Source organism: Podarcis tiliguerta (genome assembly GCF_965153285.1).
Source record: "Podarcis tiliguerta genome assembly, chromosome: 10".
NCBI lineage: Eukaryota > Metazoa > Chordata > Lepidosauria > Squamata > Lacertidae > Podarcis > Podarcis tiliguerta.
In genome coordinates this window covers 14,886,550-14,948,925 of record NC_139543.1, presented here as the reverse complement: position 1 = coordinate 14,948,925, position 62,376 = coordinate 14,886,550, and the positions used below count along the sequence as shown (strand labels likewise).

Below are 62,376 nucleotides of genomic sequence, written 5' to 3'. Positions count from 1 at the left end.
AAACGTTGGGAAACCAAAGTGCAACTTCTGATTGGCTGCACAAAGATCCTGCAGCCAATCGGAAGCCACAGAAGCCCCATCGGATGTTTGACTAAAAATAGTTCACAAACCGGAACAGTCACTTCCCGATTTGCTGCGTTCGGGCGCCAAAACGTTCAAGAACTAAGCTGTTTGAAATCCAAGGTACGACTGTCAATGGACAGAAGTACAAAGATTCACAAAATGTTTAGGGGTATGCGTCCCCCCAGAAAAAAGCTCTGTGTGCATCCCTTGTGTTCTCCCATTATTGTAAAAAAGGTAAAGGTACCCCTGCCGGTACGGGCCAGTCTTGACAGACTCTAGGGTTGTGCGCCCATCTCACTCAAGAGGCCGGGGGCCAGCGCTGTCCGGAGACACTTCCGGGTCACGTGGCCAGCGTGACAAGCTGCATCTGGCGAGCCAGCGCAGCACACGGAACGCCGTTTACCTTCCTGCTAGTAAGCGGTCCCTATTTATCTACTTGCCCCCGGGGGTGCTTTCGAACTACTAGGTTGGCAGGCGCTGGGACCGAACAACGGGAGCGCACCCCGCCGCGGGGATTTGAACCGCCGACCTTTCGATCGGCAAGCCCTAGGCGCTGAGGCTTTTACCCACAGCGCCACCTGCGTCCCACCCCCATTATTGTACCTCCACTTTAATTCTGACAATTCCATTACCCTTTCCCCCACTATATCCAATTATCCCTCTCTCTCTCTTTTCTTTATTTCCTGAGTGCAGTTTAGTTGCACTAGGATGCTATGCCAGTATACAGTGGTACCTTGGGTTACAGACGCTTCAAATTATAGACACTTCAGGTTACAGACTCCACTAACGTAGAAATAGTACCTCGGGTTAAGAACTTTGTTTCAGGATGAGAACAGAAATTGCGCAGCAGCGGCGTGGCACAGTGGGAGGCCCCATTAGCTAAAGTGGTGCTTCAGGTTAAGAGCAGTTTCAGGTTAAGAATGGACCTCCAGAACGAATTAAGTTTTTAACCTGAGATACCACTATACAGTGGTACCTCGGGTTACATACGCTTCAGGTTACAGATGCTTCAGGTTACACACTCCGCTAACCTAGAAATAGTGCTTCAGGTTAAGAACTTTGCTTCAGGATGAGAACAGAAATCAGGCTCTGGCGGCACGGTGGCAGCAGGAGGCCCCATTAGGTAAAGTGGTGCTTCAGGTTAATAACAGTTTCAGGTTAAGAACGGACCTCTAGAACGAATTAAATTTTTAACCCGAGGTACCACTGTACTTTCATTTTAAAACTTTCTACCTTTTTACAGTGGTACCTCAGGTTAAGTACTTCATTCGTTCCGGAGGTCCGTACTTAACCTCAAATTGTTCTTAACCTGAAATACAACTTTAGCTAATGGGGCCTCCTGCTGTTGCCGCGCCGCCAGAGCAAGATTTCTGTTCTCATCCTGAAGCAAAGTTCTTAACCTGAAGCACTATTTCTAGGTTAGCGGAGTGTGTAACCTGAAGCATCTGTAACCTGAAGCGTATGTAACCCGAGGTACCACTGTATAGTGGTATCTCAGGTTAAAAACTTAATTCGTTCTGGAGGTCCATTCTTAACCTGAAATATTACCCGAGGTAATATTTCTGGGTTAGCGGAGTCTGTAACCTGAAGCGTATGTAACCTGAAGCCTATATAACCCAAGGTACCACTGTATCTTCCAGCCATGCTTGCTGTGCTAAACCATTGCTTGTTTCTCCCAAAAGCAGAATGCTGGTGTCTGGCCTCCATAGGAAAGATATGGGAGTGGCTACATCACCGAGAAATTGATATATTTTGGCACATTGCCGAGGGACTTTTGTGCTTTAAAGCATTAGAAGCCGGAGAAAAGAACTGTTTATAGCATTGAAAGTGAACACGAATCCTTGCATAACCGCCTCTGTGCTCACACTTTTTTTCAACTCAGGGTAATAACTTTAAACTTTACAACAAAAATTATGATTAAGGCAAAATATTTACACAGTGACTCAAAACAGTAGTAAAAGTTTCTGTGACTAAGCAAGTTTGATTCAAAATTTTAGCAATTTGAATTTAAGAAGGAAGATGACTGTCTGGGATTTCACTTCCAGAATCTTGTGAGTCATCTGGCTGGAGCAAGAGTTGTTTTAAAATACGTACAAGGGGGTTGTTTTTTTAAAAAAATTGGCCTTGCACGTTGTTGTTTTTTTAAAAGAGGAGGAGTCAAGCTGAAAGATAGAAGGAGGTGCTTGTTCTCATCATATCACAGTATTTAAACTTAGTTTCTCAGAGCTGAACAGCTGTTTCTGCAGGATTAATCAAAGGGTAGCTTATTTTAAAATACTGTAGTCATAATTTTAAAAACCAGAAAAGAAAAAAACTTTTTATAAAAGTAAAGATGCTATTTCAGTTGCAGATTTTTGCAATGTTTTGGGGAGCTTATGGCTATCAGCTCATTCCCAGGATTGAAGAGTGTGGACTGACTTGTTCTCAGGTATGTTACAGTTTCTTCTATATCTGTTGTCTCTGAATAAGTAAATTAAATGCTGATAACTGGAAGCACCTGATATACTCATGAAAAACTTCTTACATGTGCCAGTTTTCAGGTGTGGGCTGTGCATTTCAACAAAAAAAGAAATATATATTCCATTGAGCTTTCCCTAAAAATGTAAAATAAAAGCATAGGGCAATAGCCAATGTTAACTATACTCTGAGTAGACCCATTTAAATTAATGGTCTGTTGTGGATATGAGCAGCGTTCACATAGCACCCATACAGCGTGCCAAAAATTCATAGAAATGGTTTTTGTGGCTGCAAAAAAAATCAAAAATAAATAAATCTGCATTTTGAAGTTAGCAATGCTGAACTCTTTCTGGTTATGCTTGATACTAAACACTTAGTAGCACAAGCTTTCAGCAACTGTCCCCCCCCCCCAAATATTAAAAGTATAAAAGAGGAAATGAGAGAGAAAAATCAGACAGATATAATTCAGTCCATATTAGGATAGTGTGCCGATCACTTTGATGCTGGTCATATTTGCTTGTAAACTATGAACACTGATGAAATTAACAAAACATTTCTACATAAACTGATCACAGAATTGTTTTATATCCTCACCATCTGCTTTCATATTAAGCACTCATTGATCTATATGATCGCCAGGAGCTGGAAAATAAACTAATTTAGGTCAAAACTTTAAACTCATTCATTTCTGTGGGCTTGTGCACTTCTTAGGCTTGGGCTGGGTATTGGATATAAATGAGATCAATAAACAGCAACACTACAACCCTGTCATTTTCAGATTGAATGACTGCTTTAAGAATACTGACTTTTCAAGGTATCTCCACTTGGGGGCAGTCCTGCAGATATGCAGAAATAGAATACAATTCGAGCAGTGAAACAAGGTTGAGTGGTTTATGAAAGCAAAGTTTTCAGCTGAGAGCCACACGGTGTTAAGAAGTGCAGTGAGTTTGCTAACAGCAGGTAGCTGCAACAAAATGTTGCCGTGCATCCTTTCTCATAACAGGAATAGGGTTTCTGTTAACCAGTCCTTCCAAGCGGATTACAGTGGTACCTCGGGTTAAGAACTAATTCGTTCCGGAGGTCTGTTCTTAACCTGAAGCTGTTCTTAACCTGAAGCACCACTTTAGCTAATGGGGCCCCCCGCTGCCACCGGGCGATTTCTGTTCTCATCCTGAAGCAAAGTTCTTAACCCAAGGTACTATTTCTGGGTTAGAAGAGTCTGTAACCTGAAGCGTATGTAACCTGAAGCGTGTGTAACTCGAGGTACCACTGTATATGCACACCCCCTCCCCCTTTTAAATGATTGATCCTCAGCACTGCAAGGCTATTCAGCATGGACAAAGGACTGGAGTTCGGTAACAGATTTCCATGTCAAAGATGCCAAGTTCAGTACCTGTCATTTTTAGGGTTGGGGGAGTCTGAAATCTTAAAGAGCTACTACTAGTCCTTATAAGCAGTGCTCGGCTAGATGGTGGGATTTGTACATGGGTAGGCAAACTAAAGGGACGTGGGTGGCGCTGTGGGTTAAACCACAGAGCGTAGGACTTGCCGATCACAAGGTCGGCGGTTCGAATCCCCGCGACGGGGTGAGCTCCCATTGCTTGGTCCCTGCTCCTGCCAATCTAGCACTTCGAAAGCACGTCAAAGTGCAAGTAGATAAATAGGTACCGCTCTGGCGGGAAGGTAAATGGCGTTTCCGTGCACTGCTCTGGTTCGCCAGAAGCGGCTTAGGCATGCTATACGCCGGCTCCCTTGGCCAGTAAAGTGAGATGAACGCCGCAACCCCAGAGTCGGTCACGACTGGACCTAATGGCCAGGGGTCCCTTTACCTTTACCTAGGCAAACTAAGGCCCAGGGGCCAGATTCTGCCCAATCACTTTCTAAATCTGGCCTGTGGATGGTCCAGGAATCAGCGTGTTTTTGCATGAGTAGAATGTGTGCTTTTATTTAAAATGCATCTCTGGGTTATTTGTGGGGCATAGGAATTCGTTCATTCCCCCCTCCCCAAAATATAGTCTGGCCTCCCACAAGGTCTGAGGGACAGTGGACCGCTGCTGAAAACGTATGCTGACCCCTGTGTGTTATCACATTTACAGAAAAAGGGCTAAACTCACTGGGTAGTTTTAAAAGTTTGGAACAAGCTGGTTTTCTTCCGGAAAACTAACATGAATCAATTACGATTGCTCTTGTGGGATAACAGGAGTCACTTCTCGAAGGGCTGATTCATCCTTCATTTTGGGTGACTTGCTGCTTGTTGACTCCCTCCTGCTCAATGTGACTTGCTCTCATTGGAAGTTATTACGAGGTGATGACATCTGGCGATATGTCGAAATCTCATTGCTATTAATCTGTAACGGCTCCTTCACACATGCAATTCATCAGGCGATGCACACAGTTGTTAATTTCTTATAAGATAACTAGGTTCCCCCCCCCCTTATTTTTAAAAAAACCAATGAAAAAATGAAATGAAATGTTTTCCAAAACTCAAACAGAGCGCACTGAGTTTCTGCAAATACATCACGACGTAGTCAGATATTGTACAGTGGTACCTCGGGTTAAGTACTTAATTCGTTCCGGAGGTCCATTCTTAACCTGAAACTGTTCTTAACCTGAGGTACCACTTTAGCTAATGGGGCCTCCTGCTGCTGCCGCGCCGCTGGAGCACAATTTCTGTTCTCATCCTGAAGCAAAGTTCTTAACCTGAAGCACTATTTCTGGGTTAGCGGAGTCTGTAACCTGAAGCGTATGTAACCTGAGGTACCACTATATACCTAAAGAATGCAGTGCCTGAATTCACCCTCAAACATACCTTTCTTCAGCAACTTGTGTCACGTGTGAGTTTTGTTCATATGGGATAGAATATGGAAGAGAAATCAAAATGACATTGCTGCCCATGAAGGTTTTATATCTGTGTTAAAAACAGAGGTAGCAAACATCAGGGCTTTTTTTAAGTTTGGGAGGGCAGTGGTATAGTGTGTCGGGGCAGAGGGGCAATGGCCCCGGGTGCAAAAAGGCACCCCCACAACAGTCTCCTTCATGCGACTGAGTTCCTGCCGCCTTCTGGAACCGAGGGGAGTGGGGAGGCAAGCCATACCTGCACTGGTCTTTTGGTGTTGGGGTGGTGCCTCCTTCTCCTTGTGGCCGGCGAGGCGACACCCCTGGGCTGGCCAAGCTGGGAGAGTTGCCAAGCCGTGTGGCCACCGCCATCAGCAGGGAGACACAGCACTTGCCCTGCCCTGGGCACCAGCAACCCCTGCTATGTCACTGGCAGGGAGCAAACTATTTGGACTAGAAAGCAGCCCCGCTCCATCATAAGCAAGCAATTCCTTCAGGAAGTGTCTACTGATGAGAATGCCCTCGGATACATGTTTGAAATGCAGAACAAGTCCAAATTGACAGAGGAGTATTGGGAGATAATCATCTTAGGGTGTTCATTTAAGCACCCAGCAGTAAGACATTCCACTCATTAAATCAGTGGTGAAATTATACCCACTGCCATGATTTCAAATGTTTCAAAAATACATTAATAGAAGGGCTTTTCCCCCCAGTTGGAGCCATCCGGCACCTCTTTTCTTAGAAAAATAGCACTGGTTGAAAGTATGGTCCACTGATTTGGTTCTTCAGTTTCTGCAGAACAGCCATGAAATTCTGAAACTTTAAGGTGAATTGTTAAGTGAGAATTTTATGCGGACTGTGTTTTCATTTGGTTTGTTCTCTGTGCTCAGTCTGTATATTAATTATTACAGGGCATCCCCAGCCCACCCCCACCAGGAAGACTGACCTTTTCCTGCTTTTGCTCGTGCAGTTTTTCTGTTTCTAAAAGCAATACATGCGACGAAAAATGAAATAACTGCAAAAACCGGCGGCAAGCCTATTTTAAAGGTATTGTAGGTTATCTAACCAGGTCAGTTCTTTTGAACCCCCTGATAATTTGGCAGCAAATGACACACTTAGTAGTGAGTAACCCCCCCCCCAACACAATGGGACTTGCTTCTGAGTAAACATCTAGCGGAGTATTACAGGGAAACTCGATGGTTTTAATTGTATCTTTCTGTTGCTTACTCTTTTTTCACAAGAATAAAAGTGCTAAAACGTGGAGCTCTCTTTATCTCTGTGTCTGCCTCTCTCTCTCTGAAAGAATATGTAGAGGAGGAAATAATCAAGGTAAGCTGGGATTCCCCTGTCAGAGGAAAGTTTGTTTTAAAAAGCAGTCAATGAATCATGAGGGAGTTCTCTCCCTCTTGTAGCTTTGGCCTCTTAACCTTTGTTATGGCTCACCTAAGTAGCCTGCAACCTGTGTGTGTTGAAACCTGCACAACATTAACACCTGGGGAAAGCTGTGATCCCCGTAATTTATGGGCAAATACTTCGCAGTGGTTCGGGCTTGTGGCTTACGGCTTTAGGGTATTATTTATTTAGTTATTACATTTTCATACCGCCCTGCCTCCAAGGCGGTTCACAGCATAAAAATACAAAACGGGAAAAACACAAAATACCGTATTTTTTTGCACCATAACACTCACTTTTTTCCTCCTAGAAAGTAAGGGGAAATGTCTGTGCGTGTTATGGAGCGAATGCCTACGGATGGCGGGGGGATCTGCTGCAGTTGTGAGCAGAGGATCCATGGTTCCCCTTCCTTCCCTCCTCCGTGGCTCGCTTTGAAACAGCAAAGCGGGAGAAGAGCTGCTGAGTGGGGAGGAGAGAGGGACAGAGAGCCTGCTTGCTTTAAAGGAGCAAAGTAGGAGAGGAGAGGAGCCTTCTCCCCTTATACCCCTGTTCTGCATTATTAACAGCATCCTTCTCTACCCACCCCACGCGTGTTCCTTGTCCCTTGAGTGCTTTTCCTTCCCTCCCCACTTAAAATGTGGTTACAAAGCACGGATCCACATGGATCCTCAGGATTTTTGCACTGGGTCACCCCAAATTCACCATCAGATCACATAGCATGTCCATGGCTACAGCTTGCACCAAAGAAATCATGCACCCACTGTTGCCTGGGGCTGCATAGGTGCAAAAACGTGGTTACAAAGCATGGATCCACATGGATCCTCAGGATTTTTGCACTGGGCTACCCCAAACTCACCGTCAGATCACATGTCTGTGGCCACAGCATGAACCATAAAAATCATACATCCACTGTTTCGTTTAGAATATTTTTTTTCTTGTTTTCCTCCTCTAAAAACTATGTGAGTGTTATGGTCGGGTGCGTGTTATAGAGCAAAAAATACGGTACATAATGAAACAAGAACAAGTGATAAACCCGCCCTCCCTGCAATGAATTTAAAAGACCATAGTAATAATAATAATAATAATAAATTTTATTTATACCCCGCCCTCCCCAGCCAAAGCTGGGCTCAGGGCGGCTAACAACAGTCAAAACAATCCAACATTCTAAAAACTTTTCACCATAATAATAATAAATTTTATTTATAAGGATGTTAATCAGCCAAAAGGCCTGGTTACAGAGAAACATATTCTCCCAGCTCCTCAAGATATGTAGTGAGGGTGCCAGGTGAGCTTATCTGGGGAGAGCATTCCACAGACAGGGAGCCACCACAAAAAGGCCCGTTCTTATGTTGCCACCTTCCAGATCTTTCATGGAGGAGCCAAACAACGAAGAACCTCAGATGATGATTTCATGGTCCGGGTCGCTTTATATGGGGAGAGATGGTCGTTGAGGTCCTGGGGAACTGAGCTTTATAGGTCAAAACCAGGACTTTGAACAGTGCTAGAAAGCTTAATGATTTCTCCAGCATCCTGCCTGAAAGCTTTCTTCTTTCCCTTTCCTGTGTTCTGTTGTTGTTGTTTAGTCGTGTCCGACGCTTCGTGACCCCATGGACCAGAGCACGCCAGGCACTCCTGTCTTCCACTGCCTCCCGTAGGTTGGTCAAACTCATGCTGGTAGCTTCAAGAACACCATCCAACCATCTCGTCCTCTGTCGTCCCCTTCTCCTTGTGCCCTCCATCTTTCCCAACATCAGGGTCTTTTCCAGGGAGTCTTCTCTTCTCATGAGGTGGTCAAAGTATTGGAGCCTCAGCTTCAGGATCTGTCCTTCCAGTGAGCACTCAGGGCTGATTTCCTTCAAAATGGAGAGGTTTGTTCTTCTTGCAGTCCATGGGACTCTCAAGAGTCTCCTCCAGCACCATAATTCAAAAGCATCAATGTGTTCCTGTGTTCTAGAGGACACCTAATCAGATCAAAGCTCTGCCTTGGTCATGCTTGACCTTTCAGACCAAGAGGAGCAGGAGATGAGCGCAGGTTCCCATTGATCATTTGCGTTGGCAAAGATCCCTTGAGGCTCCTTACGCATCTTTAGTTCCAGCATTCTTTGCTGATGACCTACAAGTGTCTAACGAACATGTTTGCTTTGTTTGTTCTGTGCTCTATTAAAAGTCACAACTAGTCCCGAGAAAGAAAAGAGGACTACTTGGAGTTGCCCTTACTTGCCCGCATATTTCCATGCTATTTGAATCAGCAGTGGAATTTTTAAGAGCGCAGGATTTTGTAGGTTAAGTCACATCAACACCATTCCTTTAAAGCACTCATACCGTTTTGAGGCTGAATAATAATAATAAAATTTTTATTTGCTGCCCATCTGACTGATTTACCCCAGCCACTCTGGGAGGCTCCCAACAAATTAAAACACAACAAGACATCAGACACGAAGAGTTGGACACAGCTAAACAACAACAACAACAACAACAATTTATTACTTATGCTCCACCCATCTGGCTAGGTCTCCCCAGCCACTCTCCACGGCTCTTAACAGAATATTTAAAACATGATAAAAACATTAGAAACATCTCTAAACAGGGCTGCCTTCAGGTGTCTTCTAAAAGTCAGATAGTTGTTTCTTTCCTTGAAATCTGATGGGAGGGCGTCCCACAAGGCGGGCGCCACTACCAAGAAGGCCCTCCGCTTGGATGCACACCATACATTTAAAAGCACTGTGCTGTAATCCTGGAAACTAGTGTACAGAGCTCCAGTTCCCAGCACGCTTAACAAACTACAGTTCCTAGGGAACATTGATGAGGTTGTAAGGAACCGTAGCTCTGCGAAGGGGATTCTGACAATTCTCAGCACTGTCAACACAGTAGTTTCTCTGGTGCAAGCCAAGTGTTATAAAAGTTCTTTCAATGCATGATGTGGGTGACAATAGTGAGAGGCTATAGCACAGTGGTTAGAGCAATCGCTTTACACGCAGAAATTACTGGGTTCAATCCCCAACATCTCCACAGAGATTCCCTGCCTGAAATCCGGGGCAGCCACTGCGAGTTGGTGCAGGCAATATAAGCTAGATGAGCCAACAGTCTGACTCAGTCGAAAGCACCTTCCTATAACATTCCTATGATTTCGTTTTCTCTGAACTGTGTCAAGGGACTGTGCTTGACATCCACTCAGGGCTTGAATTTCATCCCTGCTTTTGGACTTATCATCAAAGGTTCACCCGACCCCAGGCTTCCTCCTCATTCTGGAATGTGCCTTCCCCATGCCAAACTATTTACAGACCACAAAAGAGAGATTTTCTTCCTCCTGTGATTAAGTTAACTGCCTCAAATGGTTTGCAGGAGAAATGACATTGTTCTGCCACAGTTGCTGAAACAGAAATCTGTATCCTCTTTCTTGCAAATAGAATTCACCAGTCTGCCCAGTTAGCTACACAAGTGGCCAAAATTGTGGAAACCTTTTTGGGGAAAGTTTGGTTTGATGGCTCATAACACCTGATTGGCTTTCTAAAGACTCGTGCTCATTGGCTACATTCATTTTTTAAAAATTTAAAAATTTAAATTTTATTAACATATAAAACACACACATACACATTTACACAATACACATACACAACGCAACACACTACAGTGGTACCTCAAGTTACATACGCTTCCAGTTACATACGCTTCAGGTTACAGACTCCATTAACCCAGAAATAGTGCTTCAGGTTAAGAACTTTGTTTCAGGATGAGAACAGAAATTGCGGCGCTGCAGCAGCAGGAGGCCCCATTAGCTAAAGTGGTGCTTCAGGTTAAGAACAGTTTTAGGTTAAGAACGGACCTCCGGAATGAATTAAGTACTTAACCCGAGGTACCACTGTACCTTATTTTCATAAAATAAATCATACCTACATTACTCTATATAATACCTACCTATATTGTACATATCAACATACCTACACACCTACCCCACACGGACAACCACCAAGTGACTTGACTTCCAGCTGTTCTTGTTACGCTACTTTATTTTTCCAACTAGCTTAAACGCATTTCATTATTTCTTTAATCTCTTCTTCTATCTTGACTTTACTCTCCTTTCACTCTAATCGTTTTCTGGATTCACTCAATATCTGTCAGAAATTCTACTTTTTCCACATAAATTTTGATGTATTCCTTAAAGATAGCCCACTCCTTATTCACTCTTTGTTCCATATCTCCTCTTATCCTCCCTGTTAGTTCAGCAATATGGAAGTATTCCATCATTTTAGATAACCAGTCTGTTTTAGTTGTGACGCTGCTACTTTTCCAATTTTTGGCCATCAATAACCTTGCCACCATAGTTGCGTACATAAATATTGGTCTGACCGTTCTTTTTATTTCCTCTGACATGATACCTAGGAGAAAGGATTCTGTCCCCCCCCCCAAATGAAAATCTAAAAATCTTTTTCAGTTCGTTATAGATATTTCCCCAGAATCCCACTATCTCTTTGCACTCCCACCACATATGTAGAAAGGTTCCTGCCCCATTCCTTGGCTACATTCAAATGAAGGCACGCTACGGCATATCGACCTGAGCAAGTTGTGCTTCCTTTTTCTGGTTATTTGGCTATAACTTTGGATAGAATACAGATAATTGAACAAACCTTGATGCATTTCATTCTTCATTAAATTATCTTTCCACTGATTTATAATTTTATGGTATGGTTTCCCCCCAAAAAAGTGGTGTTATGAGCCATCAAACATCAGAAATACCCTTTTTCCAAAAGGTTTCCACGATTTTGGCCACTAGTATAAAGCTCTTGCTTGCTGACAGCAAGAGGATGATATTTGATTTTTGCTGTAGCGAGTCTGCTTCTCCTCTAGAAACCCATGAGGAGTGTCTATGATTTGGCTGTATATGTTTTGATGGTTATTATCTTCTGTTGATGTTGACAGGGACAGATTGTTTATGACTTCTGGTCAAGACATTGAATTCTGGAAGTCCGTTCTTAAACCAAAACATTCTTACACCAAGGCGTGCTTTCCCATAGCAGCGGGGGACTCAATTTTACAAATGCAACACACTCGACAGGAAGCAAAACAGGTTCTTATCGCACGGCAAAGTTCACAAACCAAAACACCTACTTGCGGGATTGCAGCATTCTTAATCCAAGTTGTTCATAATCTAAACTGTTCTTAAACCACGCTATCACTATACTTACTAACCCCTCCCTTGTGCTGGGCTGGGGGTGGGTGGGAGTTAAATTGAGTGGAGATGCTCCCCATCTTGGTTCTCTCAGCTGAGCTGGTGCCTCACCCTTTATTGGCACCCGTGGTGCACATATACCAGGTAGGACCCGTGGCAGGGCATCAACCATAGCCAGGGCCTTTTCAACACTGGCTCTGACCTGGTGGAACACTCTGTCTCATGAGACCAGGGTCCTGCAGGATCTGATTTCTTTCCACAGGGCCTGTAAGATAGAGTTGTCCCCTTCCCCTCTTACCTTTCTCCTTCTGTGATGGAACTCCTATTTGGGGACTTCCTTGGCTTTTTTTTCTGGCCCATGTATGACCAGTGTAGATAGTTGGCCTTGGTGAAGATTTGATGTTTTCATCCCCAAAAAGTTTTTGATTTGAGTTTCTACTGAAATGAGGCTGCATTTTAATGTTGTATTTTAATCTTGTTTTTAAGTTGTATTTTAATCAATTTTTTTATACCTGGTGTTAGCCGCCTTAAGCCCGGTCCTGGCTGGGGAGGGCTCTGGTTGAGGCTAATCTAACTTCCTTAGGGCCCGGGACCTCTAGGGTTTTGCTATTTATGGACCTTAAGGTCCTCCGTGGGGCATACCAAGAGAGGCGGTCCTGTAGGTATAAGGGTCCTAGGCCGTGAAGGGCTTTAAAGGTCAAAACCAGCACCTTAAATCTGACCCTGTACTCCACTGGGGACCAGTGCAGCTGGAAAAGCACTGGGTGAATATGCTCCCATGGCAGAGACCCCATGAGGAGCCTCGCTGGTTTGTCCTTGCAGGACTCCATACCTGGCTCCAGGTCAGGGCTACGTATGACATCAAACGCTGCACAGTCATGCTCTTAAGACAAAATCAGCATGTTTGTTTGAGATCATTTAAGGCAACATTCCCTTTCCCTCAGAATGCTTTCACAGGTCTTTTTTTTTAAATAATTACTGTCAGCATTTTATTCATTACTTCCTTGTATAATTCCAGTACGGGCAATAAAGAACGCTTGTCTTTTATTTTGTTTCCCTTTTAAACTTCTTCCTGGTTTGTGGATTGCTGTTCGCACTAAGCTTCTTCAGTATGGCTTCATATTAGCTATATATATCTTGGCTAGTAGGCTGAGCTAAGGGACAGTCCCTGGTAAAGGCGAAATCAAATCTTTCCCATGACGTTGAAAAGGCTACAGTTCCTAAGTTTATTTCCTTGAAAAAGTTGTCTCAGTGGCATCAGGGTGTGTGTGTGTGTGTGCACATTCTGGTAGTGGGCAGAGCAGAAAACGCTAATTTTATTTTTGTACAGGGGGCAAGTCTCTAAGCACATGTCCCTCTGTCTCTATCCAGGTGAGCAGGAAGCATTTTCAGAGATCAAGGGCACCTGCTAGCCAGGTAAAAATATCCAGTGAGGGTGAAAACAAGGCTGGTGAATCAGTGGTGTAGCATGGGAGGGATGGGGGGAGACAAGGGCAGTTGCCCCAGATGCAAAAGTGTTAGGGGGTGCAACATTTCAATACCTGGTGCAGCTGTGCACTTCCATAAGTAGGCTCTGTTGAAAACAGCTTCTCCATTCAAACCAGGAAATGACTTCTCCAGACAAAGGGACGACTCTTCTTATCTCTGCAGCTGCGATCCGCTGGGTGATGCAGATGCTGTTAAGCAGTTGAATGTGCATGTGTACTCCGTCTGCATTGCCCCGGGCACTAGCAACCCACGCTACACCACTGCGGTGAATAGTCTGGTCCGGAGAGATGTGGCCTAGGAGGGTGTGCAGCCTGATTTTAACCAATAGGAGGGACTGTTCCATAGCTCAACCTATAGCTTCCACTTTGACCTACGATAATACAATCCACCAGCCAGGAAGAAGCTGAAAACAAAACAAAGAACTTTATTGCTGATAACCTACTGAAAACAAAACAAAGAACTTTATTGCTGATAATCGACTGGAAACAGTAAAGAAAAATGATAACAGCAAGACAAGTCCCATACTCGTCACGTTATAGCGTTATGAGTTTGTGGGTGCCTTGACCTGCCTTCTAATTCCTGGACCACACTTCTAATTCCAAGGTGCTGAACACTGGATTTAGCATGTTAAAATCAAACCAGGCATGTTCAGGGGATCACCTAGGATGGGCCATTAAGGAAGAAAAAAGGAAAGTGATAAGCCGTTAGGGATCTTGCGAGAGAGGGGTGTCTCTCTCTACCCGTAGTAGAGTTTCAGGTTTGCAATTTGCCCTGGTGTGTTCTAAAGGAAAAGTTGGAAAGCTGTGAGGCAATGGAAAAGCCATCTAGGCAGCTGCCTAGTGCAAAATTAGGAGTTATGGAAGGGGAGGGAGCAAGGCAAGCTGCAGAGTGACAGGAAGGTAGGCTAATGGCTGCTTGAACCCAGGACTGTGCCTATGAGACCCTCTTGAATGTAATGCTGTACACCCCTCTATCCGAGATTCAGGTCGTATATATGTGTAAATAATCCATATATGATAAAGGCACTACAGTCTTTGCTGTGCCTTATTTCCAAAGGAAACACAAACCCCAGGCAAGCGTCTAGAATCCCTGGAATCTTGCACAGCTGTGGCAATTGGGTTGGTGCGTAACAATAGCAATTTATCTTTGTACATTTATTTGCCTTGCCTTCCTCAAGATCCTGATGCCATTAACCAAACAGCAAAAAAAATGCTCAAGCAAATCCACACCTGAGAGGTGAGAGTTTGAGACTTCTGCTCCTGGCTAATTTTATGTGCGATGAGGAACACACTTTTAATATGCATGCAAATTATATTGTGCCCAGCTTTACTGATAAGCAGAGATTTCAGGTCCCTCTTTATTGTGTAGAGAAGAATGACTCAGCAGTCTTCTTTCCCTTGTACCAGGAAACAGAATCTGACTTTGCAAATCAGGCAGTAAATCTGACAGAGATCCATTTCTTATCTCTTTGGCACTGCTAGCAATCATGACCATTTTCATGTGTGTGCGTGCATGGTTATAACCCTCCACCCCCCCCCAACAAATTCCATTGATGCAAATAGACAAAGAGCAAGAGAAATAAAAAATGGTGTTTGTTTTGTGTAAATCCTGTTTCTCAAGTCCAAAAGATCCCCCCCAGAGTGACTTGTAAGAAAATTAAACACAGCGAAAGCATTTAAAAAGAGAGTCGCACAACAGTGACATAAACCATTAGACCTGCAGTAAATATATTTGTATTAAAAATAAATAAATCGGAAACATAAATGGCCTAAAGGATCAACAAATCGAAAAGGTGTTTCAATTGGCACAGTGCCATGGAATGCCATGGGCAAAAAAGACATAATTCTCACCGCCTAGTAAGCCTCCTTGGAGATGACATTCTCAAGCCAAGGGGCTGCATGGAAAAAGCCCCTTTGCAAGTTGCCTCACCTCTGAAGGCAGGTAGGCTTGAAGATAAGTCTCAAAGGATGCTCTGAATACTCTGGCAGGGTCTTGTGGAAGAATGTAGAATCCTGGAGCTAAAAGGTAAAGGTTAAGGTACCCCTGACCATTAGGTCCAGTTGCGGACGACTCTGGGGTTGCGCGCTCACCTCGCTCTATAGGCTGAGGGAGCCGGTGTTTGTCCGGAGACAGCTTCTGGGTCATGTGGCCAGCATGACTAAGACGCTTCTGGCAAAACCAGAGCAGCCCACAGAAACACCGTTTACCTTCCTGCCAGAGCGGTCCCTATTTATCTACTTGCGCTTTGATGTGCTTTTGAACTGCTAGGTTGGCAGGAGCAGGGACCGAGAAACGGGGGCTCACCCCGTCACGGGGATTCGAACCGCTGACCTTCCAGTTGGCAAGCCCTAGGCTCTGTGGTTTAGACCACAGCGCCACCTGTGTCCTTGACAAAGTAATAATCATAAATAAATAATAATGTGCACCCCACCCCGGAGACCATTCCATTGTAACTATCCAACTTCCCAAAATTTCAAAACCTCTCGCGATGGTCTAAGCAGCTTATTCATGCTGGCCACATGACCCAGAAGCTGTCTGTGGACAAACGCCGGCTCCCTCGGCCTATAGAGCGAGATGAGCGCACAACCCCAGAGTCGTCCGCTACGGGACCTAATGGTCAGGGGTACCTTTACCTATTACTTTGTCAAAATAAAAGTAATTATAATTTTTAAAATAATAATAAAAAAGAGTGCTCCAGCCACATTCCCAAAGCCCACCCAGCTTTGGGAAGAGGCAGCAGGGCTCCAGCATCCTGTGAGAGGATTGCTGCCGAGGATTGCTGCCAAGGAGTGTGGTGGAGTCTCCTTCTTTGGAGGTCTTTAAGCAGAGGCTTGACAACTATATGTCAGGAGTGCTCTGATGGTGTTTCCTGCTTGGCAGGGGGTTGGACTCGATGGCCCTTGCGGTCTCTTCCAACTCTATGATTCTATGATTCTATGAGAGATCCGGCACTTCTTTCCCAAAGCCCCGGAAGCTTCTACCTGGCTTCAGGAGGGAGGAGCAATTCTCACATGCACGATGTCAGGACATTGCCCCCCCATCATCCTCTCAAGCTGCTGCCTCCGGCCCTAACTGTTCCCCTATGGAAAAAAAAATCACTGCACTCTACTGATGCTCACCCCTCGTGGCCTGTTTGAACAGTGCCCCCCCTTTCTTCTTTTCCACGACACCCTTAATTATTACAGCATGTGTGTACACAGCGCGACTGAGCAAATTATACAGATGGGGGGATAAGTACTTCTTGGGTAATTTATGAGTCATGTTTTGCCTAATTCTTCTGCTGAATGTAGGTTAGCGGGTCACCGCAAAGAATTCTCAGAAATGAATTTCCCCAAATATCCGGAGTTCTTAAAAAACACAAGCCAACCCAAACAAAAGCAGTCAGCCATACCATCCTTGCCCTGCTTTGGTCTGGAACAGTTTCACTGCTTCTACAGCTGTCGTTGTTTTGCTTGCTTTTATAACTGGATAGTGTAATGTTGAAAACTGACCTCCGGTGAAGGGCTGGTAGGAAATCTTAAAAATAAATGCATCATTTAATACTAACAGAAAATATATACATATACACATACATATATATAGTCACACACACACACACACACAGACACAGTGCTTTTTTCTGTGGGGATGCAGGGGTTTGCATATTATCCCTAAACATTTTGTAAATCTAAGTTTGGCCTCATCAAGGGGCAGTATTTCAACATGAGTAGGAAAATGAGAGTACCCTTAAACATTTTTTTTATAGAAAAAAGCACTGTGTGTGTGTCTGTGTTTTGGCCTCATCAAGGGGCAGTATTTCAACATGAGTAGGAAAATGAGAGTACCCTTAAACATTTTTTAATAGAAAAAAAGCACTGTGTGTACACACACACACACACACATGTTTGTGAAATGGTATTCTGCCAGGGAATTTCAGAATTTTCAGTCTGCCTATGTTTTTGCATAATTGAATGCAAGTTTGTGAAAATTTTTATTTATGCTATCTGATGTTAGCCTTGACACAGATCTGATTTTCCCTTTGCTTGCCAAGCTTTTGCTCTGTGATGGTTGGATGCATAGATGCAAATAAATACATCTGAAACTTATGGAGGAACTGAGGCAGGGCCTATAATTGGCCAATTAAGGCAGCTGCCTCAGGCAGCTGGGTTTTTTGGGTTGTTTTTTTTTTTTTTGCAGTGGGGGGTGTCATGAAAGGGCATCAAACGGTCAAGTCCAGAAAAAGTACCGACTGTTCATTGTCCACCTCTCTCAAGAGAAAGGCTGTGCTTTTATTCCCATGAAGCCTAGGAGCTTTAAGCAGGTTTGCAGCCAAAAATCTTGGTCTTCTGAGAGAAGGCAAGATCGTGGATTACCCAAGGAACAGATCAGATCAAAGGAACTTACTCTAGTTGTTCCCTCCGGATCAAATAACAATTTTAGATGTTTGACTTGCAAGGCTGTATTATTCAGGGGACCCAAAGAGACCAGGCCACTGCCACCCCGAGTCGGTGCCCTTGGGCATTAAGAACTTTGACATGTGGGCAGGGCAACGCAGCTGTCAATCATCTGATGTCATAAGGACAGAAAAGGTTCTGGACCAGCATTTTCTCCCCACCATCTTTAACCCAACGAAACCAGTAGTTTTCTGGACATCTAACTATATTTTGAATCCTGGCTACAGGTTGTTTTGGTCCATAAAGGGGTGGGGAAACTGTGGTTCTCTAATGTTTGCTGGGCTCCTCACCCCCATCATCCCTGACCCACAGATATGCTGACAGGGGCTGATGGAAGCTGGGATAATGACATTTGGAGGGTCACAGGTTTCCCATGTCTATCCCAGAAGAACAAATAATTCTACCTTCTTTTTTAAGGATTGGACTTTCAGACTGCCCTTCTCTGCCGCTGATAATGTCTGAACATATGCTTGTCATTGTCATACATAATAACTTTGTAAGAAGAGTGCCTTTTATTCCTTAGACACACAGTTTAAACTAACGGCTTTTTTCTTCTTTCATTTTTCTTCCTTCAGGGATTTCTTTGCAGAACACAATCTTCTAGTAAGTATAACCTTTTCATTGCTCTAGAAATTAAAGTATTCAAATACCTAAGTGGACTTCAAAAGTACTTCAGAGCTTGCTCCTTGAAAGTGCCTGCTCAGCTATAGACATCACCAGTGATTCTCAACGGCTGGCTTGCCAAAATACAGTTGTACCTCGGGTTAAGAACTTAATTCGTTCTGGAGGTCCGTTCTAACCAGAAACTGTTCTTAACCTGAAGCACCACTTTAGCTAATGGGGCCTCCTGCTGCTGCACCGCCGCCACACGATTTCTGTTCTCATCCTGAAGCAAAGTTCTTAACCTGAGGTACTATTTCTGGGTTAGCGGAGTCTGTAACCTGAAGCGTATTTACCCTGAAACATATGTAACCCGAGGTACCACTGTATTAGGAAAATTGCATTTCACAGGTGTACTTGTTAGGCAAAACATTCATATTGGGAGAAATTCTCACCGCAAACCAAGACAAGTTTTCATGAGGACTTTAAAAAATAAAAACGGTGAACTGATCTGGAAATGTGGAGAACTGAATTGAAGATTAGAAAAAAAAATATATCTCAGAACTTGGGAGACACTGAGATTGACAGATTTGCCTACTCCTAGTATAAAGGACCTGAGGTACTATTTCTGGGTTAGCAGAGTCTGTAACCTGGAGCGCCTGTAACCTGAATCGTCTGTAACCCAAGGTACCACTGTATATCACAACACATGTAAGACTTCAATAGCAGCCTTAAATCTAATATAAAATTTGGGCCTGGTTTTTATACAGAGACACTATTAAGCAAAGGAACACCTCCATGTGGAAACTAAGGCTTCTGCATAAGATCTCTTAGTTCAGCTGTTAGTGACCGGTGGTTCTGTGGGTTAAACCACAGAGCCTAGGACTTGCCGATCAGAAGGTCGGTGGTTCGAATCCCTGCGATGGGGTGAGCTCCCGTTGCTTGGTCCCTGCTCCTGCCAACCTAGCAGTTCGAAAGCACGTCAAAGTGCAAGTTGATAAATACGTACCGCTCTGGCAGGAAGGTAAACAGTGTTTCTGTGTGCTGCTCTGGTTCGCCAGAAGCGGCTTAGTCATGTTGGCTACATGACCCGGAAGGTGTAAGCCGGCTCCCTCGGCCAATAAAGCAAGATGAGCGCCGCAACCCCAGAGTCGGCCACAACTGGACCTAATGGTCAGGGGTCCCTTTACCTTTACATAGGAATTATCATTCCATCACCCCTGAATATCTGTGCTTCCTACTTTCTTAATGCCTAACGTCAGCAGCTTTCAAACTTTCTCCCTTCATGGGCTGCTATCCACTTCTGCACCCCCCGCCCCCGTCTATCCCAGGGATCATAGAATCATAGAATTGTAGCGTTGGAAAAGACCACAGGGGTCCCCCAGTCCAATCCCATGCAATGCAGGAATCTTTTGCCCAGTGTGGGACTCAAACTCATTACCTTGAAATTAAGAGGGATAGATGGCCCAACCTATTTCCAGCCTATGACTGTTTCACAAGTGCTGAATCACAGGGCCAGCCAAGTCCCAGTTTTGTGTGTGCGAATAAAACAAACATGCAAAATTTGCATGTAAACTTTATGTACTTTGTACGTATGGCAATCACATTCTTCCTTTAAAATGCACATGTTTGTTTGTTTTTCAATGCCTCTCCCAGTAAAATATGCATATTTTTTTTGGAAAAACTGCAAAATTTAGAGAAGTGCGTACTCTGATGGATAGCTGTGTTCTGATTTGCATACATAAATCAGAAACCAGCAAATTAGATCCGTTTGATTTAAAATCTTCCATCCCTAGCCTATACAGTGGTACCTCAGGTTAAGTACTTAATTCATTCCGGAGGTCCGTTCTTAACCTGAAACTGTTCTTAACCTGAAGCACCTCAAGCCTCCTGCCGCCACTGCGCTGCCAGAGCACGATTTCTGTTCTTATCCTGAAGCAAAGTTCTTAACCTGAAGCACTATTTCTGGGTTAGCAGAGTGTGTAACCTGAAGCGTATGTGTCAGAGCTGGCTCCAGGTTCCAGCTCACAGAGGACCAACGCTAGCCGGTAGTAATGTACAAAAGTCTTTATTGAAGTACAGTTTCCATTTTCAAGCCGGAGCGCCCCAGCTCTATGTCTAGGGTTTAGACCGGCGAAGCTCCATCTGAATCTCCGCCCCCTGTACACCAGTTTAAGATTCTAGCCTTACTCCACCTCTTCCGTCTCTCCTTTCTCCTCTGGGTCCTGCTACCCCCCGGGGTCCCTTCCTTCCTGGATTCTTCCGACGCAGACGTTGACCCCCCTGACTCCTCCCGCTCTTTTCGGCGGGCTTTGGGACCTGGCTCCCTATCCGGGCTGTCAACTGTGCCACCCTCCTGTACATTTGAACTTGGCGCGCGCGCCCAGCCTTCAACCTTCCTCTCGACCGTTTCCTCGCTCCCCGATGGAGGCGTGGCCAATCCTGCCTCATGTCCTCCCGCTGGCAGTGCGCCGCCTGATCCCGATGCCTGGGACTCCTCCCCCCTACTGCACTCTGGTGTGGACGCTGGTCCTGATTTCCAACTGCTGCTCTCTGAGTCCCCTCTGGCCCCTTCTTCCTGGGGTGTCCCCCTAGGCACCCCCCTTGCCCTGACCATGGGAGCCCCTTTCTGTGAATCTTCCGATTCGCTGGAAAGACTCAGAGACCTCGGACCGCTGTCATCGCTGACATTTCCTTCGGACTCCTCCCCCTCGCTCTCCATTTCCTCCCTTTCCTGTGCCTCTGCTCCTGAACCCCTGACAGTATGTAACCTGAAGCATATGTAACCCGAGGTACCACTGTATCACAGAATCCTCTGTGTCACCGAGGACTCTTGGAAGAGTCGTATGTTCTAGGAAACCCACTCAATTCATATAGAGAGTTGGTCAGACATGTTGGGTCTAATCATCTAAGGAATCATATTGCACGCTCTGGAACATACCCAACCCTTCTGTGCCACTTGTCGTATTATTTATTTCATTTAGGAATCACTTCCCCTAAACAACCCGAAGTGATTAAACCATAAAAACATCAAGAATAAGAACATCTTTAAAACAGTTTCAAGTCCAATACAGATACAGATCAAGCCAGAATATCAGGAACAGTCTCCCGCTTGTTCATCTCTCAAGAGCCAGTGTGGTGTAGTGGTTAAGAGCGGTAGACTCCTAATCTGGTGAACCGGGTTCGTGTCTCCGTTCCTCCACATGCAGCTGCTGGGTGACCTTGGGCCAGTCACACTTCTTTGAAGTCTCTCAGCCCCACTCACCTCACAGAGTGTTTGTTGTGGGGGAGGAAGGGAAAGGAGAATGTTAGCCGCTTTGAGACTCCTTAAAGGGAGTGAAAGGCAGGATATCAAATCCAAACTCCTCCTCCTCCTCCTCCTCCTCCTCCTCCTCCTCCTCTTCTTCTTCTTCTTCTTCTTCTTCTTCTTCTTCTTCTTCTAGAAAGTTGTTATAGGCAAGCTGCCTTTGGGAGAAAGATCTCAGTCATTGCTGATCTTCCTTCTGAAGAAGGAATGATAAGCTTCCATACATCCTCAGGATTCCCCAGAACATGCTTATATGAAAATTCCCATAATAACCTTGGAAAAGCCCTAAGCATGACACCTTGTGGCATTCCTCCACAGTGAGTAGCACGCATTTGTAAGAAAATCCACATTCAGTAGTTCTTGTATTGATCTGATGATGGTGATGATTGTATTCTGACTTACTGGTTGCTTAGTACAAAAAGTCTCCAAGCAACTTCCGAAAAGGTTAAAAGCCCCCAAATGCCCCAAACCTAATAATAACCCATCAATTAACCCACCAGAAGAAACTCCAGCACCAGAAACATTTAATTCAATAGCTCCTCCATCAGATTCATGTGAAATAAGATCAGTAGATGAGAAATCTTTGTGTCTGTGATAACCAAAATATTCAGACCAAATGGTTTGGAAGGCTATGGTGCCCTCTTGTGTAAATCTGCCATTTAGCCACAGCTTTGCAGGAGTCCTTCCACTTTGGAATTCAAATCGTCAGTCCAATAATAATTCCCCAGAAATATCTAATGGGCTTGACATTGGAAGAAGAAACCCCCAACATCACTAAGTGTGCTATTAATTTAGTCCCGCCTCGCAAGATAATCAGAGCAGCTCAGGTCCTGTGGGCCAACGGCATGGAAACTTTTGTTTGTCTGATATTGGACTTCAATTCCCATCATCCCTGAACCTTGGCCAATTCTACTGATGGGAGTTGTACTGATGGCGGGTCACAGCTTGACCACTCTAGGCCCAGTGGAGCTAGTTCTGATATGATGCAGCAGAAAGGGCAAATATTGAGTTTTTGTCTGCAGAAGAAACCATGAATATCCCTATTCTCTTGAATGCTTCCTAAATGCTTTGCAACCCAACCTGGCTATTGCACTTGCTTTTAAAAACATTCTCTCTCTCTCTCTCTTTTAAAATAATTTTATTGGTCTTCATGTAAATACAAGAACAACATATAACTTCTGTAACTAGTCCAGTGGTACATTCGTATAAAGTTTCATATGCAGTACACAGTACACAAGGAATATGTTAATTTATGCATTATCAATTCCATACTCTCCAACAGTTCCACGGTGAAAATAGGGACATCCCATCCCCTAAGGATAATTTTACTATTTATACCCTACACATCTTACCGGGTTGCCCCAGCCACTCTGGGCAGCTTCCAACATATATAAAAACCATAATAAACATTAAGTATCCTCTCCACAAAGATTCTTGTGTTGAGGGTGGAATAAAAGTATCTTCTGCCTCATTTATAAAGGAAAAGAATGGAAGCCAAGTCTCGTCAAAAGTGTCCATCTTGGAAGTGCCTTTAATTACCCTTCTGTGGCGAGGAAGGCGTTCCCATAGAGCCACATTCCAAATATTATTTACCCAGATTTCAATGGGGATTTCTTTAGGTTGTTTCCAGTATCGGGCTATTGTTAATCAGGCTGCTGATAATATGAGCCTATCTCTACAGCCTTTCCAGAATACGGGAGAAATCGAAGTGTTTATTTTGGCTAGACATGATGGAGTCCAGTGGCAGAGAATGAGCACTCACACTTTAAAATGGGGGTGCCCTTTGTGGGATCACACGTGGTGCTACAGTTCCCAGGGAGCTTACTGGCAAACAGGGACTGGCCTGCCTCTCAGTGTTATTATTTGGAGGTTCACGCCCAGCCTCAGTAATCAAGTTTCTTGCTGGGAAGTGGGGCCAGTCCCATTTATATATAGGGGTGGAGCCGACAATAGCCAGGCAGTTGGCTCTGGAGATTCACCCACCCTCCCCTCCCTTTGTTTAATGTTTTCTTATTTGCAGGTCAACTTTTTCTTCCTGTTTAGTGGGCGCTGCTGCAGTCTTTGACTGGTTGCTGTTGAAGGACCGGGAATAAATTTTCCTGCATTGGCAGGTTATGTCTTCCCCATAGCAATTCGCCACAACGTTGGTGGTTATGGCCTTGGGTGGAATCCTTTGGTCTTTTCTTCCCTATAATGGGGGGGGGGGGGAGGCGTGAAGTGGTAACTCACCCCCCTGTGGTGGTGATTCCAAGGTCCCCCTCTTAAAGGGGTTATATATAATGGATGTGACTGGCCATACACTGAAAGGCTGTCAGTGAACTACCCTGCGTGTGGGGATATGGGCTGGGCTGCCTGCTACACATACGTCTCACAAAACACCCCCATATCCCATTGACCCTGATGTGCCCCAGTTCCCCCGGCTGGGGGGCTGGGAGGGATACATGCCCAAGGCCTAAGCCAAGGTCTTCCTACGTCCAGAAGCTTAATAAAGTTGTGGCCTAATTTTAATTCCATATAACGTTGTCAGAGTCTTTATTCCTTCCTTATGTTCCATGGGGGCTGGGGCTGTCGCGGCCTGGCCACGCAAAGATAATTTTAAGAGAAGCCTCCTGCCAACAAGCAGAGATTGTTCGTAGGGATGACGCTTTAAAAAAAACATTTCCATGCACCTTTTAAATATATGGGTCTATCCATAGGTGGTATTCTTAGCAGCTTCTGCCATACTGCTCCTGCCTCTCTCTCTCCTACCACCCTGAGAAGCATGAAGCTGTGGACCACCATGAAGTGTGCAGGACAAAGGGAATGCTCTCTTCTCTTGAGTGTTAAGGGGACACTACATCTTGAGGGTAAGTAGGATTCATTGTGGAATCTCAGCAACAAACAGGTTGGGCGCCATGGCAGGATGGCGACAAAGCCTACTCTGGATCCGGCAGTTGTGCCGGAGGCAATGGGTTTTCCTGGGCTTCGGTAAACCCTTTGGTCAGGGACCGTGCTGAGGAAGGCTCCCACCCCCTCCCCCTGACCCTGAATCTTCCCAGGAGCAGGAGGACAGTATAGATTTGGAACAGTGGTTTGCAGAGGGGCATAGTTCAGAAGGCAGAAGCTGGGAAATACTGGATGGGGAGCAGCTAGCAGAAGAAACACTAGAAGAGAGAGAGAGTTAACAGATTCATTCCTCCGCTCAGCCCAAGGTCAAGAAGAGCTCGGAAAATCTCAGAAATAGGGCCAGATTTAGGTTTGATGAGGCCCTAAGCTACTGAAGGTAATGGGGCTGTTTATATGTCCAGCTGTCCTTTGTCAACAACAAATTGCTGCTGTTTTTTGTGTTGAATATACAGTGGTACCTCAGGTTAAGAGCTTAATTCATTCTGGAGGTCCGTTCTTAAGCTGAAACTGTTCTTAACCTCAGGTACCACTTTAGCTAATGGGGCCTCCCGCTGCCACCGTGCAATTTCTGTTCTTATCCTGAAGCAAAGTTCTTAACCCGAGGTCCTACTTCCGGGTTAGCGGAGTCTGTAACCTGCAGCATCTGTAACCCGAGGTACCACTGTATGCTATATGGTAATTTATGGACCTAATAGGTATCTAAAGCCATTTGCACATAACAAAATAGGAGCCTACACAACACAAAACACTGTTGCTGTATGTAGGTTTTATTTTATTTGTTTTTTATCTTATATTTTGGAAATGTACACCCAGTTTTTTCCCTTTGATTTTTTTGGGGCCCCCAAGAGAGTGAGGCCCTAAGCTATAGCTTGTTTAGTTTATACGTAAAACTGGCACTGCACAGAAAGCACAGAGGGTACAAGCTCAGATTACAAGATGTAGTGTAGTGATGTAGATTAATAGGGATGGAAGAGGGTGTGGTCCTTCATTGGGAGCACCACCATTCTGGTAAGATGTTTTCTTTTGTCCTTCGCTGTGTTTATTAAAGAAACTAATTGGTAAGAGAGGGATGCGGGTAGCGCTGTGGGTTAAACCACAGAGCCTAGGACTTGCCGATCAGAAGGTCGGTGGTTCGAATCCCCTCGATGGGGTGAGCTCCCGTTGTTTGGTCCCAGCTCCTGCCAACCTAGCAGTTCAAAAGCACACCAGTGCAAGTAGATAAATAGGTACCGCTCCGGTGGGAAGGTAAATGGTGTTTCTGTGTGCTGCTCTGGTTTGCCAGAAGCAGCTTAGTCATGCTGGCCACATGACCCAGAAGCTGTCTGCGGACAAACATCGGCTCCCTTGGCCTATAGAGCAAGATGAGCGCGCAACCCCAGAGTTGTACGTGACTGGACCTAATGGTCAGGGGGTACCTTTACCTTCTTAGTCAATAAAAACAATCTCCTTGGCTCAGGGGTCACATAATGATGCTTACCGATGAAACATAGAGTTAAAGCTGTAGCAATTGCTTTATTTTCCAAATAAACACACAAGTTATAACCGATCGGTGGTCAAGTCCATCAACACTGCATCTTTCTGTTTGTTTGTTTAAAGAAGATATATTTCCAGGGTGGTGCTGAGTAATATTTTTTTTGCCTGAAAAGGGGGCTGTAAGCCAAATAAGTTTGAGAAGAGAGCAGGACTTACAAGTATTTCTAAATTTCTTTTTAGAAAATATCCGTGGCATTGAAATTTGCTATCTCTCAATGGAAACGCAGAACTCTCAGTGTGTGAGAGTGAAGATATTGAAGGACATAAATGTAAAGTCTGCTGTAAGGAAGGTAAATGCTTCATTACACTGTTGTCAAATCTTTGCCGTTTTGAGATTTTAAGAACAAGCTATTAAATGCAAGGCTGTGTACCTCGTAAGACGAATGCCTTGGAAGACGAAAAACTCGCAAGACGAAAGAGTTTTCAGTTTTCTGAGTTGCTGCGCAAGACGGATTTCCCTATGGGCTTGCTTCGCAAGACGGAACGTCTTGCGCCTTTTTTTTAAAGCCGCCAATGCATTCCTATGGGAAACCGCCAATACACAGCGGTGCTTCGCAAGACGAAAAAACTCGTAGAACGAAAAAACTCGCAGAACGAATTAATTTCGTCTTGCGAGGCACCACTGTATATATCATATATTTAAAGCACATTACTTCCTCCAAGGAATCCTGTGAACCATAGTTTACCCTCACAGATCTAAAGTTCCCAGCACCCTTAACAAAGTACAGTCATACTTTGGAAGTCGAATGGAATCTGTTCTGGAAGTCCTTTCGACTTCCAAAATGTTCGGAAACCAAAGTGCGGCTTTTGATTGGCTACAGGAGCATCCTGCAACCAATCAGAAACTGCAGAAGCCATGCTGGATGTTCGGCTTCCAAAAATCGTTCGAGAACTGGAACACTCGCTTCCAGGTTTCAATCGTTCCGGAGCCAATTTTTTTCAGGAGCCAAGTCGTTCGGGATCCAAAGTACAACTATACAGTTCCCAGAATTATTTTGCAAAAGTGATGTGCGTTGAATTGATGGTGTGTACACAGCTGAGACAGCATAAGCTTATACTTAACAATGTCCCCCTGCCCCCATTAATATAAACCAGAAAACAAGTGGTTTTGGAATGTAGGATGTTGAGGAGAACTGGGGATGAACGTTGGCCCACGAACTTATTTCTGACCTATAGTTCTATTGGGCCACCCCAGGCCATTCCCACTTCTTGGCTCCTTGCTTTAGTAATAATCGAACCAGGGAAGAACTGCAGGCACCGAGTGAGACTGAAGCTATTTCAACAGAATCTGCAGCTCTGATAAAAGAGGAGCAAGCGTTTGATTGTAATTGCTACCACATTTGCAGACGGGTTCGTGTCTGTCTGAAGAAGATATTGTGGTTTATGTTTGCATTGATATTATGAAAGCACCATAATGGCCGTATGCGTGTTGTGTGGGCTTAGGGTATTTCATGTCATTGTTCCCAGATGCCTTTGTGTGTGTGTGTGTGTGTGTGTATAAAAATCCACAGTTAATGAAAAACTAATGATGCCTTATGCTGTTTGCTTCGCATGTCTGCTGGTCATCACAAAAACCCTTTATTTCAAACCGTCAGTTCTAACATACCCCCTCACTTTATCTTTTTTTTTTTTAAATAATTTTTATTAATTTACAACAAAAAACAAAAAAAAACATTCATTATTTTCACATTCATATTTTCCAAATCTTTCTTTTTTTTGAACTTCCTTCAGCTTTTCCGCAAATCTTTCGTAGTTATTATTAATTTATGCATTTCCTTAATTTATATTGTCATTTTATAAATCTTTTTCTTCTATATCCCTTTTAACAATACCTCTCACGTTTTCACAGTGCTCTTTTAAAACCCTCTAGCGTTATTTGACCCTCACTTATACCCTCCAGATATTCAACAAATTTTCCCCAGTCTTCTGTAAACTTTTGGTCTCTTAAATATCTAATCTTCCCAGTCATCTTATCCAGTTCGGCATAGTCTAACAACTTCGATCTCCAGTCTTCTATTGTTGGTATTTCCTGTTGTTTCCATTTCTGAGCCAGCCCATTTCTGAGCCAGCACCCCCTCACTTTATCGAGTCATTTCCAGACTGTCTGCTTTTGGGGGCGGCTGTGGGGTGATTCAATGGGCAAAATTCAAATCGAAGTGGATTTGACTTCTTGCACAGTAAACCTGCTTCCAAGCTACCCTTTTACTTTTTTGGGTACAAAAAGTGATGGGGAAATGCACTGAAAAGTGTGGGGTTACTTGACGTGATGCTGTATAACCTCCCCACAAATCAATCAGAATGAATAATCAATATCACAAAATTTGTGCGAAAAGATGCTCTATAAACATGTCATCTGGTAGGAACCTTGAAATTCTGATCTCTCATTCATTCATTCTGTTAGATATCATCCCTTCCTTCCAAAGGAGCCGAGGGTGGCACACACCAGACGGTTAAAACAGTACAATTTAAACTAAAATAAACACATATTTTAAACACTTGAAAGCATTTAGAGCACCTAAGAAACGTTTAAGAGCAATCACAGTTGCTAATTTCAAGGTTGCCATGACCAGTATCTATCAACCTGGGCATTTAAATTCTTCCTGAAAGCCAATAAAGAAGGGAGAAAGACATGCACACCAGCAGAGAGGGCATTCCACAAATGGGGAGCTACCACAGAGAAGGCCCTGTCATATATATCTATAGTGAATCTATTCATGGAAATTGTTTTATGGCTACATTTCTTTTGCGAACCCTGGACTTAATGCTGGTTAGGGGCTAGAGGTTTGATCATTGTCCCGATTGAGCAAGGAGATGGAGGAACACCAGAGATACACCAGTGTAGATGCAGCTGGGCAAACGAATTCTCAAGAGGCGCATCTAACACTCTTTGAATAATGCTAGAAGCATAGTTTGATGCATAGGAGAATGTGCATTCATAGTCAGAACTGCTGCTAACCTCAGCATCTTCCCTGCAGCAGAGCTGAATCAGGGTCAGTGTTCATATGCATTGATGGAAGTGCGCAGTGGGAATTTCATAGAATCATAGAATCACAGAGTTGGAAGAGACCACAGGGGCCATCGAGTCCAACCCCCTGCCAAGCAGGAAACACCATCAGAGCACTCCTGACATATGGTTGTCAAGCCTCTGCTTAAAGACCTCCAAAGAAGGAGACTCCACCACACTCCTTGGCAGCAAATTCCACTGTCGAACAGCTCTTACTTTCAGGAAGTTCTTCCTAATGTTTAGGTGGAATCTTCTTTCTTGTAGTTTGGATCCATTGCTCCGTGTCCTTCTCTGGAGCAGCAGAAAACAACCTTTCTCCCTCCTCTATGTGACATCCTTTTATATATTTGAACATGGCTATCATATCACCCCTTAACCTCCTCTTCTCCAGGCTAAACATGCCCAGCTCCCTTAGCCGTTCCTCATAAGGCATCGTTTCCAGGCCTTTGACCATTTTGGTTGCCCTCCTCTGGACACGTTCCAGTTTGTCAGTGTCCTTCTTGAACTGTGGTGCCCAGAACTGGACACAGTACTCCAGGTGAGGTTTGACCAGAGCAGAGGTCCCAATGCATAGGATTGCAGCCTAAATTTCAGAGACCATGAGCTTTAAAACCTGTACAGTCTCATTCGCTGCAATACCGATGAGTGATTCACTGCTGATTTCAGTGAAAGATTCCCGTTTAACATAATGCAAATCTTTGAGCATGCTGTGATTTATACTAGGACAGTTCATAAAAAACTTAAAAAAAAAAAAGCCAGCTCCAAAGGTTTTATCTTACTACACTAGGGAATATATAACTATATCTGAAATTTCATGCATATCAGTTAATATTGTGACTCTCTACGAAAATTCCGTATTTTTTTGCTCTATAAGACGCACCAGACCACAAGACGCACCTAGTTGTTGGAGGAGGAAAACAAGAAAAAAATATTCTGACTCTCAGAAGCCAGAACAGCAAGAGGGATCGCTGCGCAGTGAAAGCAGCAATCCCTCTTGCTGTTCTGGCTTCTGGGATAGCTGCGCAGCCTGCATTCACTCCATAAGACACACACACGCTTCCCCTTACTTTTTAGGAGGGAAAAAGTGAGTCTTATAGGGCAAAAAATATGGTAGCTGTTTACTTGGCCATTTTCCTATGTCGTGAAGGCAGAAATTTCAATTCAGGGGGTCAAGATATTAACGGATATGCGTGAAATTTCAGATATAGCTATATAATTCCTAGTGTAGTAAGATAAGACCTTCGGAGCAGGCATTTTTTTAAAAAAAGTTTTTTATGAACCACCCTAATGCATACATGGGAGAGTTCTCCTCAGCTTCCTCCTGTGGAACATCTCAATATAAGATGTTGTTGATGGAAAAGTGCTATGAATGAATGAATGTTTGAAATTGCCGCATTCTCAAGCGATCATTGGATCTGAGCAACTGCCAGGACGCTGAGTTTGCTATAGTTTGCATTTTAGCAATGAGCTTGGAATGTGAGAACCTCACATTTCCTTGGTAATTCCTCCTGGCAGCTTGCCAGTATGCCATGCCTCCTGATTATTTAAATCGTGGCGAGAAAATAGAAAACATACCGTGTTCAAAAACAGGTTTGAACACATCAACCCAGTAGACTCAACAAGACCATAATCTAACCTCGTTTTGGAATCTTTCCAACACGATCTGGAAATTGCCTATAATTCCCTTGATTTTTTTTTGGTTTGTAATCCAAACAGGTGAAAGTGCAGTTTAACTGCTTTGAAGTCAGCGCAGGACAACATCTCCATGTGACCATGAGGACAATTCCAAATTACTGCGGAGTTAAAAAGAATCAAGAATATTATGTTGAAGGTTGGAATCCATCTTTGGAAATAAATGATGATCTTAGAGGTTGGGAGGGTGTCATGAATGAGAAAACAGAGATGCATGCTGACCAGGAAATTGGCAATTTTTACAAATTAGAACTATAATCCCAACTCTTGTCAGAACTGTAATGCCTTCTTTCCTTGACCTTGGCTCAAGATTTACAGTATATAGCTCTAAGTATAAATATACTTACAGTGGTACCTTGGTTCTCAAGCTTAATCTGTTCCAAAACCAAAGCGTTCCAAAACCAAGGCGCGCTTTCCCATAGAAAGTAATGCAAAATGGATTAATCCGTTTGAAAACAACCCCTAAAACAGCAATTTAACGTAGATCTTACTATTGAACGAGACCATTGATCCATAAAATGAAAGCAATAAACAATGTACTGCAGTCTCACAATCAATCAATCAATCAGTAGCTGAACTGGGTTCCACACAAATCACAAAAACAAAACAAAAAGAGCTGTAAAAACAAAATCACAAAACCAATAGCAAAAACAGACAGACCTCAGAGTAACATTCAAAACAGAAGTGTGGTACTCAAAATGGAAGCATAGCACTCAAAACGGAGCACATTTGGCTTCCAGGAAAAGTTCACAAACTGGAACAGTTACTTCTGGGTTTGCAGTGTTTTGGTTCCAAGGTGTTTGAGTACCAAGGCGTTTAAGAACCAAGGTACCACTGTATTAACAAATACGAACCAGGTTGGTTAGATTGGTGATATTTAGTTGTGTGTAAAGTAGTGTGTTAAGGGATGCGGGTGGCACTGTGGTAAAAATCACAGAGCCTAGGGCTTGCCGATCAGAAGGTTGGCGGTTCGAATTCCCGCGACGGGGTTAGCTCCTGTTGCTCGGTCCCTGCCCCTGCCAACCTAGCAGTTCAAAAGCACGTCAAAGTGCAAGTAGATAAATAGGTACCACTCTGGTGGGAAGGTAAATGGTGTTTCCGTGCGCAGCTCTGGTTTGCCAGTTATGCTGGCTACATGACACGGAAGCTGTATGCCGGCTCCCTCGGCCAGTAAAGCGAGATGAGCGCCGCAACTCCAGAGTCATCCGCGACTGGACCTAACGGTCAGGGGTACCTTTACCTTTTAAAGTAGTGTTGGGGAAGGAACTCGATTGAGTTCTCATTTGAAGGTGAATTTGCGCTTTCCAGAATAACACAAACCAAAACACAGCCGCCCTGCAAAAATCTGCACTTTTCCGAATTTTGCATTGCAGTTATTCAGCCAAGTAATTTGTACAAAACTGCAGGTCCTGGGGCTAAGTGTGCCTACAAATTCATATATGGGTGCAAGTACAGTGGTACCTCGGGTTAAGTACTTAATTCGTTCAGGAGGTCCGTTCTTAACCTGAAACTGTTCTTAACCTGAAGCACCACTTTAGCTAATGGGGCCTTCCGCTGCCGCCACGCCGCCTCCACATGATTTCTGTTCTCATCCTGAAGCAAAGTTCTTAACCCAAGGTACTATTTCTGGGTTAGCGGAGTCTGTAACCTGAAGCGTGTGTAACCCGAGGTACCACTGTGTTAGGAAAATTGCATTTCACAGATGTACTTGTTAGACAAAACATACATATTGGGAGAAATTCTCACCGCAGACCCTGACGAGTTTTCATGAGGACTTTTAAATATAAAAACGGTGAACTGATCTGGAAATGTGGAGAACTGAATTGAAGATTAGAAAAAAAAATCTTAGGAATTAGAAGACACTGAGATTGACAGATCTGTCTACTCCTAGTATAAAGGACCTATAGGGCAGCCCTGCCATGTTAAACCACAAATGCCTAAAATAAACAGTAGCACGAAAGGGCAATTTTCATTGGTATCATAGCTAGGGACGAAATAATTAAACCTCTCCTCCCCGTTCACTCTAGTCCTGGTGAAAATCAGCTCAGCTATTATTATTTTTTAACAAATCTTGATGTAGTTTCTAACGATGCATTGAGCATCAAATCTCATTTGACCCGAATGGGCTTCCCAGTAAGACACAATCAGAAAGCAGAACTTATTGTGAAACTCCATTTAGCGTTTCCATCCAAGCCAAGTATCCGATTCACTCATGCATTTCTTTTTAGGAAGTGTGTTGTGCCTGACTTCCCTTATTTACAGCATTTGGTAAATAAAAGAACAGAAAACTCTTTCCAGCTGCTGTGTCGTTTGACCTCCAACGCGTAACACTAAAATGCTTAGCGTTTCAGTCAACCATTAGGTTGCTTTTCATTTTGTTGCATGAGAAAAAAACCCCCAAATAAGTTGTAAATAGGCTTTTGAGAAGTATCTTTAAAAGAGGGAAGGAAATCAAATAAACGTGTGGCCAAAGAGCTTCTATCCCATTATGGGAGACCGTGAAACAAACAATTGTTAGATGGGGTGGAGCTGGGCATGAGAAGAGAGGAACTGGATTAGACCAAAGGCCTGTCTGGCCCAACATTCTGTTTCCCATAAAATAATATTATTAATTTTTACATTTATTAATTTTATTCAAGGGGTGAAAGGTGGGGTGCATGGTTGTCCCATCCCCATTTCCCAGCACAACAGCTCTGTGAGGCAAGAAGACAGACGTCTCAGAAAAATAAACGATCTGTTTTGAATTTTGCAGATTGCAGAAACAGTGATGTGGAGGAAAATATTCCAGGCTGTTTTGGTAAGCTGAGGTCCAGGAGGTCTAAATTACATGCACTACATCATGTAGAACACTTCCTTTGTTTCTGAATTCTACTAATCATAGTTTGAAACTAATCTGAAACAGAAATGCATGCTTTGGTAAACTTATTATTATTATTATTATTATTATTATTTGATTAGGATGTCCGTACTCTCATTGGAGAAATGTGGGGCTTACTCCAAGGTAAATATGGACAGGAATGTAGCCTTGGTGATGCTAATACTGATTGAAACCAAATGTCAAACCCAAATAGCAATCAAATCAGTCATGGAATTCCAGATCTTATATTGACTCACATCAACAGTAAAATTAAAGCACAAACGTTTGTTAATACCATTCTCTCTTCCCCCCCACTCCAAGTTTCGGGCATCAGAATCGTTTATGATGTGGACAGAGCGAAAAAAAACATTTTAGTGGATATTTCAGAGGCTGTTGAAGGCACAGATTATTACGTTCGCCTTTGCCACCAGTGGTTTCTTTGTGAAGATGTGGGTCCAGTCGCCTTGGTAAGTCTTTGTAGGAAACTGAAAATGGTCCACTTAGCACATGGGTAGGAAAACTAAGGCCTGGGGCCCAGATCCGACCCAATTGCCTTCTAAATCCGGCCCATGGATGGTCCGGGAATCAGCATGTTTTTACATGAGTAGAGCGTGTCCTTTTATTTAAAATGCATCTCTGGGTTATTTGTGGGTCCTGCCTGATGTTTTTACATGAATAGAATGTGTGCTTTTATTTAAAATGCATCTCTGGGTTATTTGTGGGGCATAGGAATTTGTTCATCCCCCCCAATATAGTCTGCCCCCCCCAAGGTATGAGGGACAGTGGATCGGCCCACTGCTGAAAAGGTTTGCTGACCCCTGACTTAGCAGAAAGAAATGGAATTTCCTATGTTACTAAAGACATCCAAAGACCTACTATCATTTTGTAGCATGTTCCTGATGAAGAGGCCATATTTGGCAGGACGGATGCATGCAATGTTTTGTCCTTTGTTGCTCTCTGTTTTCCTATCCTTTTCTCTTCTCTTTCTTCCACCTTTCTCTTTGCTCTTTTCTTCCCTCAATGCTGCCAGCATCTTGGGGCATCTAACAGTGGAGGCTGGTGTGCCTTGAGACTGGTAGGGGGAAAGGCAGAGAAGGCCAACAGGAAGCAGAGCTAGAGCCAATGATTGTTGTTGTTGCTTAGTCAATTAGTCGTGCCTGACTCTTCGTGACCCCATGGACCAGAGCACGCCAGGCACTCCTGTCTTCCACTGCCTCCCGCAGTTAAGTCAAACTCATGCTGGTAGCTTCGAGAACACTGTCCAACCATCTCGTCCTCTGTCGTCCCCTTCTCCTTGTGGCCTCAATCTTTCCCAACATCAGGGTCTTTTCCAGGGAGTCTTCTCTTCTCATGAGGTGGCCAAAGTCTTGGAGCTTCAGCTTCACGATCTGTCCTTCCAGTGAGCACTCAGGGCAGATTTCCTTAAGAATGGATAGATTTGATCTTCTTGCAGTCCATGGGACTCTCAAAAGTCTCCTCCAGCACCAGAATTCAAAAGCATTATTGGCCCAGGCCTGTGCAATGATTCTCTTGTCAGTAGAGATTCAGCAGGTGCCTTCTGTTTCAAACTTTAAAAGCCTCCTGAAAACTCTTCTATTCCATCAGGCTTATACAGGCCATTAAGAATACCACTTTCCATAACTGTTGATGGTCCCCCATTTTGATTTTTATGTGTTTTTATTAGATATAAATAGTATTGTAAAATGCTTTTGTACTTTTTTTTAATACAAACATAGCCAGCATTGATAACGTTATTCTCCATAAAAAGAATACATGGGGAATTTTCTGAAAGGTTATTTACTATGCAGAAATACTTGACTTATTGCAGGGTATTTTACAATTTCAGGTACAAGGGAAGGACTTGATGAAACCAGTCTCTTTACAGTACACTCAGTTGTTGCCTTGTCTATGTATCGAGGTAAGAATTTTCAACATGGTTGGACATGTAACCTGGTTAGAAAACGCAGTAGCTAATTGAAGGAACATTATTTCTGAGAGCGGGGCAAAATCCTTGAGCAGGAACACAACCAACTACATGAATGCATTTAGTAAAGAGAGGCTTTGTAGATAAGAATTTATTCAAAAATAGATTTTGAACTATCTGGTTATTTGAACTAATGGATCTTCCTGTTTGGATTGCAGGCATGGCCAGTGATCCCCGACGCACAGAGAACCCAGTTGTGCCCATTTAAAAATGGCAAGTAAAATATGGTTTTTTTGCTTGTTTGAATGGACGCTATGCTGTCAAAGAAATGATTGTTAAGGGGAAGGTGAAATCACAGGTAGCATGATAGTAGGCTATCCGATCTGTTTTTTGTCTGAATATTCCACAGGTGTGTATCCAGATTTCTGAATTTTACCTAAAATACTTGTCCAGTATATCTAAAGTCCTTTAAAAAATGACAATAACAGATCATAGTCCTGTGTCTGCACTCTCATGGTAGATAGCAACCAGTGCCAGATTTACGTATAAGCTGAACAAGCTACAGCTTAGGGCCCCACTCTCTTGGGGCCCCCAAAAAAATTAAAGAAAAAACAACAACTAGATGTACATTTCCAAAATATAAGATAAAAACAAATAAAATAAAACCAACATACAGCAACAGTGTTTTGTGTTCTGTAGGCTCCTGTGATGTAAGTAATGGGCTCCCTAAAATATCACTGGTTTGCTCCTTTCTATATATAGGGTTGTATTTCACTATTAATATCCTTCTTATTAATTGTATTTCAGTTCAACAATTACTTTGATAAAGTACATCTTTGTTATGTGCAAATGGCTTTAGATACCTATTAGGTCCATAAATTACCATATAGCATATATTCAACACAAAAAACAGCGACAATTTGTTGTTGACAAAGGACAGCTGGACATATAAAGGGCTCCATTACCTTCAGTAGCTTAGGGCCTCATCAAACCTAAATCTGGCGCTGATAGCAACAGAGCCACATCTCACTCCCAGCCAACAAAATGGTAGGTGCTTATAGCTAGCTACCATTGGGGAGGAGTTGAGTTCAGCATCCCGGACACTTGAGCTATATAATGTGCTTTTACGAAGCCTTCATTTCCCTCCTGTGTTGCTTTTAGATACCAAAGCCCTGTGGGACAACGTTATTTATAATCCCAACACAAAAACGCTGGAATGGGAAGCGGCCTGCCCTGTCCACGTTACTGTTAGCCTTTGTCAGCTCATGAAGACTAATGATCAGTGTGTTGATCTAGAGAACACGGCAAATATCGCTGCAGAGAAAGTAAGCACCAAAGAGCAAATATATGCACCGGGTTCAGTATTTCTGCATGCAGTCATTGAGTGGGAGGGCAAACTTGGTTTCACCTGAAGACGAACTGTGAAACAGTAATTGGCCAAAATGCGTTGGTCTCCTTTGAAAACAAATTTCTTTATTCTTTCCCCACAAAACAGAATTTTTTATTGCTAATTTTAATAATATATTATTTCATTCTGAAATAGGCATTCTGAATGCGTTTGAATACAAGATATGTGACTGGATGTGCATTTTGGTACATATTTTTTATTTAATTTTTTAAAAAAAATTAACATTCCAAATTATTACAAATCAAACCAAATTACTTTAATTTAATACAGTTTCTTAAAATCAGGTTTCCTGCTCCTGTTGCAAATGTATGTCGATCATTTCCTCCCGTAGCTGCATCATCTCTTATTTAATGTCCAATTGTCATCCTTCACTTGTTGTTAGTCCGTTTTCGCAGCTGACAACATTTTTTTTCCACCTTACAAACAGCACCTCTGCTACATTTTATACTTATAATATCCATTTCATGTGTGTAGTTCTTCATATACATTGTTCTAGACCTGGTGTGCTGAGAGAGTTAATAACTATCTTTCATTGTTCAGTTCTTTGCAGCGTTTATCTTTGGTAAAGGTAAACCCGCTCTGAGACCCCACAGCTAATTCTCCCCTGGCCTCCTCTCTGGCCCAAGTAGGACCAATTCAGCCAGCTAGCCATGGGGATTATCTAATTGATTTTTGATTTTTGAATTTTATTGTCATTCATGTTTTTATACTGTATTTTGTGCTGTTTTTATAAGTAAGTTTTAAAAAGTGTTTTAAATTTGTTGTTAGCTGCCCTGAGCCCGGTTTTTGAACCGGGAAGGGCGGGGTATAAATAAAATTATTATTATTATTATTATTATTATTATTATTATTGGTACATTTTTTAAAAGCGGAGGACAGTACTGCAAAATGTTAAGAGACCGGGGGGAAATTGAAGGATCAATCTGTTTAAACATTCCTACCCTTGTGTCCACAAGCTATATGCAGATATACATCAGTTTGAATGCGCCTAGGATGTGTTCAAGGAGGGGGGGGGGTGAACAAAGGTTCAGAGTAGGACACAACATCTGTACTCCATGCATTCACTAAAAATGCCACCCACACGAGGCTTTGATGTACACCAAGTGAACTTTTAGCTGTCAGCTAGTAAGTCAAGTTTACACCAAGTCAGGCTTAGCTTTCAGTTCAGTAAGGAATATCTTTGCAATGCTTATAAATCAATAATCTTTCCAATGCATCTAAAATCTAGCTATGCCAATGCCTGTTTTTCTCAGACGATGCCAATAACTCTCTGATCACTCTGTTTTCAATCAGGTAAAATATTCTCGAGTTGATGCACAGCCAAACCTTTGCATGAAGGTATATTTTCCCCCTTGTACATTATTTCCTTTGCTCTACTTATTAAGAGAAATATTGTAGCTGGGTCCTGTGGGAAAGCTACGCTGTCCCCTCTGGAGAGCCAGTGTGGTGTAGTGGTTAAGAGCGGTGGACACGTAATCTGGTGAACCGGGTTCGCGTCTCTGCTCCTCCACATGCAGCTGCTGGGTGACCTTGGGCTAGTCACACTTCTCTGAAGTCTCTCAGCCCCACTCACCTCACAGAGTGTTTGTTGTGGGGGAGGAAGGGAAAGGAGAATGTTAGCCGCTTTGAGACTCCTTAGGGTGGTGATAAAGCGGGATATCAAATCCAGACTCCTCCTCCTCTTCCTCCTCCTCCTCCTCCACCTCCTCCTCCTCTTCTTCTTCTCTATGACTCGTAGGACGGCCATCATTAGAAATGTATTGACAGTTTGAGAAGCAGTTCAGAGAGCATTGGTTTTGTGAAGGCTGTATTATCCCATTGGAATTATTTCGCTTGTTGGGAAGAAGCGCCCAAATCTAATCTCCCCCTAACCCCCAATTCATTAGAACAGGGGTTCCCAAACTGTGGTGCAAAGACCACCGGTGGTCTTTAAGTTTCCTTCATGTGGTCCGAGGTGTGTCTGTGGATTTGTGGTTGAAGATGGGCACAACAAGTCCTTTGCATTCAATATCCATGTTGATTTTTGACTGTATTTTTAAATTGCTCCTTATACAATGCACAAGGAATAAAATAGCAATAGAAGTAACATCCAAAACCATACAGGATCTAGCACAGAATGTTGCAATTGCTGCAACAGGCAGAAAAACCATTAAGTGATCTGCCAAGACCCTCAGCAGTTTTCACGTGGTCCATGGTTCAGGGCAAATATTAGGGAACCACTGTGCTAGCTTCTGCACATCAGAATCCTATGGATGTTGCCTTGGAACCAATTCCCATTGTGTTTAAGATAAAAGCCACCGTCCCTCTATTCATCACTACATTCCATTTAGAAATTCAGATTAAGATAAAAAAAATCCCCAGTGTAACTAATCACTTCTTTTTTAAAACCCCTTTTTAGTTTGCAACTAAACACGGTTCTTGGGTTCGATGCCCATTTGCTCGTGGAAATCCCCAAGGTAAGGTGATTGCATTCATAAACATCTTTCTACATTTGTAATGGCTCAATGGCAGTCATAGCGGAACAATCTGCTTAGTCTATACCTGTGGGTTTTTTCTGTTTTGTTTTTCTAAGACCACATCTGAAGGACCGTGAATAATGAGGAACTGTATCCTTTGAATTACGGTGTTTTCCTTGGTGTCCCTAAGGCGGTTGGGTGGCGTCTTGTACGCCTCCTTCCGGCAACTCCTAGCAGCCAAGCTGGTGCCAAATTTATTGCTCTGCTTTCCTTTGCAGCACATCAGCAAGGCCCATAGGGGGTGGATCCACACACCAGCGGTGGACTTTGGGCTCTCCAATTTCAGCGGCACCCTGTGTGACGCTAAAATTCAGTGCCCCCACCTCTTGTGCTCCATTCCACAGCATTGCTGTGGCACCTCCAGCACCATGGCACCCAGTGCTACCACACTGGTCATGCCATCTTAAAACCGCCTTTGCATACACACTGCCCAGGCCACTCCGGTGGTGCTATTGCAGCGAAAACAACGCAGGAGGCAGCAGTTATGAGTTACTGGTCTCTGCAACCACAGCAGGCAGTTCGCCTTCACCACTGGAGGCACACTCCATTGTCTCCCGAGACAGATGAATGCCAACAAGTCTCATTCCAAGAAAACATTTGCAAAGGGCAGTTTATTAAAATCAACATACTAATTTGTATAGTTATTTAAGCATTGGTGCGGTGTTCTAATCTCCTGGGTACAAGGCGCACAAACCTCATAAAGCAATAGTTGTGAGATTAACTAAAGGGCGGACATTTTGCGGTCGCCTCTGAGCTTCAGCGATGAAGCTGGCTGAAAAATGAAGCAAGTATTAAACGGCAAAAACAAAAGTGTCACTAGTTAGGATCGCTTCTCGGTAATTGCTTTTCTACTTCTGTTTCAGCTTGGGAAATGAATCTTGCTGTGGTGGACAATAGGATAGAAGTTTCCTTCATGTCACAAGCTGCCGAGGCAGAATTTTCCGTTCATGTATGCAACAAGACAGAGGCATCTTTATGCAACTCTACTGGAATCCACCAGCCCATCTCAGTGGTTTGTGCCATTTTTATTTCTCCTTTCTTACAAGTGAATCCTGAACGCTTGATCTAAGTCTGTCAGATCCTTTTAAGGCAAACATTTTGAGAAATGTGGCATGTAGAAGAATAGCCATTTCAGTCAGTGGGAAACATATTGACTAACCCTAAAGACCCAAGTTTAAAAAAAGAGCAACTAAGTCCTACTGTGAGATGGGATATCATTTTTTAATAAAAAACCCCCATCAACCCTCAAGTACCATTATGGAATTGACATGTTCTGTACAGCTACGTTATGTTGTGAAATCATGTAGACTTTGAATCACAGAGTTCCCCTTCTTTTGTTTTCGAATGGTTTTTTTTCCACCACACCCTCTCAGTGACTTTACAATGAACAATGATTTGCACAGAGCACTTAGAAGAAATATCCACTGCTAATGTTCTCACTTCAGATCAGACAGGTTTTGCTAGGTACACATTTTTAACAACAACAACCAAAAGAAGCCTCTTCTTAATTTGGAAAGAGGATCAAGATGATGATTGGCTTTGTGACTCCAAAGCTTCCATCATAGGAACCAGCTTGAAGTTTCCAATGTTCTGTTATCCACTGTAATATAATAATTTTATATTTATACCCTGCCCACCTGGCTGAGTTTCCCCAGCCACGATGGGTGGCTTACAGCACATAAAAAATGGTAAAACATCAAACCTTAAAAACTTCCCTAAACAGGGTTGTCTTCAGGAGTCTTCTAAAAGTCAGATAGTTGTTTATTTCCTGGATATCTGGTGGGAGGGTGTTCCACAGGGTGGGTACCACCACCGAGAAGGCCATCCACCTGGTTCCCTGCAACCTCACTTCTCGCAGTGAGGGAACCTCCAGAAGGACCTCAGAGCTGGACCTCAGTGTCCAGGCTGAATGATAGGGTTGGAGACACCCCTTCAGGTATACTGGGCTGAGGCCGTTTAGGGCTTTAAAGGTCAGCACCAACTCTTTGAATTGTGCTGTCATGGATGCTTTAGCTGAGATCCCTGCATTGCAGGGGATTGGACTAGATGACACAAGGGTCTGTTCCAAGTCTCCAGTTCTATGACTCTATGATTCTACTCTCAACCTAGCCACCTACTAGCTTTCACAAGCAGTGAACTTGGCCACAAAGTATAGGAAAAGAATACAGTGGTACCTCAGGCTAAGTTCTTAATTCGTTCCGGAGCACCGTTCTTAACCTGAAACTGTTCTTAACCTGAAGCACCACTTTAGCTAATGGGGCCTCCTGTTGCTCCCGTGCCACCGGAGCACAATTTCTGTTCTCATCCTGAAGCAAAGTTCTTAACCTGAGGTACTATTTCTGGGTTAGTGGAGTCTGTAACCTGAAGCGTATGTAGCCCGAGGTACCACTGTATGCATTATGATGCATTTCACAAATGACCAAACAATGAAACTGGCTTTGAGATGTTGTTGTTGACATCCATCTGCCTTGGGGGACAATGGAGGAGTGTTTCTTTGGGGATGAAGTTACAGCGCCTGCTGTGGCTGTAGAGACCAATATGGGAGAGACCTGTTTTGTTGCAGCTGGGCCAGATGAAGGCATCCGGTTGTGCTGCTGCAGATGCACCATGGTGTTACTTCACTGTGTGCTCTTCCCAGCGGTTCTTCCTCCTCTGGTCACTGCTATGGTTGCACAACCATACCGCCTGTCTCCAGACACTGCGGTTGTCTGTAAAGGATTCCCAGATGGCGAGGTTGATGTTGTCAGCCTTCAACGACTCTCAACAAAAGCAGCGAGAAGCACTGAGTCATTACCTCGAACTGAGCAAATGCAGAGCAGGACAACCAAGATGATCAAGGGTTTGGAAACCAAGCCTTATGAGGAACGGTTGAGGGAGCTGGGTATGTTTAGCCTAGAAAAGAGGAAACTGAAAGGAAATTTCTCAAGAGCTATAACACAGAAGAAGGAACAAGCTTGTTTTCTCCTGTTCCTGGAGGGTAGGATTCAAGCCAATGACTTCAAGTGACAAGAAGTGACAGCCTCCTGCAATTTGGTCAAACTCATGCTGGTAGCTTTGAGAACACTGTCCAACCATCTCATCCTCTGTCGTCCCCTTCTTCTTGTGCCCTCAATCTTTCTAAACATCAGGGTCTTTTCCAGGGAGTCTGCTCTTTTCATGAGGTGGCCAAAGTATTGGAGCCTCAGCTTCACGATCTGTCCTTCCAGTGAGCACTCAGGGCTGATTTCCTTCAGAATGGATAGGTTTGATCTTCTTGCAGTCCATGGGACTCTCAAGAGTCTCCTCCAGCACCATAATTCAAAAGCATCAATTCTTCAGCGATCAGCCTTCTTTATGGTCCAGCTCTCACTTCCATTAATCACTACTGGGAAAACCATAGCTTTAACTATACTGGACTCCAAATCCCATCATCCTTGACCATTGACCATACTGGCTGCAGCTAATGGGATTTGGAGTGCAGTAACATCTGGAGGGACACAGGTTCCCCACACTTAGAACTGGCACAGCATTAGCATGCTCCATGGACACACCAAAAAGGGGTGAATGTCTTCATCAATGCAAACCACTGTGTTTTGTGGCACAGTCAAATAAGTATCATGGCCAAAAAGGAAAATGAGGCATCTTTGTTGCCTTTGGGCTAATGTGGTTTTTTTGCTTTTGCCTCTTTCACAGGCTGGCTTGAGTTCAACGTATGTCAACATCTCAGGCAAAACATGTGGCTCAGACATCTGCATTCAGGTTTGTATTTTGTTTTGAAGGTCTTTTCTGTGCTAGCATGCAAATGATAACCAGAGGGGGAAGTAGCACATCTTCCCTAATCAGTTCTGTAATGGTTCTAGGAGTTGCTCGTGCGTAAGCTTGTCCCAATGTCTGGTGGGGTTGCCTGAGTGAACCTTTCCTGTCCGGGCAGCCACTTGCCCGTGACCGTCTCAATCGCTGGCAGAATCCGTCAGTGGGCATTTCTTAAACTTCTTCCAGCAAAGAAGTTCTTTGATGCCAAGTCTCCTTCTACTCTCCCTGCGTGGAAGCCTTCTGCGCAAGGAGGGCGTAGGCAGCAGAGGACCCCTTCTCTCCCCGCTGGTCCCCGGCAAGGAGTCATGGGATCGCCTCGCCGATTCCCCCATCTCCCCCCCTTCTCCACTGGAGCTACACTGATTCTCTCCCCCAGAAGATGGGCTGCCCCTCCCACTCCCGGAACGCTCTCTGGGATCCCTCCGGAGCTTGCTCTCTCCCTCGGACACTGATGGCAGTTCCCTGACAAGTTCTTTATCATCTTATTGCAGCAGCAATGGCAAGGCATCGGGGGGGGGGGGGAATGCATTTACCTCCTTGGGAAAATGTTAAGACTATAGCTGAGGGAGAAACTGGGGAAGATGGGTCAGAACAGTTGTTGTGGTGAATTTTTTTTGTAGGGGAACAGCTAAGGACAAAGGCACCAGCAGCCTCCCTAAACCTGAATGGAGTAACTGTGCCCCTGAAGGACCAGGTGCGCAGCCTGGGAGTCATTCTGGACTCACAGTTGTCTATGGAGGCACAGGTCAATTCTGTGTCCAGGGCAGCTGTTTATCAGCTCCATCTGGTAGGCAGGCTGAGACCCTACCTGCCTGTGGACTGTCTTGCCAGAGTGGTGCATGCTCTGGTTATCTCCCGCTTGGACTACTGCAATGCACTCTATGTGGGGCTACCTTTGAAGGTGACCCGGAAACTACAACTAATCCAGAATGCGGCAGCTAGACTGGTGACTGGGAGCAGCCGCTGAGACCACATAACACCGGTCTTGAAAGACCTACATTGGCTCCCAGTACGTTTCCGAGCACAATTCAAAGTGTTGGTGCTGACCTTTAAAGCCCTAAAAGGCCTCGGTCCAGTATACCTGAAGGAGCGTCTCCACCTCCATCGTTCTGCTCGGACACTGAGGTCCAGCGCTGAAGGCCTTCTGGCGGTTCCCTCGCTACGAGAAGCCAAGTTACAGGGAACCAGGCAGAGGGCCTTCTCGGTAGTGGCACCCGTCCTGTGGAACGCCCTCCCATTAGATGTCAAAGAGAAAAATAACTACTAAACTTTTAGAAGACATCTGAAGGCAGCCCTGTTTAGGGAAGCTTTTAATGTTTAATAGGTTATTGTATTTTAGTGTTTTGTTGGAAGCCGCCCAGAGTAGCTGGGGAAACCCAGCCAGATGGGCGGGGTATAAATAATAAATTATTATTATTATTATTATTATTATTATTATTATGGCAGAAGATTCCTGAGTTTTGGGAAGGAGGTGCCTGACTTCAATACTTTATTTTATTGGGAGCAATTAGGGGACTAGCCTAGTCCACTGACCGCATGCTGTTGGATCAGAAGTGGCTTGCTGGGTGGGTGAAGATGCTATGCTAGGTTTCTGGCAGGTGGGCCACTGTTATTTACTGGGAGCGGAAAATAGAGGCGTCACAGAGACGGACAGTGTGCAGATCTCAATTTGGTGTTCCTGCTGGTGCATTTGCACCATGCCAGCCTCCCCACTGCTTTGCCCCTCTCCCTCCTGATAAGCAATAGCAACCCACCTGCCCGGAAGCTACGGTAGTGACTTTGCCCCACCTTTGAGCTGCTTCTGGTATGGGCAGTAGCTAAATGTTATATTGTCAACACCTATTTAGCAGATCTAACGCTGCAAGGAAATGGGGGAGTTACATTCAACTGACCAACAAAACAAAACAAAAACCTGTGCTAAGGTAATAACCTCCCTCCCTTTTTTTCTTTTATAAGGGACGGAGGACAGATGTAGACTATTCCATTCCTTCACACATCTGTGATTTGCCCTGTAGTAAGTATTGATGATAGTATTGTATTGGCCACTATAGCCCAAAGCCAAGTAGAATAATGTGTGGTCTGCAGCCACAGTTGTCCCATGTGGTTGGCCCTGGGCTTGTCTTGGTGGTGGAACCTACTGTGATCCTAGAGCCTGTGAGAGGCAGGATCAAATGCAGTCCTTGCTGATTGACAATGTTTTCTTCAGCTATTGATTTGGCATCACCGAGAACAAGGTGTGCGCCCTATAGCAAATGTTCTAACAGAGACAACCCTCTCTGGGTTGTCATACGTAGTATGAAAGGACTACATATTCTTGAAACGTATGTATCGACTACAACGCAAGGACATTTTTTCTTTCCAGTTTCTGCTACTCGGAGTCAGGAACGTGACGAAAATTCCTTAAGCATCTTATCTCTAATAGCATTGATTGTGTTGACTGTGACCATGATGGGCCTCCTGGGACATAAACTTTTATCAGGTACGGATCCATGTAAACAAAGCATGTAACCTAAGTATGTCATGAATTCACACAGCAGGGTCTCTATATTGTGGCAGAGGATCTGTTCTGTTTCTTCTAAGTCTTAAAAAGTCATTTATTTATTTATTTTTAAAAGGTTGGACGTAGCAATGGAATCTAGCTTCCAGGTTGGGGTGTTCTGGTTCTGTAAGCCCTGGGGATATGGCAGCACACTGGCTCGGAGTGGCTTGGGGGATAGTTAGAAGTATCAGCTCTTGGCTGGACCAGTACCTTGAGATTTTGGCTTTTGGGTTTCTATGGTAACAGTGTAGAATAATTTGCATAGGAGAAGATGCACAAGCTTTATGAAAACCGGTAGCAAGTTTCCTCCTGGATGTCAGAATGATTGCATAAAGGGCTTGTGCATGCATTAGCTGGAGCTTCTAATAACATCCAAAGCTGTTCCCTGTTCAGAGTCTTCCTCACCCTGATTGTTCATTACAGTGGTTGACATGTCCTGGTTTCGGCATCAGGGGGGAATTTTGCCAAATATCAGGAAAACCCTGGATGTTTGGCAACACGATGGAAACAGCAGCGGAAATATGGCAACCCTAATCTGTGCTAGGGCGCAGGTGCTTGTCTGGTGTTGCGTGGAGCCGGAGTGTTGCAATTTTAGACATTTGTGAAGAAAAACAAATTGGCTCGGCCATTGTTCCATGTGTGAAAGCAGCTCTGGGTTCATTGAAATAGTTAAGCAAGCTGAGTAGTCAGTGTTTGCAGTTAATTTTTCCTCCCTTGGAGTTAATAGGAAACTTTGAAAGATAGGAAGATTCACAACTTATTCATACGTTCCCTTCTGAACTTTCCTTTTCAAGCAAGAAATGTACATGGAGTTGATCAAACTCACTCACAGTTCCAATGTTCTACCAAGCCTCCCTTCTCCTGCAGTTTGCATTAATCTTATTAGGACCAACTTGAGCACCTAGGTTCATCTGTTTTCCACAGACTGTAAAATCTTGGCTTGGTGATGCAACCTCCAGAACACAGAATGTTAATCAGCCAAAGGCCTGGTAGAAAAATAATCTTTTCACCTGGCGCTGATGTATAATGAAGGTGTCAGGAGATCCTCCTTGCAGATGACACTGCAGAAAAGGCCTATTCTCATGTTGCCATCCTCCGGACCTCTTGTGGAGGAGGCACACTATGAAGGGCCTCAGATTATGATCACAGGATCAGGACTCTGTCATATGGGGAGAAGCAGCCCTTGAATTATTGCAGTCCTGAGCTGTTTAAGGCTTGATAGATCAAAACCAGCACTTAGAATTGGACCCAGAAACTAATTGGCAGCCACTGCAGTTGGGCCAGGATCTGTCCAATACGCTCAAACTGTCTTGCACCAGCGGAAGTTTCCGAACTGTTTTCAGACGCGGCCCCATGCACACAGAACACATTACAATAATCTAACCTAGAGCTTAGCAGAGCATAGACGACAGATGTTAGACTATCCCTATCCAGGTAGGAGCAAGGGTGGGGCACCAGCCAAAGCTGATGGAAGGCACTCTGTGCCATCAAGGCCACCTGAGCCTCAAGTGACAGCAATTGGTCTTGAAATACCCCCAAGCTATGTACCTGCTCCTTCAGAGAGAGTGTAACTCCATCAAGAGCAGGCAGGCTCCCATCCATCTGGTCTAGGGAACCACCCACTAACTGTAGCTTCTTCCACCAAGCTAAGAGTTTCATCTGTTGCTCCGTCCACATTTGTCTGCAGCTCTGGTCCTCATTAGGGACCCGGGTGGCACTGTGGGTTAAACCACAGAGTCTAGGACTTGCTGATCAGAAGGTCGGCGGTTCGAATCCCCGCAATGGGGTGAGCTCCCATTGCTCGGTCCCTGCTCCTGCCAACCTAGCAGTTTGAAAGCACGTCAAAGTGCAAGTAGATAAATAGGTACCGCTCCAGCGGGAAGGTAAACGGCATATCCGTGCGCTGCTCTGGTTCGCCAGAAGCGGCTTAGTCATGTTGGCCACATGACCCAGAAGCTGTAAGCCGGCTCCCTCGGCCAATAAAGCGAGATGAGTGCCGCAACCCCAGAGTTGGTCACGACTGGACCTAATGGTCAGGGGTCCCTTTACCTTTACCTGGTCCTCATTGGCAAGCAGCCACATGGCTATCTATTGGGGAATGTGGTCCTAAAGGAGCTATCTCACCCCTTCTATAACCATTTTACCAGTCCAAAATGGTCTGCTTAGGTCAATGGTGTAGAGTGTCTGAACTCTTATATCCAATATAATTCAGGTCCATACTCCTATCTGTTTCCTCATTTCCTTCTCTATCTGTTGCTCACCCAACAGAGCACCAACAACAAGGCATTCCCTGACAGATGGGGGTATTCTGGAAGACTTGAGCTCACCATGGCTTATGCCCATGGTTACATGTTAGAAGGTACCCAAGTGGTTTTGTTTATATAACCCATGTCAGTTGTAGCTATACAAATGGACTGTATTGCAGTCTGCCCATTTGTTACTGATTTGAGTCAGGTGGCATGGCCTCTTCAAAGGCAATGTTTCCATATGCACTCTGGACAGAAAAGTTGTTGTTGAACTTTTTTTGGCAAATTCACGAAACAGAACATGGGTTGACATACATCCAGACGCTGCTTCCGACTGCACTATTCCAGATACATCAGGGAAATTCAGGACGTATGGCAACCCTACACTCAGACAATTGCCAAGCTACATTTCCATATGAGGTCTAATAGAATACCCGGGGCAGATTTGCATGATTCAAGGAACTGCAGAACTGATTCTGGTATCTATTTTTGTTTCTCTCATTCATTTCTGGTAAGATGTGCAAGCTGTAACCTCTCCTTGTAAGGAGGAGATGCAAATAAAATACCCTCCTTGCACAAACAAAAGCCACAAAAAGACGCATGAGTCACTTGCGCATCCTCTTTTCAACACATAATGCAATGTGCAAAGCAACCTTCAAGATGCCATCTTCAGAAAACATGTTCCTTAAAATGCCAGTGCGTTCCAGGCATCCTGCTGGATTTCTGCCTTGGATTGTCATTTAGGAAACAAAAATACATATCCAGTCACACTTAGGAATGGTGGGCTGATTCAAATATGTGAGCCTTGGTTCTGGTAAGTTATTGCTTCATTGTTTGAATAAGTGATGAATAGTGATATATGAACTTTGTCCTTGTTGTCTGATCTGCAAGGACTGTTTTGTAACTGCAACCCATCGTTTGATGTTGCCGTTGTTGACCTAAGTCTGGTGGATCTTAGGGCGTGGCTCCGTCAAGTGGCCCCTGAATACATGTTTATACAAAACTTCCTTTGCTTCTTCTTGGCAAACTGTTTCTTAACTGGGTCAGATAGGAGGCTAGATAAAGTGTGATGTTGTGTTTAGCATGTTGGACTAGAACTGGGGAAGCCCAGGTCCATATCACCACTCAGTTGTGAAGCTTACTAGGTGACCTTTGGCCAGTCACCATTCTTCAGCCTCACCTACTCCACTGCGCTGCTTTGAGGATAAAATTGGCAGAGGGGAAACTATGGACATTGCCCTGGAAGGAAGACCAGGGTATCAATATTGTTACAAAGGTTGCGCACCACCTCCAGTCTCTGCTGAGTGAAAACAAGATTCTGGGGGTTCCGGGCACTCAACCAGGGTTGTGTTTCCACTGGGAAAATCGAGATGCAGTGGAGGTTAGTACCTTTAAGAAACATGGCTCATTTTACACGCATATACACCTAAAGCAGCGGTTCTCAAGATGTTGTTGGACTACAACTCCCATCATCCCTGAGCTCTGGCCTTGCTAGCTAGGGGTGATGGGAGTTGTAGTTCAACAACATCTGGGGACCCACAGGTTGAGAAAAGCTGACCTAAAGTCTTCTGTGGAGGGGTTGCAGAACACTGTACTCCTAGAGTGGCTCTCATTGCCGCTCTCATAGCTTTGGCAAGCTTGGGTCTAAAGCAGTCAGAGCCAGTGTGGTGTAGTGGTTAAGAGTGGTAGTCTTGTAATCTGGGGAACCGGGTTCGCGTCCCCGCTCCTCCACATGCAGCTGCTGGGTGACCTTGGGCCAGTCACACTTCTTTGAAGTCTCTCAGCCCCACTCACCTCACAGAGTGTTTGTTGTGGGGGAGGAAGGGAAAGGAGAATGTTAGCCGCTTTGAGACTCCTTAAAGGGAGTACAAGGCGGGATATCAAATCCAAACTCATGGTTCCCAGTCTCTCAGTGTAGCCTCCTCCAACCAACCCACATTGAGTTCTGCCCACTTCCTCCTTTTCATTCCCAGAACACATCTGGATTTTAAGAAGGATGCATTTTTCTGTCACATCCTGCCCCCCCGTTCCCTTGGCAACCTCCCAATCTCCTGGTCCCATCCACTCCTTTGAGCAGGGGCAAAGGATAGCATTATTCAATGCCAGCTGCCCTACATGGCTCAATATCTGGTTTTCCATTGTTTTTCAATGGTTCTGCATGTAGCTAGAATCCAGAAATTTCTTGTCTGGCACAGTACTGCACTTTGTGTTTTCCCTTTATTTCCCAAATATTATCTCAATACCACCATTTATTAATTTCAACCATTCACTTGACAGGCTATGGTACCTTAGACCTATGACGAGATAACTGAATAATTTGAGGTGGAAGATTAACTGCTGCCATTTGTTTCCCCTTCCAGTTTTTCACAAGGAGAGTCACAAAGAGAAAAGCACAGCACAAACCAAAATGCAGAGGTGAGTGTACATTTTTTTTGGTATGGCTTCTTGTCATTCGGAAGACACTTTGTTGCAAGCCCCCCCCCCCCCATTGATCTAGAAGTCAATGCAATGCCATGTCTTAGAACTGGGGAAGAAAATCTCCCTCTTTCATAACCTTCTAGTCAAGTTTTAAACCCTCTTCTGCTCAGAGAAGCAAAAATACAGGCAGTACGTGAAAATATCTGTCACAGATTTGAAATATTGCCCTGAGTCAGCCTGCCGAATTGGGGCAGGCTTGAGGGAACAATCAGGCTTCCCGCAGATCCACTCCTGGGGGATTTAAAACAGCCCACACCAGCCCCAGACTCCCAGCCCTTCTTCGTTGGATCAACCCACCCATCTACTTGGGTAATTTTGCATTTACTCATTGAATTGACCTTGCTATGGCTGTGGTGGTCGCCATATTTGTGGGGCCAAGAAAGGAATTGGCTATGACCTGGAGGTTTTGCCTACCCTGTAGAATCATCAAAACTTTGGCAATTTAGGCATTGGGCAACCTTAGCCTTAGTTGGAGGCAGGGGGGGTGGTGGCATTGTCTAAAACAGGGAAAGGGAACATGTGGCTCTGAAGATGTTGCACTCCTAATCCCATAAGCCCCAAACAGCATGACCAAAGTTGAGGGATGATGTGAGTTGGAGTCCAACATGGAGGGCCATAGGTTCCTCACCCCAGGTCGAAAAAATAAATCATGATACCCCTGCCCGTACGGGCCAGTCTTGACAGACTCTAGGGTTGTGCGCCCATCTCACTCAAGAGGCCGGGGGCCAGCGCTGTCCGGAGACACTTCCGGGTCACGTGGCCAGCGTGACAAGCTGCATCTGGCGAGCCAGAGCCGCAAACGGAACGCCGTTTACCTTCCCGCTAGTAAGCGGTCCCTATTTATCTACTTGCGCCTGGGGGTGCTTTCGAACTGCTAGGTTGGCAGGTGCTGGGACCGAACAACGGGAGCGCACCCCGCCGCGGGGATTCGAACCGCCGACCTTTCGATCGGCAAGCCCAAGGCGCTGAGGCTTTTGCCCACAGTGCCACCCGCGTCCCCAAAAATCATGATTAATACTATCTGCTAATTTTGGCAGATCCAGTTAAGTTCTGGAACATGGACTGATAAAAAAAAAGTTGTCAACAAAGGCTAAAACACACTATCCCTTTTTTTAAACCGTGAAAATTCTCCTCATCTGACACCTCTTTCGCTTTCCTCCTCCAGTATGAAGAGCACCTGTTCTTTGCATTTATGAAGAAAAGCAATCGATTTAGAGGAACAACTTCAACAGCCTTCTCAATAACTGTGTTACGTCTTTTGGGGCGAGTTGCTCTTACTTTGGTGAATAGTTGCCACATGCCAGTAATTCTCATTGATTTCAAGGACTATTCACGAGGTCAAGTTTTTTGAGGGCAAGCCTTTACTTACAAAGCAGCCTGGAGGGAGAGAGAAGAGTGAAAAATATTCTACAGTCAGTTTTGATCTCCTTTGGAATCAACGGATGTGCTCATTAGATGTTGCAGTACATGCTGTGGGAGCTGCTTTGCCATAGATTCATCCCACAGCGTTCTTGCAAACATTCAAAGGTCCACAGCCACCAGGGTAGGGACCCTGGGCAGCTTGGATCTTTCCTACAGAATCATCGCCCTCCCTCTTGGTAGTTCCACGAACTTCTGGCGGGCTTTGAAACATTTGTGGCAGCTTTGTGGGATAAGCCAATGGAAAAGTGTTTCCACGGTGCTTCTGTCACGTGTGAGGGGCACAAAAAGAAACTCCCCTGTGCACAGATGGTGTACCAAGGCTCCATCTGCACTTTAAAACAGTAACATACCACTTTAAACCTGGTGAAATGTAGTTTGTTAAGGGCGCTGAGAGTTGTTAGGAGACCCGGTGTTCTCCTCACAGAGCTGCAATTCTCAGAGCTGTTCAACAGTCAAGCCCACTTCCCAGGGAAATGTACTCTGGGAATTGTGCTCTGGGAAGGGGAGCGGGGTTTTCCAACAACGCCCAGCCCTCTTAACAAACTACAGTTCCCATGATACTGTTCTTGGCTGTTTAAAATGATGTGATATTACCTTAAATGTCTTCTTTTTTGGCGACCACTAGCAGCCAAGTATGATTGTCTTCCATGAACACGGTCTTAACAGTGAGTCCGTAAGTGATTGTGGAGGCCAATTCTGGATCCACACGTCCTTCCACAGTGGGGACATAGGTTTCCGGGTGGGAGTTGATCACTGCGAGGGTTTGCCAAGTGTGCCTTCCTCTTAGCACATTTCTCTCTTTTGTCTGGAGTTCGAGTGTCTTCAAAGTCCATGACACCTTTGGTGCCTAAGTTTTGTTATTTGAAGGTCATCCCGTTTATAATATATCACTTTGTCAAATCTAAGTACACCCCAGAAGTTATTGAATGGAAGAGATTTTGTTTGGATATTTGTTATCTATTTTATTGTTTGTGTCCCCCTCCTCCTTATGAGCTGTTACTTTTTATTACTGAGGAGTAAAAAGTTCCTGTCTTGCCATGAACAGAAAACTAACCCTTAGACAATTCTCAGGTTTTATCGCGTAGTTGGATTTTTCTACCTGGAGACAGCATGCATTGTTTCTGTGGTTGAACTACTCAGCAAAGTTATTACGAAGCAAGCTCTGCTGCATTTTGTGGGACTTGCTTTTGTTGAAATGCATTCAGCATCCTGTTTTAATTCTTTTCCACAGAGTTTGTGAGAGCCTGTTACAGATTAGTAGACTGTTTCTGCGATAGCCTTGGGTTTATTTTCTATCATCTTAGCTAGTGTCGTTGTTTTTTTGCCAGCACTTTTAAATGCCCAGAGACACTGTGTGCCACAGAGTGAGCTGGTCAGTAAATCACACAGTTCAAAAGCACAACCTTCACAGAGTTGGCCTAGTAAGCACAGCAGCTTGTTCCCTGTAGGTCTTATTCCAGGAAATCAGTTGCTGAGACTAAAGCCCATCTGCCCAAGCTCGTCTGTGCCTCCTCCTCTCTGGAGCTTCTTCCAAGCAATCGGACAAGCAGAGACTGAGCCTGCAGGCAGTCAGCCTATCCTCCACCCTTTTCATGTCTCTTCTGGTTCTGGGAAACAAGCGGTGAGGTGAGCTTGTCTCAGGAGGAGTGGGAGATACCTGTGACTCTTCATCTGTCTAGCTCATCTCTGCCTCCTGACCTCTCTCCTCTCCCCCCCCCTCCTCCTCCTCCTCCTCCTCCTCCTTCTTCTTCTTCTTCTTCTTCTTCTTCTTCTTCTTCTTCGACTTCTCTCTGCCACAGTCTCCCCCAGCTCTCTAAACCCTGTTGCCTCTTCAGCTTCCAATACCTCCTCTTCCCTGTCTCCCCCCTCTGACCACTCATTGTTGTCCCATCACCACTCCTCCTGTGGATGCAATTGAAAAGAATGAGAAAGGACACTGAGCCAGGCTGTTCCCTTATAGAGTCCCCCCCACAGATCCAGAATCACCTATATTCTTCTTTCCTAGATATACTTGAGGAAACCCCTTCATTGGCTTCATCCACATGGGGAAATTGGGTCTGTCATCTGTTTGCCATTTAGAATTCCTAACGTTACTTAGAAATCTGAAAGATATAATGACATGTTCTTGTTATGTACCAATCCCATTATTTATATGAGAATAATACCACGAACGCTACAAAACGCCGACTGTTTGTCGTTTATTTCTTCTACTGAAGTCCAAATTCCTGCCGGGCACACCTCATTTCTGAGGCGTAACAAGGAGTGAAGTTAACATGCATGAAAATGGTGGAGCTTAAAAACCTGTGTGGGATTCTGTGAGGGGACTGTTTATTTAGGCCCCCGGAAAACATGAAAGGTGGTGAGGAGACTGAGAAGACTTTCCCATCTGTATGAAATTTTGTCTTAGTATTCTCAGAGGGTGCATTTGGGAGAAGCATGTAAATTAAAGACATCTTGTTGCTGATGAAATGCAGGAAAGTGCTGGGATGTTAGAATCTGTGTGTGCTAAGATGCCCTAAGGAAGAAGACAGACCCGGCTCTTGGTACATGAAAGTAGAGGACAGCTCAGATAGAGAAAAGATGCCATAGATGGCTTTTCAAGAATTTTAAATATATATAATAGGCCTGAATCCATAATGTGCTGGGGAACAGTGACTCTCCAGAAACTGAGGGACTCCAACTCCCATCAGCCCAAGTCAATACATCTGATGGTCTCAGGGATGATTGACGCCGTAGAACAACAATGGCTGGAGAGTCACAGGTCCCCTGTTGCTAAATAGAGAGACGGGGAACATGTTGAACAGCAAGCAGAAATAGGAAAATGACACAAAGCTAAGGAATAATAATAACAAAAAAATCAGTGATTTCAAGAGATCCCATCTTCAGACACTGGCCCACAAAACAGATTTTATTGTGTGTTTTGCACATCACATTTCTCCTCACAAAGGGTGGTAAGGGTGAGAACCATTGAACGTCTGAAAAATAGCTGAAAACAGTAATCTGGCAAAAGTTATTGTCAAAAGCTGCTGTTGAATATACCTTGGGTAACGTGAAAGGAAGATACCCGAACAAGGGATCCTGGTTTGTTTTGTTTGAACAAACCATGATTGGTAAGCCAAGAGCAGACCTTTGCTTAGCCTCATGTTTGGTGTGATTGGGCTGATTTGATTGGGCTGGTTTTTATTGATTGGGGGGCCAGCTGCCCCTCCCTGCCCCCTCCGGCTACACCCTTGGGTGCCATGAAGACACACTCCGCCGCTACTCTTGTCCCATTAGCAGCATCTTGAACTGCATCAGTCCCAACTAGCACAGCCTAAAGCAGGCATAGGCAAACTCGGCCCTCCAGATGTTTTGGGACTACAACTCCCATCATCCCTGACCACTGGTCCTGTTAGCTAGGGATGATGGGAGTTGTAGTCCCAAAATATCTGGAGGGCCGAGTTTGCCTATGCCTGGCCCAAGGATCAGGAAGGATATGCTGGGAGTACCCAGAAATCCAGCAGACCACATAATCCCTTCTTTAAGGGCTGCAGCTGAGCACTGAACTCATACAAACAAGCAAATGGAAAGGAGTTTCCATCCAAGGACTAGGGATGGACACAAATCTGTCAATTTCAGATTCTTTCTGTTTCCTATTTTTAATCAGTTTCTTGTTTTTTAACCTTCAATTCAGTTTGCTCCATTTCCCCATCAGCTTGTGATTATTACTATTTTAAACAAAGGTCCTCGCAAAAATCCACCAGTGTTTCGGCACACATTTCTCTTAATAAATACATTTTTGCAAGCCATTTCCCTATACATAATGCATTTTTTTGGTATGGCATTTTCACGGACACACACTTTCACACATTTCGGTAGGTATTTTTGGGTTGGGGAACAGCACCACAAAATTCAGAGAACTGCGAATTTTGAAGAATCTGTGATGCTTCCAGGAAATTAGGTGAGTCTGTGTTACAATCCAAACCCAACTGAATTTCTACCCTATTCCTACCTGGGGCAATGGCAACTCCAGGGCAGGCAATTTTCATTGGAATGATGTGGAGATCAAGGTTCAACCCTCCATCTCAGCTTTGTCCTGATCGCTTCCCTGTGGCTTCTCCTCCACCTTCCTCTTCATCAGATGAAAGCCATGCATTTAACATGGTTTCACTTGGCCCTGAGGCAATGCCACCCTGAACACTATTTCCTCACTGTGCTTCACATTTACACAGCAATCTGTGTTAGTGGATGATCTGACCTGTGTGTTTATTGCCCATTGCTGCATCAATAAACCCATCAGATGTTAGTCTTGGGGGCATGTCTGCATACGGGCAGAATGGTTAATGAAGTGCAGAAGCGCCATTACGTCAAATGGTCATGAGCTGCAGTCCTAATGACAACGTGCTTATTTATGCCATCCTCTGCTGTCATCGCACTGGGGATTTGCGTGCGTGTCGAGATGAAGCGTGTGGCTTGCTTTTGCTCATAATTCGTAACAGAACCAAAGGACTCACCAGGGTGCAATGCCCTAACATAACATGCTCTTAAATAACCCTAGGCACAGGGTGGTGTAAAGCAATAGCAGAACGCATGTATGTTTTCTCCAGCATGGATAAACAAGAGAAGGGAAGATGGAGGAAGAGAGTTTAGGCAATATGGCTGGAGCAGTGGCAGACTGTGAGATGCAGGTCAATTCTGTGTCCAGGGCAACTGTCTACCAGCTCCATCTGGTACGCTGGCTGAGACCCTACCTGCCCAAAGGCTGTCTCGTCAAAATGGTGCATGCTCTGGTTATCTCTCGCTTGGACTACTGCAATGCGCTCTACGTGGAGCCACCTTTGAAGGTGACCTGGAAACTACAACTAATCCAGAATGCGGCACCTAGACTGGTGACTGGGGGTGGCAGCCAAAACCACATAACACCGGTCTTGAAAGACCTACGTTGGCTCCCAGTACCTTTCTGAGCTCAATTCAAAGTGTTGGTGTTGACCTTTAAAGCCCTAAACGGCCTCGGCCCAGTATACCTGAAGGAGTGTCTCCACCCCCATAATTCTGCCCGGACGCTGAGGTCCAGCTCCGAGGGCCTTCTGGCAGTTCCCTCATTGCAAGAAGCAAAGCTACAGGGAACCAGGCAGGGGGCCTTCTTGGTAGTGGTGCCCGCCCTGTGGAAAGCCCTCCCATCAGATGTCAAAGAGATAACTATCTAACTTTTAGAAGACATCTGAAGGCAGCCCTGTTCAGGGAAGTTTTAATGTGTGACATTTTAATGTATTTTTAATCTTTGTTGGAAGCTGCCCAGAGTGGCTGGGGAAACCCAGCCAGATGGGCGGGGTACAAATAATAAATTCTTCTTCTTCTTCTTCTTCTTCTTCTTCTTCTTCTTCTTCTTCTTCTTCTTCTTCTTCTTCTTCTTCTTCTTCTCCTCCTCCTCCTCCTCCTCCTCCTCCTCCTCCTCCTCCTCCTCAGCAACCCTTGCTCAAGACTCCCTTTTCCTGTCACCTCAAACACATGCCTTGGGAACATCTGTCTCCTCAGGCCCAAATATTCCTCTCAGATGGCCCATCAACCCCCTGTGTCATGTTTAGGCCAGCCAGGCTGGTTTTCATAAGCCAGCCTGGGGGCTCCTTGTCTGGCACAGTTCTGCAGCTAACAGCAGGTAAGAATGATGTCCATTGCATCACCCACTTTGGGCCTCTGGCTCCATCTATCACTGACATGTGGTTGTCCTCTGCTGACCTCTGGCACTTCCTGGGTCTGCTGCTCATCTTCCTTGCAGCTGCTGCCTGTTCACGTGCCCTCTCCAAGGGGGTAAGCAATGAGAGAAAGCAAAGATACGTAGTGAGCACCTCACAACTTGCCCTTGGAGGTGGTGCAGGAGTGGGCCTGAAGGAATGGGCAGAAGGAGGAGTGTCAAGGAGAAAATCAACACACTTGTCCTGCCTGAACTCATAACATCATGGATGCTCCTGGCCTAAGTGAATGTTTCCTGAAGGCCTCACAGGTTCTTTAGGATAACCAAGGAAGGTCTGTGTCTTGGTGGCTGCTCAGAAGGTCCTGGGTTGCCGTATTCCAAAAAGTGAAAACCAGGACACCCCAAAGTTGTTGACCATTTTTAATGAAAACACCCAAAAATGTTTGAGAGCTGTTGACAGGCAGTGCAGACAGTACTATGCTAGGTGGACTGACTTGGGCAGCTTATGATGTTCCCGAACCCCTAACACACAGTTTGCTTCAGTGTTCCGTAAAAATACTTTTTACTCAGAAAGAAGTACAGGAGGGGGAAAAGTTCAAAAAGTAGAGCCCCTCCAGTCATCCCTTGGCAACAGATGCCTCTTCTTTTGTCCTCGTGCTGCTGGATTTCCTTAATTTATGCAACACGCTGTTTGGCTTGGAGTGACTCATCTCTTTGCCCTTTCAGTGTCTACTTTGTTCCTAAGAACAGCACGAGCTGAAGACATTTTGCCGCCTGAGGGCAAGGAAAAGATGGTGGCCCCGTCCATTCCAATTGGACTGGAAGCTAGTCCTTATTCCAACACGGACAAGGGGGCAGTCTTGATCAGTATACCCAAAGGCGGTAGGGTAGCAAAAGGGCAGGAGAGCAGGCAGTGTGGCAACAGAAGGAAACAACTGATGCCATCCCCACCACATCTGCCACCCGAGGCCACCGCTTCACTCTGCCAAATGCCAGGGCTGGCTTTAACAGAGACCCGGAGGCCAGAAGTGAATTGGCATTATTTCGATTCAAGTTTGAACTTTTCACAATGAAAAGCAGCAAGCACGTCACTTTCCGAGGGCTGTAGTGAGAGGTACTTGATAATCAGGCAAATTTTAGATCATAGTCTCCATCCGGAACTGGCCCATTTGCCAAGTCCAAATATTATTCCCATTATTTTTTAAATGGGGACAGCAAAGAGATGGTGTGAATCTGGAAAAAAAGATTTCATTGCAACACCCCATTACAGCACTCTATGGGAAATATTACATTTGATGATTCCCCGCCCCCCTTCTGTGACTTTCAGGTTGAGTACGCAGAGGTTGGATGGCCATCTGTCATGGATGTCTGTAGCTGAGATTCCTGCATTGCAGGTGGTTTGACTAGATGACCTTGGGGGGGGGGGGGCTCAGTTCCAGCTCTACAATTCCATGATTCTATGAAACCTATGGCATAAACTCTAATGCGCTGGAATCCACTTCATCCGATGGGCAAGTGTTAGCCACAGTTGGAAGGCATATACACATTCTTTTTTTAGGGGGGTGGGTGGGGACTGTTATGTACTGAAGTTCTCACCCGGGGCCAGCAGGGGAATACTGTAGATAGTTTTCACTCAGCTCCACATATGCAAATAGGGGATTGAAAGTGACGTTCAGTGATTGGATAGTTACAGAAAGTTGTTACAGTTGCGTTGTACTGGAGCTCTATATAAGCAGGCTGGCTGAACCATTCAGTTCAGTTCTGTTCTGGCCTGTGAATAAACAAGAGCTGTTTGAAGAATCACTGTGTCGTCTGATATGTTCACCCACAACTTAACAGGGATGGCGAAATGTTGTAAGCGCCGAGGAACCCAGAGGAATGAAATGCGGAAAGGACAGACTGTTACAATTATGACAAAGCCGGCGTGTATGTTCAATCATAGTTGCCGCAACCATTTGTAAAGCTGTGTTGATCACAGCACAAACACCCTGGGGGCCATAATCTGCTTGATGAGCTGCTAAGACGCCTCCTTTCAAAGTCTAGGCAAGACATTTTCATGGCTGTGACAGGCATCTCAGGAATTATTGGCACTTGGATTGAGGCGGCCTAGTTTCCCTGTATGATTGGGCTGGCTCTGTGCTCCTGCATTCCAGCGTTTGCATTATTTTTTTTTTTGCCAGGAACTTCTGCAGCTGATAGGAGCAGGAGAGGAATTGGTGGGAAAGCGGATGGTGGTAGTCCCAGACATTTAAAGCAGTATCACACCACTTTAGACAGCCATGGCTTCCCCCAAAGCATATTGGGAACTGTAGTTTGTTAAGAAACCCGAGGCTTCTTAATTTACATCATGTTGTTCGTTAAAGGAAAATTATTCAAAAATGATGTAGCGTTGGTACCTAACTCCTACTAAATTAGCAAAAATGTATAGAACAGCTACAAATATTCATTGGAAATGCAAAGAGAAAGAAGGTAAATTCCACCATATGTGGTGGACATGCAAGACAATGAAAGCATATTGGGAAATGATTTATAATGAGTTGAAAAAAATGTTTAAAATGACCGCTCCCCACATCAAATGGGGGGCACCTTTTTTGTGGTCGCACGCAGCTCCCCGGATCCCAGTGCGGCTCCCAGTAGTATGGGCTGGCTTTGCCCTCCCCAGGCTGGATACCTGGAGGTCTCAGCCTACCTCAGCCAATCACCCAATCCTGCCTGGGGAGGTGTTGCCAGGGGATTGGCCAGGTAAGGGGAGGGACTGTCCTGCCCCCACAACAGAAGGTGAATCTTACCTTCAAAGCATCAGTTGGCTCCAGAGCTTCTCCCACCCTGCCCTCCCTCAGTTAAGCCTTCTTTTGCAGGTTAACCTCTTCTCCACAGGTACGCAAGCACTGCTATGTCAGGGTTGCTGTTGAAGGGCCGGAAACCTGCATTGGCAGGTTTTGCCTTTTCTGTAGCAAAACGTCACAACTTTGGTGGTTTCAGGCCTTGGGCGGAATCCTTTAGTCTATCTTCCTAAATTGGGGGGGGGGGAGCGGTGACCCGCACCCCCTTGCAGCGGTGACCCCAGGGTTCTCCATTAAAGGGGTCTCGAGGGAAGGCATTGGCCACACGCCGAGAGGTTGTCACTGCTTTCCCCTGCGACAGCGGTGAAACAGGGGTGGGGGTGGGGGGTGGACTCACTGCTTGAACATATGTTCTCCAGAGCCAGCCCAATTCTCACACATTCTGGATAATCCTGATGTCTCCCAGATCCCCAGTTAGGGACTGGGAAGGATAAATGCCCAATGCCTGAGCCAAGGTCTCCCTACATCTGAAACTTAATCAAGTTGTGGCCAATTTTAATCCCATAGCATGTTGTCTTGAGTCATTATTCTGCTTGGGGGTCGCCTGGGGTTGGGGGGACTCCACTTGTCCATGTAATAACTTTTGTGGAAAAAAACCAGGAGATTTTTTATTAGGAGTTTTAGGTCCAGCAATACCAAAGGAGCAGGAAAGACTGTTCATGTATGCTACGATGGCTGGGAGGATACTTTTGGCCCAGAGATGGAAGGAAGACGAAGTCCCTACCACAGAAGAATGGTTAACAAGGATGATGGATTATGCTGGAATGGCAAAAATGACTGGGAAGATCAGAAACGAAGAAGACAATATATTTAATAAAGAATGGGGAAAATATGTAAGTTATTTAGAGGAACACTGTAAACGATTAAAAACATTGGCAGGATTTTAAGAGCACTTGCAATGTAACAAGAACTATAGTAACAATTAAGTTATAATGAAATATAGAGAACATTATACGATGCAGCTGAATAACAAAGAGTAAATATGGAACCCATTGAGGGGTGGAGGGAAGTCTAGGGATTCAGAGAATCATATTTGTAAAGGATTATGATTTATATATGAATGCAAATGTTAAATGTAAAACCAAATAAAAAATATTTTTTTTAAAAAGAAACCTGAGGGTTCTTGGTCCTCTCACAGAACTACAGTGGATCCCTCTTCCCAAGGAGCTATTATCAGGTACCTCAGAAATAAATTAAAAAGTTTGAGCATCTGTGCCCTAAAGGAAGAATGATTGACTTCCGATCATTCAGACAAATGACACAGTGGATCTTGTGAGATCAACAATCCCATAAACCAAATCATTCCTAAGGCCAGCTTCATATCTGCACCCACTCGTTTCCCTCAGAGTATTGACAGCTGTGTGTGATTTACGTCACCCTGCCCGAAATTAGCCTTTGTAAATTTAGATTACAAAAGAAGGGCAGATAATCTTGGCACACGGTGGATAACTGCCCAACCGCATGGGAGTATTAAAGTGATAACAGCGTGACTAAGGCAAACACCCAGCGCCCAAGCAAATGCCACGGCTGTCAGTTATCTCCCATGTGGTATATGCGAGGAAAAGCTACTTCCTTTTCCAAGCTGATCATATGGCGTCCCTCTGGGAATCCCCAGGATCGCTGGTGAGAAAAGCCCTTTGAGAGATGGAAAGCAAACACTGAACATACGGTGGCTTTCAGCTCTGCTTTATTGGTTTTTTTGACCCCTGATGCTCCCAATGAACAGATGAGGTGTGATTTATTTCTTCATGTTTGTTTTGCGGGAGTCAGAATTCTGTAAACCTGAAGCTCTTCAGATATGGGATGGGAGAGACTGTTTGATT

At 44.6% G+C, this 62,376-nt stretch overlaps 1 protein-coding gene across 3 annotated transcripts; it reads left to right on the top strand.

Annotated features, from left to right (window-relative positions):
* The first annotated feature begins 2,030 nt into the window (after nucleotides 1–2,030).
* Nucleotides 2,031–54,221, top strand: IL17REL (interleukin 17 receptor E like). 3 transcript variants are annotated; one of them, XM_083399842.1, is made up of 20 exons: nucleotides 2,234–2,491; nucleotides 18,411–18,438; nucleotides 24,439–24,588; nucleotides 26,342–26,451; nucleotides 30,882–30,996; nucleotides 33,610–33,654; nucleotides 34,036–34,181; nucleotides 35,561–35,632; nucleotides 35,857–35,911; nucleotides 36,800–36,963; nucleotides 38,340–38,384; nucleotides 39,445–39,502; nucleotides 40,426–40,574; nucleotides 43,235–43,388; nucleotides 43,825–44,149; nucleotides 44,801–45,368; nucleotides 45,717–45,833; nucleotides 50,500–50,554; nucleotides 51,783–52,416; nucleotides 52,509–54,221. In XM_083399842.1, the coding sequence occupies exons 1-14, from the start codon at nucleotides 2,396–2,398 to the stop codon at nucleotides 43,316–43,318; spliced, it is 1,317 nt and encodes a 438-aa protein (XP_083255968.1). In that variant the 5' UTR covers nucleotides 2,234–2,395; the 3' UTR covers nucleotides 43,319–43,388; nucleotides 43,825–44,149; nucleotides 44,801–45,368; nucleotides 45,717–45,833; nucleotides 50,500–50,554; nucleotides 51,783–52,416; nucleotides 52,509–54,221. The 3 variants fall into 3 exon arrangements, with proteins under 3 accessions (XP_083255966.1, XP_083255968.1, XP_083255967.1); XM_083399840.1 differs by lacking the exon at nucleotides 43,825–44,149 and having other exon boundaries at nucleotides 2,031–2,491; nucleotides 43,235–43,300; nucleotides 45,311–45,368; XM_083399841.1 differs by lacking the exons at nucleotides 2,234–2,491; nucleotides 43,825–44,149 and adding an exon at nucleotides 17,950–18,062 and having other exon boundaries at nucleotides 43,235–43,300; nucleotides 45,311–45,368.
* Nucleotides 54,222–62,376: the final 8,155 nt, after the last annotated feature.

Bases quoted from the DNA above. Each gene is read 5' to 3' on its own strand.
- IL17REL (XM_083399840.1), top strand. From the start codon at position 2,396: ATGCTATTTCAGTTGCAGATTTTTGCAATGTTTTGGGGAGCTTATGGC. The intron at 30,997-33,609 runs GTTGGAATCCAT...TGAATTTTGCAG, and splicing joins TCAAGAATATTATGTTGAAG to ATTGCAGAAACAGTGATGTG. The intron at 45,369-45,716 runs GTAAGTATTGAT...TTTTCTTTCCAG, and splicing joins CATCTGTGATTTGCCCTGTA to TTTCTGCTACTCGGAGTCAG.